Below are 72089 nucleotides of genomic sequence, written 5' to 3'. Positions count from 1 at the left end.
CATCCGCACCAAAACGCAGACTTCTGCACTCAACAACGACGGTTCTTTACCAAAGTGAAGATTTGCGAATACTCTGTTTGCACGTCTGCAAGTGGACGTATTTAACTGGAGGTTTTGTGTTTCTGAACGTCACCGTCGGCAACAGAAAATGCAATGATGTCACATCTTTGACCTTTTTTTATGTGACCGTGGGTCTTGTTCATACGCCTGTACTTTTATGATATGTAAAACAAGAACATGAAGAAATTCTGTGGAAATGGCACAGCCGTCTTTAATTCTTAGTCTTAGTTAAACTTTCACCAACAACACGGCGCAGACTTCCGGTCTGGCCTTTTCAAAATAAAACTGTAGGCACACCGCTTACTGAACACATTTACACCAGCGTGGACGTCCTCGAAACTCTGATGACAAGATATCTGTCGTCTAGTCACTTGTGTTTATTTGTTGTTACAAGCCCAAATACCGTTCCACATAAACTACCAACGGCAAAAATCACCCAACCAGACCACGTTAGAGGCATGTGTCCTGTCTTGTGGAAGTGACATTGTGAGATGGAAGGTTATTCTGATTGGATTTGGATAGGATGAGGGACGGTACCGCCGCCTAAAGGTTTAATATGCTTATGGCTGTGCTTGACAACGCGGTTTTTGCAGATACGTGTGGATGGATTAGTTTTTTTAAACAATGTTTTGTGGACTCATCTTTTTTACTGGCCTCAGGGGGTAAAATATTTGATTTTTAAAAACATGTGGACTAGGTCTTGGTTTCAGGTGTCACTTGTCAGTTTGATTTGGTTCTTTCCTGTTATTTCTTAGCTTATTAAAATACCATTCTCAGCATTTCTTCTGCCTGTTGGGTTCACATCTCCACCACGCTCCACGACACAATATCTATATCAGATATGAGAATTGGCCAAAATTTTCTATTTATATTCAGTTTGAAAGTTAATTCTAAAGATATTTTCTCATTTAGAATATTTCCATCTTCACATTTAATGTCTGAAGATTATTATTTTAAAATTGTCAAGATTTTGAAAAATCAATTCATGCTTTTCTGCCAACTTGTCTGGATAACTAACACTTTTTATGTTGGGGTCAGCCAGGCTTCCCTTTGCTCATCTGGTAACACATTTACCAGACCTCCCTTTGCTGACCCCATGTGCAATACAGAATTGATTTTAAAATTCTCCTTTGAGCAAATAAATGCCAAAATGGCCGCGCTCCACCCGACCTTTCTTACCTCCCTCACAACTCATGGCCCTTCTCAGTCCTTGAGGTCTGCTGACCAGCTGACCTTGACTGTCCCAGTGGTTCAGCTTAAACCCGGAGGGGATTTGGTTTTTGCAGTTTCAGTTTCTAAACTTTGTACAGGCCCCTTCTTGTCGCATTTTAAATATCGTTTAGAGGCACTTTGTGTTGCCTACTGGTATGTAAAATTACTGTAGACACATATGGGCTTGTACATGTTATACATACAGTTGTGCTCACATGTATTCATCCCCTTTCATTAAAGAAAAGGCTGAATTTACAACAGTCACTCAAATAACTGGAGACTTAAAAAAGGAACAATAACTAAAAATTTGCAAAAATATAATTTAGTAATATAAGACACAGTTTTTTCCATTAATCTAGTTGAAGAAAGAAAAAACAAATAAACAAACAAATTGGTCCTGGACAAATTAGAGACTTTTCTGTTGAACAGTGGGACAAAATACCTGTCAACAGGTGCAGAAGTCTGACTGAGAGGAACAGAAAACACCTGACTGGAGCGGAAACATTAAAGGATTGTTCAACGAAATATTACTTTATGAGTGATTTTTATATGTAATAAATTATCTTATTTGTTTGCTTTTTAAAAAAGATATTTCTACTGAACCAGAATTAAAAAATAATGTAATGATTTTCATCAAATGTTTATTTATTACTTTAGTCAATTTCAGCTTATTTTACAGGCAGCTGTTTTTTTTTTCTTCTTTAATGAAAGTGTATGAATAAAAATGAGCACAACTATATATATATATATATATATATATATATATATATATATATATATATATATATATATATATATATATATATATATAAATATACAGATATGTGGTTAAACAGTGTTATTTTGAATGTGCTTCATAAAAAAAATGGGATTGGAAATCAATTTACAAGGACAGGGAAGATAATGGAGGGGAGAGGAGACCAGGAAGCTCAGATTAGGTATATCAGATGACCAGAGTGGCTACATCATGCTGAAGGGCATTTTCTTCCATTTTTTATCTACAATCTGCCTTAAACATTCAACGTTTAAAACAAGCTTCAAAAGTACTAAACTCCCACATTTGTTCTGATGCAACTGAAACATGTGTCCTCATGTTGTTTTATAGACTCCTAATTTGTTTGTTAAATGCTTGGAATAGAAAAAGCAATATTTCTGCCTTTGTGGACACAACATCCACCTCTCAGCACAAAACAAATTACCTGCGCGGTTCACTCTGCTGATTTGCAGGCACTGTGAGCAGTCACACACACACAGCTAATTCAGCCTCTTTCCATTACAATATGGATTAGCATATTTTTCATAACCGCTAATTGGAATATTTTATAGTGAATTAAAGGCAACTTAAATCAATCCAGTTCTCATTTTTGCAAACTGCACCCTAGAGACCTCACTAATACCTCGCTTTGAGAACCAAAAAGTTTAACTAGCCTAATGGAGCACGTTCTTAATGCATATCCATGCCACGATGAGAGACGACTGCTCAGATGATGCGCTTTCATTTGCACCTCCTTCACGCAACTCTATCAGCCGGGAAATCATATGTTGCACGGACAATGTAAACTACCAGTAACAGGTTCACAGCTGAGTGGCTGGACAAGACTGGAAGACCCCAAAGTGATTTCTCAAGAAGAATTTCTAGCAGGAAGGATGTAAAAATTGACAAGCCGTGAGAAAAGGGAATGAACTAATTTAGTGCTAATGCTTGAGGACAGGTTCAGGAGCTGCAAGTATTTATTTTATTCAGCAAAGGCAAAACATGGAAAATGTTTAATGAAATGTGCAATTGCAAATTTCAACCCATGTTGAAATGTTAGCACAGCAGTCGTCCAGTTCAGAGAACCAGCATGGAGGAGCTTAGTTTGCTTTGTCTTTGTGTGGCTTCAATCCTGTTTTATAGACTTACAATAAAATTATCTAAATGTTGTGTGGAGCTCACATAGCACAGCACGGGCTACTATAAAATATGACGACTATTTTTTCTCCCAAAGCCAGTGTAAACTAATAAAAGAATTGATTCTGCTCAATCTGCCCTGCGATGGACTGGCGAGCTGTCCAGGGTGTACCCTGCCTGTCACCCAAAGCCAGCTGGGATAGGCTCCAGCTTCCCCGCGACCCTGGATTGGATTAAGCGGTTTCGAAAATGAATGAATGAATGAATTCTGCTCAATCTGGCAGCAGCAAAGTAGAAACACAAAGGCCAGAACAAGTCAAGGCGGAACAAAACCTTTTAGGCTATTAGAATAGAATAAGTGTATCCAAAATATTCAGGAAACCTGTGAATAAGCAGCATTATTCTGAGCCAACCTGAACGTAACTACGTTAGATCAGTTTTCCATGAAATACAGAATCCATGTTGTTCCAAAGAAGTACCAACAGTCTTAATCCCGCATCTCAAAGGAAAAAAAAATCTTCCCAGGAGTAGAAAAAGAGAAATGTTATGATGTAACTTTAAAAGACGGTTTTCCTAATTTAGCTTCAACTTGTGAATTTAATCCGTCCCGATTTCAAGGGTCAAAGTTGAAGTTGTTGCGCCACAGCTTGGATCATATCCTAACATGAACAGCATCTTAGCCAGAGGCAGACAGGAAAAAAAAGGAAAAGCACACAATGGTAATATGTTTAATTCTGATTCATTTTTGTCACTATGAGAGTTGTTTTGTTTCTGGACGTGAATGCTTGGCGCGAGTCCCACTGTCACTAACAATACACATTTAAATTATACATGAAAACAGCAACAGAGGCCCATTTTTATCTGAACACAGTATGATCACAGAAGTCAGGCGAATCCAGTGCATTCGATGCTATGGTGGCCTGATTTGTAAAGCTTTTTCTTCCTGTTTTAAAATCAATACATGAAAATTTTAACTGCATTTCCAGCAGATTGGCATACTCCAGCCTCAAAAGTCCCAGACTGTATTATTGACAGGCAACACTATAAACTGCGGTATGTTCTACTCACAAATTTATTGATTTTGGCTTCGGAGAAAAGCAAGTGGCACAGCTGCTCATGTGCGCACACCACACTGACACATGACTAACACTTTCACATCTGTCTTTTTGTCATTTTGCTGCAGTTTCAGCTTCATAGGAAGCCGCAGTGTTTCAAGCAATGAGAAATAAGACACATTCACAAAAACGCTGCCAGCAGAAAAATAAGATTTTTATATTTCCAATTTTAGATGAAAACAAATATTAGTTATAATGCAGCTACATGGAAAGCAGCTTGTGTGGCCCAAGGCTAAAAGCTGAAGCTTACAGGAAAGGCAGCACTCTATCAAAATAACAAATCATTGCCAAGCCACGGCCAAATGTTCTCTGCACACAACTGCAACACCTAAAATTGGAAAACAAACAGAGGAAATGGGAAAATAGTGACATCTTGTCATGTTCTGAGATGAACAAGAAGATCTGAGAGCTGCATCCAACATCCTGAGGCAGGTAATACATGCATGAAAACTCACAATGGAAATGTCCCATTTGTTCCTCAACCATTCTTTCGGTTCAGACTTGTCTTTGATAAAGACCTGGACTGAATATGGAAGATGTGAGAAAACACAACTCAACGCAGGATGAATTCATCATCATCACTGTCAGTTTATAATCTATCTTTATTCTATTATTATATATCAATGCTGGACCTGACAGGGAACAAAGGAGGAGAGAGAAAACAAAAAGAAAGGAAGAAAATAAGGAGACAAAGAAACAAAAGAACTTGACAAATAAAACCAGAAACCCAACTACGCCTGTAAAGTAACCTCAATCAATCAAGAGCACCTACAAGAAGTCAAACCATAAAATAATGAAACAAGCAACTACATGAAAATATATTGTAGCTGTTGTAGAACTATTTCAGCTCCACATTCAGATGGTAGGATCAGAATCTGCTGGAAACATCATGACAACATGGATCCATGCTGCCTTGGAATGGTGGGGGGGTATTTTCTTGTCCCTCTTTGGTCCCTTTAGTACCACCATTTACCATAATACCATAGTACCATGTACCGTATTGTAAAAGAACTATTGCAGAACTATTTCAGCTCCACATTCACATGGTAGGATCAGAATCTGCTGGAAACATCATGACAACATGGATCCATCCTGCCGTCAGGATCAACGCTTCAGGCTGGGAACACACAAATGGAGGTCCCAAATAATTTCAATAAATTCATCAAATAAATGATGTTTTCCAGCTTTATATTTACAGGATAGCCACACAATGATCCATCTGAAATATCACATAAATATCACGTTGCATTGGACATTTGCTCCATAATGCTTCCCAATGGTGGAAATGCACCATTTGGTTGCATGTCCACCACCAGAGAACAAGTTCTTTCATATGCATAATGGCTGATTGTGACCTGGGTGGGATGGAGGGATAACATAACACTGATGGCTCTAATAATTAATGACAATGCTGCATTTGAAGAAAATCTCTTGTGTCACAAATATCAACATTTGTTAAAATTAGTCTTGGTTGAAAAAAGCTGATGATCACTGCATTAGAGAAGCTTTGGGAGGTGGTGAAACGAGAGTCTCATCACGGATGTGGTGGAACAACACTGGAAAACGTTCCAAACAGTCGCCACAGAAATGACGACCAGTCAAGTCATCAGGCTACAGGAGAACACAGCGAGTGGACTTTCCCATCTGCCATGTTCAGAGTGGTATCCAGGCTGAGCAGCAGCAGGAAAAGCCGTCCGAAAGCTGAAAACGATATTGTGCTGAGAAAGAATTAAGAGTTGGCCGATTGTGGAGGAGGAAGCTGAAGTTGGCGGTTAGACGGCAGCGCTCATGCCCGGGTCCTTCAGCAGATTTGTAGCGTTGGTGTAGGGAGGAGGAGAGATACTGCAAGATATGCTGAGAGATAAAAATCTGGTCATATTTCTTCCACTGCAGCGATTGCAGACAAATCGTTCACATGGAGTCCGCTGGGAAATTGTGCTGATATGCAAAGGAGGGGAGCAATCGTTTTCGAACCAGATGGCTTATCTGTTCTGACTTTGTTGGTCTCTGTTGCCTTTACAGCCTCACAACTAACACTTCTCTCATTCATATGTAATCCTCAACAACATGTTTAGTGTTATTAAGAAGCACCTTCCTTTTACATGTTTAACCCTGAACACTGAGTCACCAGAACGTTCCAGTGCTGCATGTCCTTAGGAGAAGGCTACAATATGGATGGTAACCAATGTACAAGAATGTCCTTTATGTTCATAGATTATGTAAAATATTTCACTTTAAAGTGAAATAATAAAAAGTATTTCATTAGAAGGTAAACTGGTGGGAGGGCAAGTCTTACTTCCCCATTGATGCTGATTCAAGGTAAGGCTGACGTGTTGCTGGTGGTACAGATGGAGCAGCATCTTGTGGAATAAAGAAATGTGCGACCTGTTTGAAGGGGACTGCAGTTTCACTACCTTAAAGAAAAGTATGACTTTCCCAAACCAAGTTTCCTTTCGTTCCTGCAAACTTCACACCAAATTCAGCATCAATACATCACTAAATGAAGAGCTCCTCCTTCAGGGCCCAACTTAAAAATTCAGCATTTATTTCAGTGTTTTATGCCTTACTGTAGCAGATGACATGCAGGATGGAGACACAAACCTGGCAAAATCAATCTAATAAGAACAAATGGAACATGATGTGATGTGATGGACTGGCGACCTGTTCGGGTCGTACCCTGCCTCTCGCCAAATGATTGCTGGGACACGCTCCAGCTTGCCTGCGACCCTTAATCACACGAAGCAGTTTGGAAAATAAATGAATGAAAAGGAACGTCGTTTGTAGTCATGCAAAAACAAAACATCAGCATGTAACCCCGCCACATTTTGATCCTTTGCTGCTTACAGAAGACTAAATGAATCGACAGCCTCCACCAGTCCGAACTGTAAAAAACACACTGCAAAAAACTCAGCCTTAAAAAAACAAGAAAAAAATATACAAAAATTAGGTAAATGTTGCTTAAAATAAGATAAATTATCTGCCAACAGAAGAAGAAAATTTGGCTTGTCAAGACTTCCCAAAACAAGTAAAAATACTCTGAAAACAAGAGGAATTCTCTGGCATAAAGAATTATCTTACCTTTAAAAAAAATAAGCACATGTGTGCTCAATTTAAGATTTTTAATCTTACTTAGATTTCAGTTTTTGCAGTGCAGATATTTTGTTTGGTCCTTTCCTGAGACCAAAGTGGGACTGATGTTTTACAAGCTGTGAGAAAAACATTTGGTTTAGCACAGGGGTGCCCAAAGTGGGGCCCGCGGGCCGAAATTGGCCCGCCAGCACTTTGCTTTTGGCCCTTAAGTTATTTTATTATTAAAGCCCCACAGAGCTTGATGAAAAGACACTTTCAGTGTAATGAACCCCGATAAGACCAGACTCAGAGTGAATGACATGAGCCAGGTGCAACCCAGCATGGAGAGACAGGTAATGTCCAAAGATCAACTTCATGTTTTCCACTAAGTAACAACAACTCTCCTTGTTCCACATGTTTCTGGTTGTTGACACGTTGCACTTGGTTAAAGTTTAGTGGCTGTAATTATTGTTTCTTGCCCCTCTAACTGTGGTTTCATTGTTCTATTGCTATATTTGATTTTTTTATGGAACATGTTATTTGCCCAGACAAGAAAAAAATAAACTGTATTTGCTATTGAACAATAAATAAATTGACTTTGTGCATTTTCTCGTGTTTCATCCTTAAAGCTTAAACCTTAAAGCTGCAGCGTTTGGCCCGCGGCTCACTGGATCATTTTCAGTTTGGCCCTTGGAGGCTAAAAGTTTGGGCACCCCTGGTTTTTGGGTGTGAAATAGGTTGGTACTTGCTTTAACAAACATCCTTGAATAAGATGCAAGAAGGAACCTTGTCTTTTAATTTCCTGATAAAAACAAACTGGTGCAGGACCATCATGGAATCTTTTCCTCTGGACTTTTCTGCTTGACTCTAAAACATGTGTATATCTGCACATCCTGAATGGACCGATCAAACTTGCCTTTAATTCTTTTGTTTTGGGTTTTAATTTGCATATCATTCAAACAAGTCATGAACACACTGGAAAAAATTCAAAGCTTCAAAAATCTGTATTTCCATTAGTGCTCTTTAAGTAACCTCCTCACACTTGCAGTGTCATCCTGTGTAATTAAACGGCTGCATGTAACGGCATGTATGAGATGACCCTCTCTGACACAAGTCGGGCCATTTACCAGGCATCCAATGAATTAATAATGAGTCCATCTGAGTTTAGGGACAACTGTGGCATGTGTGGGGCGATCAGAGCAGCACGTTGACAAGAACTGCATTAAAACAGCAATTACATAAAGCCATCTGTACTTCTCTAAATGACAAAAACAAATTAGGTTTGGAAGAAATAACAAATATTAATCCATGCCGGAGGACATCAGGGCTGCAGAGAACATTTGTGTTTTTAAGAGCAGGCTCAAAACTCATCTTTTTCATTTGGTTTTTACTTAATGTGTATTATATTAGTGTGGATATCACATAATATTTACTTTTACCAAATTCTTTTAAGGACATTTTGTTCTTTTTTTTATAATTTTTGTTCAATTTTTTTATTCATTTTGTTCGTTTTATAATTTATAACAATGCTTTTATAATCTTTGTTGTATTATTTTTATTTGAAATATTTATTTCTTTTTTTTAATGTATTTCATCATTTTTAGCATATTTTCCGATGTTCCTCAGAGGAAGTCATACTGGCCGTGGCTGCGGGGGCTCCTTCCATGTATGTGGTCTTTAGACTAGCGACCCTGCAGCGGTCTGGTCGACTCCGGGTGCAGACGGTGATGGTGTTTCCTGACCGGGCTGATCTGTGCTCAGACATATGTAACTAGGTAGATGTATGCGTGCTGTTTCAGACTAGTGTTGGAAATTGATGTTGGTTGGGTGTGTGTATGAGTGTGTGTGCGTTTGAGTGTGTGAGAAGGGAGGGGCTGATGAATTTTTTTTGTGTGTTTTTCTATTGTGTAAAGCACTTTGTGTTGCATTTAATTGTAGGAAAGGTGGCTTATAAATAAAGTTTGATTTGATAAATTATGAATAGAATTACTATCCATGAAAGAAAATGAAATTTTTTCTGCTCTCAGAATAAAAAATGGTGTCATGAATGTGAGCATCTGTCTGCAATCATCACAGAGACATTCTACAGCAGGCATGAACAATGCATAACTACATGCACACACCTTTTGAGACATCTGAATTAAACTGATCATAATTCCAGATTTTGATCTTCTTTCATTGGATTAATTTTTCTTCCGTCCCAGAAATGTTCTGAAAAGTCTCCATCTGATCTAAAATCCTGCAGCAACGGTTCTGGTGAGATCTGGCATCATGTTTCTCCAGGTTCTTCTTCTTCAGAAGCTTCAGGTATCGGACCCTGTCTGTGGAACCAGATCCCAGTTTGGCTTCATGGAACAGACAACCTTTCCACCTTCATGGCCAAACCCCGATCCATCCCTTTAGTCCTGCTGCAGACTGAAGCTGCTGCCAGACGTCTCATTTCTCATGACGCTCTGGGCTCCTCTCTGCTCTCCCTGTAGGAAGATCTGACACTGTTGTTGTCATCCATTTGTGTTTTTCTTCTTGTTTTTTCAGCAGAATCTCTGAAGTGATGGAGAGTTATGGTGCTTGTTGACCCACGTTCCCGTCCTCCCCGCCCACAACCAGTCCAGGAAAACGGCCGTCCAACCTGGTTCTGGTTCTGATGGAGGTTTTCCTTCCAGTCAAAAGGAAGGAAAAACCTCCAGGGAGTTTTTTCCTGATTTGATGCCTTCCGTAGGTTTCCTTGCTAGGCAATCATCCCTTATTAAATGGTTTATATGTACACAGTTGTCATGAATTGGACACATTTAATGGGATTATAACTGGACCACGATGGACTGGACTGTTTCTGTAAAACGCCTTCAGGTGACTGTTGTCAACTGTCTTTGTATAAATAAAGCTGAACTTAAACTGAAATGAACTAGATCAGATTACTTCTGTATTTCACAAAACGAGGCGCAAATATTCCAATTATTAAAACTGGTTATCGATCGTAACTGTCTGGCGAATCAAAGCATCTTTTTTCTGATGATACTTTTAATTATTGATGCAAACTATTACAGTATAAAACAGCTAACTAACATCTGTCAGAGAACTTTGTATGACAGCTTGTTCCTCATCTTCTGTCGGCTGAGAACATCCTGACTGCCCATCTTCAGGACATAGTCTGGCATTATGTTATGTATCACTACTGTTCCAGCCTGGATGTTATCCACAGCCCAGATATCTAAGAAAAATTAAAAGGCGCATTTTCCGCGTAACCTTTTCTTCATTCAGAAAGCTCATTCTCTGTCGGTGTGTCAGGGGAGACAACTTATTAAAAGAGAACTGTACTGGCGTGTCAAGGCAACCAGAATTAGAGAGAAATGATTATACCCTTGTAACACCACTGACAGAGAGGAGCACGCCTCAGAGGATTCATGATATCATGACAAAAAAAAGCCTGTTAAAGGTTTTACATAAAGCCCGGCTGGGAGCCGGGTTAGCATTCCTCGCAGACGGCGCTCAAGCAACAAGATTCATCTCTGAACCTCCTAAGGCATGTTAGGTTGCTTCTTTTTCTTTTTTAAGAAATACGATTAAAAAAAAAATGGAAGTTGGGATGAAAGCAGGGATGTTTTACACAATTTGTCAGAGAAACAATCAGAACATTTAGATGATCATGATCTGCTTTTGCATTTATTTATCCACACCTAAGTCATTCATATCCAGGCTCCTTATTGGCCTTTAGGTTTTATTTATTTCCATCTCCTGATGCCAACATGAGAAAATAAAATAAGAAGCAAAGTAACCAAAAAGTCTCGTTCTGCTGCTGGTTTTCCTGCAGGTGGACAAAGTACGGGCTCCATGTGCAGCCAAAAAGACTTTGCAGTTTTAATGTTTGCAAATAATTTTAAATACTGTCCTGGTAAATTCTATTTTATCATAATGTAAAAACAAATTATCAAGATTTTGTGTGTGTAGAAAAGAATCTGCATGGATGTAAAAGTGGTTTGGATTGGCAAAGAACATCACAAGCTCCTTTACAAACATCTGTTTAGCAAAAACCTGCAAATAAAACTGAAGCTGCAGAAGCAGATCTTTGGGCGTCTTTTCACTTCTAACTGGATGACAACAAATCAAGCCGTCCAATCAGAGAGCTGCCTGGTTCGCCTCGCCTTGCAGGCTCTCTTACTGCAAAATCTTTATTGCTTTCATGAAACATCTATCAATCCGTGTTCTATGTGCTTATTCTACAGGAGCAACAAACAAGCAGCAGGTTCCAGACTGGGCTGGTATCTTGCAAATGCCTGAAGCGGTCATGCCGGAAGTAGTCCAGGTCAGGCCTGAAAGAGTCGGTTATCACAGATACTTTCACAACAACATAAACTTCAAAGAGAAGTCTGTAAAATCCAGATGTGCTTTTATCCAATTTGTCCTTCAGAGCCTTAAAAAAATCTGAGAATAAAAAGTGTTCTTTGTAAAAAATCTAAAAGCTGACATGTACAAAGAAACGCTACAAACCACAGACTATAACACCGTAAGAAATATGGATCATTTCCAGTTGCCTTGATGTGTCTGCTGCACGTGCATGATACAATACCACCGCAATCACCTGCCACTTCAAATGAATAATTAGCATCTGCAGTCTAATTACCTTGTGCAGCGTCACTGCACTCCCGGCAGTGCAAGCCAAGCAGGTGGTGGATTATTTCTGACAGATTACTTTCAAGTATTTCCAGAAAGAAACTGAATGAACAACAGAAGAAAGACATCTCACACATTTCCTAAAAAAAAAAAAAAAACGCTGATGTGATGCATTATAGAATGGAGAACTGTGTACAGCTTCTATACTCCAGATCTACGGCTCTCATCGAAACGGACAGAAAAATCTATCAGAACTGACTACTTTCAGTTTGATCAATTTCATATATGCAGTTATGTGTCATATGATGGCTGGCGTCAGCCCACAGTGCCAGACTGTAACATCCCAGCAGAAAACACACAGTGTCAGGGTGGAAGTGCTTTACTTTGCCCAAAGACAAGCAGATATTAACGCTTGGATTCATGTGTTGGGGATGAGGAGAGCAACAGCACATGCAAGCTTTTCTCTGCGGTTTTTCAGGAGCGCAGCACCTGCTATGTAGCTAAAGATATTCACACATCTTCACTGGATCAATCACTCAAAAAAACACTTTTGAAACTAACTGTGAGCACCCAGCTGTGAGACAAGTGCACAGGGACCATCTACAAAGTGGAAAACCAAGGCAGATACTTTTAGATGCAAGAAAAGAGAAGAACAGTGCAAAGAATGTTCAGCTGGGTTTTATCTGCGCAGAGATAAAGATGTTCTGTTCTGTAACCTCAGGATTTTTTTCAAAGATCTGACCCAGAGAGTAAACACCCACTCCGTCTGAACCCTGCACCTGAAAAAGTTCTACTGGATGGAACAACAGGGAACTAAACTGCAACTCAAAGGCTAAAACAGAAGATAACCTCCCCAAATTTGCAGGAACATTGGGATTCTTGGTCCAAATGGGCTGCTGACACAAAGCTGAACAGGAAGCATGGAGTATTTAATGAAACCGAGAGGAATGTGGAAATCTAAAACAAACACAACTTGCAGGTTGGTCCCTCTCTGCTGTGCTGAAGTTCAAGCAAAGCCCCTCCTGCAGATGAGTCTGTAACGGACTGGCAACCTGTGCAGGGTGAGCCCTGCCTCTCAGCCGATGACTGCTGGGATAGCCTCCTGCTTCCCGCCACCCTGAACTGGACGAAGCAGTTTGGGAAATGGATGGATGGATATTTAGATGTTTTACAAAGCACATAGTTTAGTTCTAATGTGACATAAAAGATTTAGTTGGAGATTTTAGTTCATCTCCTGAAACTTGGTAGACTGGACTCCTGGACTGAGTGGTCTCAGAGTTTCTGGACTGGTCTCAGCTCTGCTGTGACAAGGGGTGGATATACATTTTAGTCTTTCCCTTTGGCTCCTCAAAAACACACCAACAGCCCTGCATCGAACACAAGTCTGCCTCCCAGACTCCACTTATCTGCTGCAACCTGACGAAGTCAAGCAACCCACACAACTTCCTCCAGCTGCTCAGTAAAGATGACCGACAGTCGCCGTTTAACGTCCTCATTAATCACCTGCTGATGGAGATTTGTTGCAGCATATTTTCCTGCTTAGTTTTTTTTTTTTTTTTTTTTTTTTTTTTTTTTTTTATTACAATAACACAAAAGCAGGTTAGAAAACATTTCTAAAAAGTTGAGAGAATCACTGTTTCAGTGGCTGAAGCTTGCAGTTGTGCTCATATGTCTTCATACCCTTTCATTAAAGAAAAGGCTGAATTTACAACAGTCACTCAAATAACTGGAGACTTAAAAAAGGAACAATAACAAAAAATTTGCAAAAATATAATTTAGTAATATAAGACACAGTTTTTTCCATTAATCTAGTTGAAGAAAGAAAAAACAAACAAACAAACAAATGTGTCCTGGACAAATTAGAGACTTTTCTGTTGAACAGTGGGACAAAATACCTGTCAACAGGTGCAGAAGTCTGACTGAGAGGAACAGAAAACACCTGACTGGAGCGGAAACATTAAAGGATTGTTCAACTAAATATTACTTTATGAGTGATGGAATGTGTAATAAATTATCTATTGAACCAGAATTAGAAAATAATGTCGTGATTTTTATAAGATTTTTATTTATTATTACTTTAGTCAATTTCAGCTTATTTTACAGGCAGCTGTTTTTTTCCTTCTTTAATGAAAGGGGATGAATAAATATGAGCACAACTGTTGATGACAGTTTTACGTTATTAATAGGGAACACAGCAGGCAGATCAATTTAACCAGGTTGCATCTTCACTGTCAGACCATCAGACAGAAAATATGATGTGTGGAATGAGCAGAAAACAGAAGAGAGGAAAAAAAGAATGAGGCCAGAAGAGTTGGAGTTACGGAGGTTACAGAGGCTAGATATCGTCACGTTGTCTTAGAAGAGGAAACGGTTTCGGCTTTCAGTCATTCAAATCATTTAATCCCCATTAAGGCGTATTAATCATAGATTTTATATTTTATCTGTTTCTAAATGTACCACAGCAGGATATTTATCCTCCCTTTAACGCTCCTGCAAGCAGATGTTTACCTGCAGTTACAGAATAAAGAATATGAGTTACTTCTTATTTTTACTCACTTGAACTTGAATGATATGCACACACACACACACACACATGAAACCCCTTCACACACACACACACTTACTTATAGCACTTCTGACAGCTTCACCTTCATCTAGAAACAAACATATTCGAGAAAGGAGTAAATATCTTACAGGACGTCTCTGCTTGAGGCATCAGAGTATATTCAGTGTGTGATGCAGGAGGAGGAGGCTCTCTGAATTAGCCGTGTGCTGCACAGCAGGCGGTATTTCAGCCACGACGTACTACAGCAGTAAGTCAGTTCACATCCAAAGTAAGTAACCAATAATCAATGTAATCTTGCTCATGTCAATTATTTAAAATGTCAATTATTAAAATATAAATTTATCTGAAAAAATAGGAAAAAAATTAAATGAGCATATACATTTAAACTGTGTGAGTTTCATTTAACTTTTTTTATCTTCTCTTTTTTAAAGTAACTTTTGTCACAAAAAATTTAAGTTGATAAAAAATAAAATGATGCTGAAATAATGGTCACAATGTAACCTGTGTGTTTAATAATGACACTGATCTGAGGTTTATCGTCCAGCATTAGTGAGGATTAACTCAGTGTAAAAATCATTTATAAATAAATTGTGATGTCTGTAATTTTAACGTTCCTAATGATGATTAGTACATTTTTTGATGTTGTGTGTATATGTGTGAGTCTTACAGTATTTACATACAGTGTACGGGATTTTCTCATCCTGCCTGACCTCTTACAGCTCCGCTCCTGGCCGAGACCACCTGGAGTCCCTCACAGGTGTCGGACTCCAGTCCTCCTGCAGGGTTTTAATATTTTTAAAGAAAATGACAAGAAGCAGTTGGATCCATTAGATTTGAATAAGGTGTGTTGGAGCAGGGAAACAACAAAAACCTGCAGGATAGGGGACCTCAAGGACCAGAATTTAAAGGGACTGGGCCATTAATCCTCTTTCAGTAATGGACTGTTAGGGTTAGTTCGGGGTCTCTGTCTCCTCCTCTCGTTAGACAAACTCAGTTAAAATACTCATGATTCCCCTTTTTATCCTCTGCTGTGAGCTGGACGGGAGCTGTGGAGCATAAGACAATATTCAGTGTCCCACCAATTCAGCACATTTAAAATGACTTAAACTGTGATGCATCACTCGTCTCAATATTTATTTATTGATTAAACATTTAAAATAATCCTAAAATAATCCTTTAAAACAATGTAAAAAAAAAAAAAAAACTAAAAAAAGAGTCATTCTTTTGAACGAGTCTTTAAAGTGAACAGTTTTCCATCTTTACTGGACATGCCTCCGAGGTGTGCGTCCAGCTTTGGGCAGACTAACATTGAAACCTTTGGCTGGTCTGACTCGGGGTGGAAATCACAAGTTGCATCACCATACGACATATATGTATAAACTCAGGTAGCAAGTTGATGTTTGTAAATTTTACAAATTGTGCAACAAAATTGTGATTTGATTCCATCTGCTGTCGCAGTTACTGCCATTCATATTCAATCAGAAACTCCTTTTCTTCCTGATCGACATTTACATGGCAAATAATCTGTTCTTTGAAAAAAAAAACGGGCTGAACGACATCCTGGATGTCCAGCTTAAAAAATGTTCACAACAGGGAAAAGAACACTGGAAAAATGTGGACATTAAACCAAGATAATTTCACTTTCCTCCTATTTAGTCTCAAAGCAAATACTTTGATTACTCAGCTGTAATATCCAGGTGAGCTGAGCCTGACTTTATAAATATAAAGACCTGTTGGTTGTTTGAACAGAAAGGATTCCTCACAATTTGTCTGGAGAATGTTTCACCGATGGATCAATGCTACGGGTTAATTTATCATCCAGTCAACCAATCAATGTAGATCAAGACTTGTTGGACACCTAACAGACTTATTTTTTCCCCTGGTGCCATGGAAACATGATGACAGCCTCTCGGGTAGCAACAGTGGTGTAGTCCAGGGTATACACAGGTACACAGAGTATACCCCGCCCCCCCCCCCCCCCCCCCCCCCCCCCCCCCTAAAGGTCTCTATACATGTACTTACGTTGCTCAGCAGCTCAGCTAATATGCCACACTAGTGCAGTTAGCCATCAGCTGTGTTAACTAGCCTGAACATAGACATAATAAAGATATATGTATATATGTCTATGAGCCTGTCTCTCACTGGTCTGTGTGCCAGTATTGTGCCAGTCCTTTCATAGGGCCCTATACTTTCCGCGATCATGGAATCACGGAATTGGCCAAATAAAACAGAATGTATTTTTTAATGCGGAACATCACGGACGTTTACTTAATTTGACTGCAAAAAAAATCGTGTGAAGAAGGAACGTTTGTCTGGAGAAAACTGCATGGAGGCAAACTATAATTTTATTTAAATTATAGTTATTTAAATAATTTAAAAAAAGATTTTAAATGTAAAATAGGAGTAAAAAGTTTAAAAAAAAAAAAAAAAGAAAGAAAAGTGGGATTCCCAAAACATATAATGGAAAAAACAAGAATTTAGGAAAACATAAAATGGAATTTGGGAATAAAATAAAACGGATTTTATAGGGCCCTACTTTCATAACTCTTCCTCCCTAAAACCAAAGAGCAGAAAAAATGTGACAAATATACAGATAAATTTTTGGGTGAACTAAAAAGAGTAGTCTTACATGCCATTTTTTCTGAAACAGTGTTTTTATTTGAGCTACTTTTCTGTTTTGTTTTGTTTTTTTAAATGGGTGAAAAACTGAGAGTATATCCACTTCTCGAAGGACCACTACACCACTGGGTAGAAGCAAACAGCTGTCAGATTATGAGGCTAAAATACCATAAAATGAATGTATGAATAGATAACAACACGCAACACAAACTACTGACGTATTTACACACATATTCCTGCTTCTATTTACCTGCAATGCTCTGTAAACCACCTCCACCTCAGCTGCATCAGAAACGTCTTCTTGGGTTTATTCCAGCCATAGAGTATCATTATTTTTCTGCTTTTCCGACCATCTGATGATCGTTGGCTGCACCTGATTGGACATTACCATCAGTTCAAGCTCTCTGATTGGTGAAAAGTTTAACAGGAAGTAGTTCTTAACAACATAGTAGTGACAGTGACGTTTTTTATGGTGAAAATGTGATAAATGTTGGTTTTATGATGGATCAATGTGGATTTACCATATGGAGTCTCTGAACAAACACCATGTGTTGTAAACCTCCTGGATGGGATGGAAATGTCTGGAAAAGGCATGCAGACTCCCTGAAGGGTAAGATACTTACAACACCACAGAATACCATTAATGAAAAACTGTTGACAATATAAGAGACAACTGTCAGGCGTGCCAGACATCTACCAGAGTTTAATGATGGTTAATGATCTCTCCAACAAACTTCCCCACACAACATATATTTTACAGATAACTCCGTCTCACTCATCATGTGAAAAGAATACACTTAAATGTCATCTCATCATGTAGTGCAGTCAAAAACTTTCCCTCAATATGATCCAAGCAACAAAAATATGATAAAAAACTATAAAAGTTGGAGAGAGAACATGAACATTTCAGGTAAACTGTTTCTGTCTTGATGTAGTTACAGACTTGGTTTGGTTATGAATTGGTGAACCATCGTCTACACTTCAGGAAGAAAAGGTCGATTCCAACCTCTTCGTGAACTCATGGACTGATGGAGCATGTTACATTAACTTAACATTAAGAAGTGCTGCTTTTTAGAAAAAAATGTATTATATGTCTAAATATAAAAGCTAAATGAGGCTATGTTTAATACAGTAACCATACTGATATAGAGGCATTCACCTCTGGCAAAAAAAAGATTCATGCTTCAAGGATTTTAAAGATTTCAGGCATGAAAACACTGACTGTAAGCTCTGCCAAGCAAACAAAGGTACTAATTCATGCAACTCCGAAGAAACCCCAAAGCCCGCTGTAGAGGTCCTGTCCATCATGCTACATCTTTGGTGATGGGTGCTGCACAAAAGGTTCCTTTCACCGCCGATAAAGGACAACATGCTTAGAATTCACTACACAACAGCCACTGCAGAGCCACAATGCCTCAGAAGAGAGAGCCTGGGGCCATAAGACAGCTCAGAGCAGCGAAGGGATTCAAGCATAGCTCAGCTTCAAAGACATTTTCAAAGACAGAGCTTTTTTTTGCAATTAGAAGACATCAAGTTTTGGCTTGTTCTTTGCTTTAAATCAAGAAAATCAATTCCAAGTGAACGTCTGGCGCACCTGGAAAATGTTTGGCTGTAATTACAGAAGAAGGCAGCTGATTCCTTCCACCTACTGTTTGTTGGTTTTTCTGCTCTCAGGCAGCTTATTGGTTTTCAGCTTGGAGCCCATCTGTCATTAAAAAACATAAACAACTTGCAGACTGACATATTCTTGTAGATAGTTTTTATGATGCTAGCTGTAAAACCTCTTCCCTGACAGAGTAATGCAGCTAAATGTAAAAACAATCTTCTCCACACATGCTAACACAAACTAAAGTGAGAGGTGCAGCACCAGCAGCTCCACATCTTGACATGAGCGCCGTAAAGACAGAATAGCTAATAGCAAGGTTGACTCATTTGCAGTCAGAAAGTGTTAATGCACACAGACGTGCAGACAGGCTTCCACTACCTTCAGAGATGCTTTTTTCCCTGTCAAAAGAAAGGAAAACAGAAGCATCCTCACACACAGTGACACAGCAAAGGCTTCATTTCACCACATGTAAATCAGTTAAGCTGGAACATGTGAGCTGGTGTGTCACACTGCAGCCTTGTCTGCTCTCTGTCCAGTGTTCCATCCGCAGAGCGAGGCTGCTGCTGGGAAGGCTGCCAGCAACATCCAAACCATGACTGGGCAAACACCGCTCCCCAGGCCACGCACACACGCAGCCGACCACACACACAGCCCCGAGCTTCTTCGCTACATCTGCTGGACCTCGCTCCGTGTCACAGACCGACTCCAATCAGTCCATTTGCTGAAGTCTTTTCCGGCTTGCAGTTCAGTCGGCCGAGAGACCAAACAGAATATTTACATATAAATGATCCGAAATGATGCGGACTTAACTTGTGTTTGAGTGAAGGAGATTAATTAGTTGGTTAACGGATAAGCAGAAAAAGTGTTTCAATCCGTCCTCATAAACACATTTCTGGTCTTGGTTTTCTGACACACCACAGCTTATTGTATGTTTTACACCGAGCGCTGCAGAAGGATGAAAAGGATGCTTCTGATTGGTCCATCGCTGTTATGATCAGATCACGTTGATTGTCCGCTTCACTGGAAAGTTACTGAAACTCTCCCAGTTTTGTCTTTTGGTGAAAAGCGCGCTGAAACCTGAGATATTAATCTATTTGAATTTGATAAAGCAATAATATTCATCCAGGTGAATAACTGGGATGGAGAGGCATGTTGTTTAATGCATTTTGTCATTTCTGTCACTTTACTCAATAAAAAGTGGAGTTTGTCAGGTTTTATTGTAATAATTCATACTTTATGGTGAATTTTGTGTAATTTTTTTTGCCTAACATGTTAATAGGTAAACTGAATACCATCAGATACCAATTATGGCAACTTTATTTTTTCTTTTTCAAATCAAAAATAGTCTCTGGTAGGGCTGGGCGATATATCGAATATACTCAAGATATGGTGGCTAGTCTGTGGGATATTCGTCATATTCGAGTAGCCTGTTGTCACGCAGTTGTTTTTTAGCTTTAGGTTTTCTCCCTCCTCCTCGACTCTCTGCACCGCTTTGCACAGAGAGTTAAATCAAGCGCACCTAATTGCGTACAAAACGTGAGCTATGTGCTACGTCACGAGAGGCAGCGTGTAGCATCTTTTCTAGCAGAGAACTCCGAGTTACAAAAACTAGAGGAGGAAGAATTAGTTTCAAAGAAAAATAGTACAGGATCCATCATCTGGCGGTGGTTTGGATACCGGAGAGAGGATGTTGACCAAACAACTGTCAAATGCAAAGTATGTCGCAAAAGTGTCGCCACAAAAGGTCATAGTACCACAAATTTAAAATGACATGTTTCTGCCACCACTTTAACTGTTCAATAAATACGGTTTGAATCAATTTGCTTTGTTACAATTTCATCCTTTTGGCATGAATGTTTAAAATCAGCATATCTTAATGCAGTATGAACAATTATGTTTTAATGGAGACACAAAATCATCTTACTGATGTGATTGTATGCACCAAAGCATTCATTCAAGGCTAAGGTAGGTATCAAGATATATATCGTATATCGTGACATGCCATAAAAATATCAGGATATTACTAAAAGGTCATACCGCCCCGCCCTAGTCTCTGGCCTCTCAGGTTTATCAGGACTTTGCTGAGGAGCTACCTTTGATCAATGACAGCTGCCACCACTCAACTGTAATATTTTCATTTAAAAGCAGCATTTATCTGTCTGAGGTCTGATAAACAGTTTAGGATCTCCTCTGCTATTGCACAAAGTCAGTCAGAATGGTGTTATGTGGAGAGCTGAGGTGCTACATGAGGTAAATATGCTGTTTTAGGAACTTTTAGTTGATAAGAACATGAAACTTCAGCAACTGAAGGCTTCACTTAAAGCACAGGTGTCCAACTCCAGTCCTCGAGGGCCGGTATCCTGCATGTTCTTGTTGTCTCCATGCTCCAACACACCTCACAAGTTCATAATTAGGTTGACAAGAAGCTTCTGGGTCCATTTGATTTGAATCAGCTGTGTTGAAAGAGGGAAACAACAAAAACCTGCCGGAGACCGGCCCTCGAGGACTGGAGTTTGACACCCCCGATTTAAAGCCTGAAGAACCCCATGCATACTTCAATCCATTATCCTAACCACTTAATCCACTAAGGGTCGCAGGGAAGCTGGAGCCTATCCCAGCAGACTTTGGGCGAAAGGCAGGGTACACCCTGGACAGCTCACGAGACATACAACCACTCATGCTCACACGCATTCCTACGGGCAATTCAGAGTATCCAACAACCTAACATGCATGTCTTTGGATGATGGGAGGAACCCGGAGAGAACCAACGCATGCACGGGGAGAACATGCAAACCCCACACAGAACGGCCCAAACCTTGCTAAGGACTGAACCGGCAACCTTCTTGCTGTGAGGCCACAGTGCTACCCGTCTATGCCACCTTGCAGCCGCCTGAAGAACTGCGTTTGCTATTTAACTTCTCAGAACTCCAATCCAGCAGGAAAAGTCATAAACACAACTATCTATTATAAAACTAATCATCCATTACAGCCTTTAATAAACATTCTCTGTGCTTCGCTGCCTGGAGTTTAATGTTTTACTTTATTTGAGTGCATTAATTTTACGACAACAGCCGGGATGTGTGAGGCTGTCCTGAAAACGTTTCCTATGCAGGCATGTGGGCGGAGATGATGATGTCTCAGCATATTGGACCTGCTTCAGAACATTTACCTTCAGCTTTAGGAGGGACTGAATGCAAAGATCCCCAACTCCAGTTGTCAGCCCAGTGTCCTGCAGACTTCCAGTCGCTGTGTCTTAGTTTAGGATATGCACACCTCAGAGGGCTGCTTTGTCAGCATGCCAACCATTGTCTCATTTAAAAGGCAGCTCTGAATGCACCCAACAAACCCGCCTCCATACGGCTTGCAGCGGAGTTTGCGCTCCTTAGCAGTCATTGCACAACATCAGCAGTAGAGTGCCGAGAAGAATGTTGTATTTTGTGTACAGCTGCCATATGTTGGCGTTATTGTGCAGAAGTTTTCACACATGCCAGCAACACACCACCCTGTTTCCCCTGGCAGTGAGCGCTGCTGACACCCTGAGGTATGTCTCATACCCTGACGTATGTGCTGCACTTGTATGACAGCAATGTGACGAAGCCATGTGCATTAATGTCTTAAAATCTTCTGTTATATTTTCTATTCGTGGAATTTCCACCAGTTTTAAAATGTTTTTAGGACCAGGTAAATGAAAATAGGAAAAAATCCAAATCTACAGCTCACAAATACGCCCCTACAAAGTAGGCAACTCCGTAGTGTATGTAGGCTGAAGCGCGTAGACACAGCCAATACTGCGTTTCCATTACAGTTTATCACAAAATAAAAGTGATATTACTAGAAATGTAATAAAATACAATCGATATTTGCCAGTGTTTCCACTGAATGGTGTTTAGCACAGATGAAGGTAGCCAGGCAGACGTGTCTCCACCTCCGTCACCTCCTCTGTCCGTCATCTTTACCAGAACTGAACCGGTCACATAACCCCTCCCCCCCAAAGTAATGTCCAGTGACACATAAATGTTTCCATCAGACCTTTGCAATGTACTTCTGTAGAGACCAGTCTGAAGAACCACCTCATGAGAGCTTTAATACCTTTAAGCGATATTCAAGAGGTCTTTCTAAATGTAAGTGTTTTATCACTGTTTTTTTAAGTGTGATATAGTAATAGTCATAGTTATAGTTATAGTTATACTAATAGTTATAGTTTTCTGCTATTCTAAGGGTAATAGAAACACAGCTAATGTTTCCCTGCTTCAACACACCTGACTGGCTCATTAGCAGATTAGCACTGAGCTTGTCAGAGGTCCGTTTAACTTGAATCAGGTCTGTTGCAGCAGCAAACATCTAAGACCTGCTGGGTTGTGGGAAATGAGGACCAGGGTTGGGGATCTCTGACCTAATCCATGCCCCGCTAACTCAAAATGAGCTGATATTGTGTTTGCTACCTTGCTTCAAAAAAGGGTGAGACTAGCAAGCAAAACTGATGAAAAATAATATTACTAGCTGATAATCTATGAGAGATTTTTAGCAATTTTACATGATAAAAAGGTCCAATTAAGATAAATCTGCTGATTTTGAACAAAACAAATGTTATAATCTACATGATTAGACGACAATTCAGCTGATTTAGCAGCAAGCCCCCCCATCCCTGTATGATAGCAGAGGAACAACAAATAGGAACGCAGACATCAGGTGTTCAGCATCATCTGACTGTCAGCTCAATGTTCATCGTAGTTTTCTACAGTCTGAGTCCCACCAGGTCTTCAAAGAAATGCCATCACCATCACATTTTCAGCAAAAACATGTTTTTTTTCTCATGGAGTTTAAAAAACTTATTTTGGATCAAACAGATATAGTTTTAGAAGCTATGGTGATCTGTAAACGAGGTAGCCACACTCTCCAAACCTGAAGCCAAATTACGGTGTGTTCAGACCAAACGCGTTTTTGAGTGTCAAAAACACTCAAAACGTTGAATGCTCGACGCTGGTCACTAAACTGCCACTTTTGTATCCGACATCCAAAACGCTCGTGCCGCGTTTGCCACTTGCCTGGAGCGAGCGGCAAACACATGGCGGAAAAGATGGGGAAAGGCGTAGCTTTTCTTCCGGTCAGTTTGAATGATGGCAGATTCAGTAGAGAGATCGACATGGTTTGGCAATGGCACGGCGTTGCCAAATCAGTAACATTCAGCTTTTCAGCAAGGAATGGTTATCCTAAATATTGTATTCTTATGCAACAGTATATGGTGAAAATACAATCATGCCTCCAGAATGTGGGCGTTTCTTTTTCAGTATATATACGGAGCTACCGACGGAGCAGCTCTTTGGTGGAGTTCGGTGCAGCAGAAATCAGTCAAAACTGGCACCTCTGACAGGGTCAGTTAAGGCCGTTAGGACAGCAAAGTTTCTGCAAGCAGCCTGCAGCTCTTATTTGTGGAGAGAACTGCAGCGTTGAGGATCATTATGACTTGTTTAGATCGCATTTTCAGAAAGCCAGCGGCTGCTTCACGAGCCGCAAGTCAAGAGTCAGCGAGCCGGATGCAATGAGGAACGCTGTCGTAGGGTTTCTCAGCCCCGTGTCTGGGTTCACCACAGAAATCCTCCAGGAGCTGCGAGCTGATCGCTCTGATTGGTTACGCTCTGCGTCAAGCAGCCAAAGTTCAGATTTTCCATCTCTGGCTTTTACATTCCGTGCGGAACGCACGTCGAGCTTAAAAAACTTCTTAAATTTTTGGCGCGGAACACCGCCGCTCATAACGCAACGCGAGAAAGCTCAAAGCCTCCTTGACGCGCCTCCACATAGACTTTACATGTAAACCTGCTGCTCTTGACGCTCAAAAAGCATTTGGTCTGAACAAACAGTGAAACTATCAAACCTCTAACAGTTCAAAAGCTGGCTCCAAAACAGCTCTGGCTACAGTTACACCTCCAATAAGTACATCTTGTGAGAAATACATTTATTATAAATATTATATTACATATAATATATATAATATAAATACTCATCATCAATTCCAAATAAAGCAGATTTTCCGAGCAAACAGACTCGGATTCGAATCAAAAAGACTGATATTAATGTGACCTTAGTCATGTAGATGAAGAGTTGCTGAAGTTCCAACTGAGCATCAGAATGATGCAGGAATCTTCTCTCACATTCATCTCTGCCGTTTCAAGAGAATGATCTGAAAAAAGAGAAAATATCCAGGGAGCAGCGACCAAAATGTCTCATTGGCATCAGAGGTCAGAGTCACCATCCATCCATCAGGATCAAGGCTTCAGGCTGCTGCTGGTGGAATGGTGGGGGGAGGTTTTCTGGTCCCACTTTGGTCCCCTTAGTACCAGTATGACATGGTTTAACCAGCACAGCCTACCTGAGTCCTGCTGCTGACCATGTCCATCCCTTTCTGAGCACAGTGTAGCATCTTCTGATGGAAACTTCCAGCAGGATGATGCACCATGTCACAAAGCTCACATCATCTCCACCATGAAGATGAGTTCACTGTCCTCCAACGGCCTCCACAGTCACCAGATCTCAGTCCAGCAGAGCAGCTTTGGGACGTGGTGGACTCTCTTCATAGATGGAAATTTCATGGACAATCTGCAGGAGTTGTCTGATGCCATCATGTCCATCTGGATGGATGTAAAAGGCTCCAACCAGACCTGATAAAGTTGACGGTGAGTGTACAAGAGTTAACATCAAGTATTCAGTTTCTATTTGGCACCATCAGCTACATTAAACCACTCACCAGCTCTTCTACAAATGCAATCAACAAAAAAAGAGTAAATTCACATGAAAAGACACTCTATTTGTTGTTTTGTTGTTGTTTTAGATATAGAGTCCATGTTGGAACTGTCGCCATGGAATAAAATTCCAAGTCGCTCTATAATTTCATCACACAGATGTTTCCACGTCTTGCATCCGCCATGTCAAAGCACTTCAACCAACTCTCTCAACCGGCGGTGAGAACCTAATTCTGCCATGGAAATAGCATCACACCGAAACCAGAAACCTTTTTTTCTGAACACTCAAAAAAATAATCCTATATTTACATAAAGTTTATGCTTTCATTCCAGTTGTTTTTTAAAGGTAAAGGAATCTTTTAAGTAACCTTTATTTAAACTATTACATAAAAGAGGTGTATTTGAACATTTCCCTTATCGTGTAATAAATTAAAAACCAACTGGCAAAATCACGTGAGACCTTTATTACCATATCCATCTAAATAATAATCATGGACAGGTCAACAGAATAACAATTAAAAAATCCTTCCTAGTATATTTAAAGGTCTAATGAAATTAAAATATATTCAACTGACCATAAAATATATAAAATGGTCAAGTTTGTTGTGTAAACAAGGCCATAACAAGACTTTATATATTTCCCTAAAAATGTACATAAGTTATATACATAACTTTTATGTACAAGTTTGTATTGACCTTAATTAAATCTAAACTGACTTTATGTAATTTATTCACATAAACTCAATGCAATTACAACATTGTGAGGAATGTGACTATTTTAATTGGAAGTATGTAATAAAATTGGATAGAAAATTTACATGTAATTAAAATACATAAAGTCTACATTTTTACCAGGATTATTTTTTTGATTGAACGCTCTTATCTGAAACCCGCCAGAATAAAGTGTGCTTGATTAGAAGCTCTTCGCCTCTATCCACTATGGTACTGTTTCTCAAATGGTGGTACGCTTACCACTGGGGGTACTTCAAGGCATTCCAGGGGGTATGTGAAATTTTTGGAAAACATATATCTTTTTACGTTTTCTTTAAAACATCCTTAAACAAAATTATGTAATAATAATAATAATAATATATTTCAACAGATATAAGTGTACATTCATAAACTGATTTTACATTTAGATTTACCCCATTTTACTCCTCCCAACGTGAACTGAACCCCACCCGTTACGAGCCAAACCGTATCCATCAGTCACTGTCGCCTTGACAACGCAAACAATGGAGTCCTGGATGAAGCGCAGTTGAGATGTTTTGCACAATTAAAGTTTTACAAACCAGACACAAATGACAAAGTGCCGTATTTCATGTTTTTCTTAACCAAAAGTACTTTGCAGTGGTTAGGGTGTACTTGGCTGAAAAAATATTTTACAACGAGCACTGTGTTGCAAAAAGGTTGAGAACTGCTGGACTGCAGTACTGATTCTCGGCCCCTGACCTTTGACCCTAATGAGGATAGAAATGGCAATTCTCTCTCAAAGCAACAAAATCTCAATGGCATCTTGACATGAAAATCCCCGTCAGGCTATGATACAATCAGTCCTTTAGAATATGAGGAACGATGCTTCATAATGACATTAATTTCCACAGAACCATCATAAAGTCTCCAGTTTTGCTTTTCACACACCGAGGGATTTTCCTGCTTGGCTCTTCATCCGGAACATTAACTGCATTTATGAAATGTTTATTTAGCACACGAGCGTGACAGGCAGAAGGAGATTTTTACAGTGCAGGAGAGGCCGTGGACGTGGTTTTGTGCACGAGTGAGAAGACCGGATGTGCATGTGGGGAAAGCCGCGAATCACATCCGTTACTGTACTAACCTACAGGACGTCTCCCTGTCCACAGCCGTTAGCTGGATCTGTGTAGGCAGAGTATTGCAGCACACCGGCTTCACAGCCTCGGTAAAGCCATCAAGGAGAGTATATGCTTTACTGCTCACGTAGGCGTTTCTTTTGTGTGGTAATGAAATTGAGGCAAGACTTGGTAAAAAATGAGTAGGAGAGAAGAGATATTGTGCAAAATGCCTGATACTGTAGGATGCAAAGGGTGGTTGTGCATGACAAAGTGCACAAACTGACTGCATGCAGCTAACTTCAGCCATCTGCTTCTGACTCTACAAATGAGCATCTTTAACTGTGGCTGAAAGCGAATAAAAGCAGACTGCGCTGTAAGGTGCTGCTGGTCCGTATGCCTCCCAGCAGCACGCCGAATCCACACATTGCAATGACACTTCAGCTGCGTTGCAGCATCAATGAAAAAAAAAGAGGGTCCAGATCAGTGGGGCATGTCAGAAAATCATTTCTGAGATGTTTGTGTTGGATTTCATACAAGCCGAGTGTTTGTTTATCTGTCATGTAAGAGCCTCCTCACTTGAAAAGGGGGACTTCACACACACACACACGAGGAAATCAAAAGAAGATAGTTGACAGCTGCTTAATATGTTGTCAGGCTGCGGTCCTCAGAGTGAGCAATATGTAGATCATTATTCCAGCTCCAGTGCTGCGCCTGCTCCTCATTATTTGAACTGTTGCTGCTCAGTGTGGCTGCGATAAGGGTGTCACTGAAAGGTACTCGCTTATCTACATCAGATAGGGTCATTATTAATATTTAACTTGATTATGCTAATATTCTCTCCTACATTCTTTATTTTCGTGGCAACTTGAGAATCTCCCCCCCTGATTTGGAACTCAAGAGGAAATCCAGACCCAAAGCTGTATGTGTGACAGGAATATGGAGACTATATTTGTGCCTGAATATGTGCACGAGGAGGGGGGGGGGGGGGGGGGGGGGGGGGGGTCTCATCGTTGCAAGATGACCAATCACAACAGCAGCTTCTTCTGCAGTTGCATGATACAGAAATTTAGCATCGTCAGGTTCTGTGCAACACAGTTCTGAACCCCTGCTGGGGGGCGGGGAGTTATGGGGGGGGGGGTTGCTCACTCACCACATGAAAGCGCCGCCAAGCAAATGAAGGGAGTCCATCTGAAATCCCGGACACCTGACATGGTAGAAATCCCAGCAGGAGGACGTTAAATCCCAGTTGTTCCAGTAGTTAGTCGATGGTGGAGAAATAAGCCTCTGTGGGGGGGAGGGGGGGGGGGGCAGTAAGCCTCCGCGCGCTGCTGTTTCACTTCTCCTCAGGTCTTAAGTTGGATGATGCGCATTACATAGAGATGTATCTGCACGAGTACATGAGTCTGATTGCGTGTGTGTGTGTGTGTGCGCGCGCGCGCGCGCGTGCGTGTCAGCGCGCACGAAGCGCTGTCGATGTCTTCCAAAATGTTACAGCTCTCCGGTTTTCCCAGAGCCAGGAGGACATGGAGCAGCAAAAACCACGTCTTCCCTGTCAGGGAGAGCGTCCCCCCCCCTTAACACACACACACACACACACACACAATAAGGAAAGTTATGAGTATCCCGATCCAAACTGGGTAAGTTGGGAGCAAATAATCGCTGCGGTGCAAAACGACTCCAAGTCTTTGCGCGAAACGCGATGAATGCGCACATAAAAGATATATCAGCGGTCAGGAGTCGCGCGCACTGACTCAAAAACAGGAATATCTGGCGCGTTCTCCACTCACAGCCAGGATTATCACCATAGTGGGTCTGTAGGCTTTATCACACCCAGGTTAAAGATTTGAAAAGGAAATTCTTCGCGCAAATTGTGGAGACGGTGGAGGAGAGGAGCGGAACGGCGTCCCGTGGATCCGCTCGGCTCTGGTCCGGCTGCCACTTACTGTACCGGGTGCCTGAAGGATCCCCAATGGAAACAAATCAGATGGAAATACATGATGGACAGTAAGAAATGGCAGTCTGGAAAAGAAATGTCCGGGTTGCTGCAGAGACCCGCTTCCCGTCTCGCGCTCCCAGAGCTTCACCCACCGCAGCGCGTTGCGACAGTCAGCTGGGAACCATTACGCACAAACCCCCAGAAAACACCAGCTCTTTCTGATTTTCATCTACTTTTTACCAGTAGAGCGGAGCAGAGCATCCTCAGTGGCGCTCAGCAGGGAGTCTGAAACACCACCAAGTCCAGAATAAACTCCCAGTTTCGCCTCCAGTTATCCCAGTTTCTGACAAGTTTTAACGCGACGCGGAACTCCCGTGGAAGGGTTCCTGTGCAGGTGTCTCAACTCCGCTCTAAACTCCACTAACAGGTCCAAATCCACAGCTCCGGTTCAGTCACGAAACCGCAATATAAAAACCACTTCCGGCCTCTCTTTCAAAATAAAAGATTGAAAATTAGCCGCGTGAGCTTTATTTTATGACAACCCAAATCTTTCTTTATTTGTTATTCTTAGTAGTAGTATTAGTAATAATAGTAGTCATTGTAGTTGTCATAGTAGTAGCCTCGTATCTCTAACAAACTATTAATCCTAGATTAACCACTTCTTTTGAATAATGTTTTTTTTTTCTTATGATTTATAATGAATCATAATTTTTTTCAGTATTACACAGAAAAAAAATCATTAAATCTACCAGGCAGTTGGTTCATTAAATGTCAGTGGTTTGGTATATTTTCTGTTAAATCAATCCAACTAATCTGAATTAATCTAAAATGACAAAGTTTTATTTAGCTTTTCATAAATAACTGAATTTTGCATTGAAAAGTGTTTGATGTCTATTGTAGTTTAAACTCTTTACAACAGACTAAGTATTACAAAAAAGTCTTACAGCTTTAGGTTCATGTAGAAATTACTCTAACCACTCACTCTAAACACAATTAACCTAAAATTACACAAACTAGAATTTGTGTTTTATAAATGGCTCTTCAGGCTCCATCGTCGCGTTTTCGTTCATTGGGGTTGAAATGCTTCTATTTTACTTTTATTTTGTAATCCAGACAGTTAACTTCCGGTTATGTCGCCGGTAAGGTCCTCGAGCTTGATGCGGCTCAAACCTGGCATGACAGACAAGAGATTAGTCACGTGAGCGGCCAAACAGCCTCCTCTTCATCAGAAGGGAAAGTGTCCGACTGAAGAAAGAGGCTTTCTTGGCTTCCATGAGGATTTCCACGTCTCGCGAGGAGCTTTTGGATGCATGACGTCATTTCTGATGGAAAAAAAAAATCTGCATGATTTAGATGAAGAAACCTTAGTCCCATTTTGAGGCATCAGTTTTTAATGTCAGGCCTTTAAGGGGAGCGGGATGCAGATTTCCTACACAGGCAGACATTCTGCTGAAACTGACTTGTTTGTACTGATTGTAAGACAGCGTTAAGTTCAGTGCTGAGCAGCCATTAACATTGTTGTTACCACAGTGTGACACACATAAAGTTGTATAGGGATAAGTCAATGGAAATCTCACGTTTGCATTAAAAGTACTGCTTCATGTAAAAAGAACTTCAGAAACTTTATTGTACTCTTTAAACAAATAAGCTGCTTTGCATCAGCAGTGTTTCTGTTACATCTGTGTGTTCCTGCTGGAAAAAACAGGCTTGGCAACAAAACTGGCAGAGATGATCATTTTCAGTAATTATAGTGATTTATTTACACTACTCAAACAACAAATCATCGGTTTTATTCCACGAGTAGGAAAGAAACCAAGACACAACTTACATCACCTGCAACAGGAGGTCAAACAAACCCAAAACAGTCAACCATCAAATAAAGTTACAACATAAAAGAACGAAACTTCCATCACTCTACAGACAGCATTTAAATAAACAAGTAAAACAAGAGACAAACAAAAGGTTTGTAACTTTATAGCAAACCCAAGGAAAATGATCTTTACTGCAAATAAAATTTAAAAAATAATAATAATAATAAAAAAATAAAAATAAAAAAAACACTAGTGAGTGAACTGTGACTCTGGTCACTACAATCATGGCAAACTGTGCCTCAGTCTGACACAGCTACCCTGAATAAAAGCGAGCTGGTCTTTAAGTAACGGGAGGTCCTCATGTTCAACCAATCACAGAGGAGCTGGAGCTGCAGACGACCAATCCCAGAAGGAGAGGAGAGTCCCCCCAACCAATCACCTGCTAGTGTTAGTACAGTCTGTAGTCCAGCAGGCCCGGGAGACAACTTTTCCCTTTCGCACAGTAGCAGTTCATATTTCTTCTAAATCTCAAGTTAAATATTAAAGAAGATAATCAAATATTTAAAAAAAAAAAAAAAAACTAAGAAAGAGAATTTTGGTATTTCTTATTTAAAATGGAAATAAGTCAGCGGGATCTATTTCAGAGTTGTGTGAATGTAGATGGCGAGTTTGCAGCCATCAGGTGAGCTTGCATACCTGTTGGGGCAGGATTAGTATCTCAGTTCTTCTACAATGTCGTAGAAAGTCTGTTTTTGATGACGCTTCGCTGAGAAAAGAGAGAAACTTTGCTGTTAAACCAGACTGGGCAGTGGTACTCTTTCCTTTGTTGTTTCATGCTTGTCTTTTAATCATCATCATTTCTTTCATTCATTCATTCATTCATTCATTCATTCATACATACATACATATGAACCCAGAAACAGGGTTAGGGTTTTTTTTTCCCTCTCTCTTTATCTCTTTCACTTTTCCCAGGAGGTGTTTTCTTTTCTTTCTCTTTTTGTCTTTCGTCTGTCCTCTCCGGTCCAGCAGTACAAACTCAACAATTCAAACAATAACGCAAAATAAATATAGAAAGAAAATAAAAATCCAGAAAATCAAGGGAATCATTATATCCATAAAGCTTCCCTTGGCAAAGTAAATTTGCTCAGCAGAACACAGCATCCAGACCATCATTCTGCTTGCCTAAATGCTGGACAAGACACAAAAAAAGAAAGAAAGATTCTGCTCTAAGCAACCAACACTGTGGTCAGAAAAAATACAATCCTGGATGCAAAGTTTCTTAAGTTGGTTCATCCAGTAGTGGGCAGTGCTGAGTTCAGAGTTTGATTCCACGTTTTGCCACCAGCTGGTGGCTGTAGTTGCACACACACACACACACACACACACACACACAGCCTCAGCTGTAGCCACAGCTACCTCTACCGTTTCTGATGTGTTTGTTCTCCTCAACGTCTTCACCTTCTTTAGGCATTTTTTATTTGGTGGCTTCTGTCTCTTCTTCCTGTTTTTCTTCTCCTTTCTGGCTTGTTTCTTTACCTGCATGACAGCTATAGAACTCAACACTGCCGCTGTGAATTCCTGTGGTACTGCTCTGTTTCAAACAGAAGGAAACAGACCAACTTATGTCCTTAACTGATGCAGGAGATGGACTAAAGTCTGTTTGTCTGTGTTTCTGTTTTCTACGTCAAGCATTAATGGCCTTTGAGACGTGCTAAAGCTCCTGAACAATCTCCTGTTGAAAGTGAGTCATTTGGGTTGCACCCACGTTCTAACACAGCGGTGTCTATAGTCAGTCCAGTCCACTGTCCAACCAGTTTTAGATGTATCCCTGCTCCAACACATCTGGTTTTCCTTAAATGCATCCAATAACCAATGAAGTTCTGCACAATTACTGATTAATTTGAGTCAGTTTTGTTGGAGCAGGGATACATGGAAAACTTAGAGGATTGTAGCCCTCACAACTTCATTTATTGACTTATTTTTATTTTTATGCTTTAATTTTTAGTTTTGTCCGTTTCAGGCCTCCATACTGCACAGGTCAACTTGTTCACTAATTTATCATAGTTCATTTTATTAGATAAATATCTAATCAGCCAATCACATGGCAGCAACTCAACACCTTTAGCCATGTAGACATGATGAAGACGACTTGCTGAAGTTCAAACTGAGCATCAGGATGTGGAAGAGAGGGGATGGTTGTTGGTCTGAGGATTTCAGAAACTGCTGATGTACTGGGATTTTCAAACACAACCACCTCTAGGGTTTACAGAGAATGTTCTGAAAGAGAGAAAATATCCAGCGAGCAGCAGTTGTCTGGACCTAAATGCCCCACAACTCTGCATTGGAACAAACTGGTGTTGACAATGGATGATATCTGTGTTTGTTGTGAGTCTGAAAGGCTGCAAACAGCTTGTGGCCACTGAAAACATCAAGTCAGTCAAAAACTTCTACTTTGTTGCCTGACACATCAGGACGCTGAAAACCAACATGATGATGGTGAAAGAGGCTATAAAAATGCAGTCGACAACAATTCTGCAGTCCAAGGCGTAGCAAGAAAGCAGAATGTTTCCTCTCAGATCGTGCAGGATTCATGTCGAGGTCACACACCTGCATGTCTCTGCAGATAAGAAGAATCAAACCCAAAAGCAGAGCTCATCCTGAAACATGAAAAGTATTGCTATGTTCAATGAAGAGGTGATGATGGAGTCAGAGTAAATTCATGTGGGACGCTGAAGAAGAAGCCAGAGAGCAGCTTAACCCTTTAACTTCCTGTTCTGGCATTTGTGCAAACGTATATCATATTGTAATGTGTGGAAATAAATAAGCCTGAGTCACCGCTTGCTTTGGTTTTTTTTACATTTAATACCAAACGTAAGTTTTTTTTATCTCATTGGTCTAAAAATTTCATTGACTGTATGAAAAGAGATGGGCGGAGCCTCCGTGACATCACCAGTAGGTTTGTGAAGAGCTGAATTGAAGCTCGGTGAGCGGTTCCTACCATCATCGTCTTGGCAGCGTCATGCGCATCGTCTCATCCAGAAAATACAAATATGGTCAAAGAGGTGGAACTGAGAGAGGGGCTGTGAGCGTCATGGTGGATAATTGACATCGAGTGAACTCTGAGCTCCCTGTAGCGAAGAGCTAACCAAGCTAACCCGGAGATAACAGGAGCTAACCAGCTAACGGAGGTAAGCAGGTTAAAGCTAAGTCACGTTGTTAACCAGCTAAAAACTGCGGTTGTTCTACGTTCTTCTGACTTGAAGCGGAAGATCGGGTAACTGTCAATCAAAAGGACACGCCCCTAAATATTCTGAATTTTTAAATTAAATTATTTCTAAACAGAGAAGTTTGAAAAAAAATTCACTTCCCCCACAGTTGTCATGAAGGTAAACCTGACCTATTAAACCTAAAGTGGATTTTTGTACCAGGCTGTAAACATGTTTATTTCTGCTGTAAACATGTTTATTTCTGCTGTGAAGTTGGTCTTTTTAACATGGGAGTCTATGGGGATTTGTTCTGTTTTGCAGCCCCTAGTGGATGAAGGGGGAACTGCAGTTTTATGCACTTCCGCATAGGCTTCAGTTTTTACTGCCAGAGGTTGCCGCTTGATCAAGTTTCATCATTTTCTCTTGTTAAGATATTATTTACCGTTTTCTCGACTGATATTTCTGTTATTATTCGAGAAAAAAAGAAAAACATCACGGTAAATACGTTGTGTTAAGTTTTGGTCAGAGGTGGCAACTCTTGGTCTAGAGAGTAGAAGTCCTGTCCGGCAGTTGTTCTGACCAGTCCCCAAAGCAGCTGAATTTAATGAGCAGAGTTTATGTTTCAGGTAAACGAACCTGTTAGTGAAAACACCCGTTCTAAATGTACAGGTAGATCCAACAACATGGCAGGACTTTTACTTCTGGACCAGGAATTGCCTCCTCTGGTTTTGGTTTGCATCTTTCCACAACACTGTCACACACTCTCACAAACCCATTCATGGCATTTCACTACTGATATTTAACATGTCAATGCCTGACTTTACTGTACTGGTTAAGTTCTTTACAATAAAGTTAAATGGTCATAAATGTTTTCTAATGTGTGACTCCTCATTTGTTACCACTGTGAGCCAAGTTGGTAACGATCAACATTAACAATGAGTCAGCAGATTTCTGGTTTTCTTTATCAGTCTCTTTTTGGTTGTGTGCTGATCATCAGATAATTTTGGGTCAAAATGTGTTTGTTTCTTTGTCTCAGCAAGATTTAGAAAAACTTGTCCATGCATTTATCTTTAGTGGACTAGACTACTGTAACGCTGTCCTTACAGGTTTCCCTAAAAAGTGCAGAAGCTGCTGCTCCAGTCCTCACTAAGACCAAGAAAGTGGATCAAATGAAGTCTCAGATCTTGACACTGGTTTCCTGTCTGTCAGAGAACTGATTTCACATCCAGCTGTTCATCAGGATCCGGTCTACTTTCTGATGTCTGACCTAAACATGGAGGCTGTGTTCAGTTTTTCTGTTCCTTACATGTGGAACAAACTCCCAGAAAGCTGCAGGTCTGCTGAAACTATCAGCTGATTTACATCAAGGTTTGATCAAAATAACAGTTTACAGTGGGGCTCCAAAGTTCGGGCACCCCTAATAAAAATTTATTTTAATGTGCCAAAAAGAAGCTAACAAAACATGGAACATTTCCAAAGGGTGTCAAATTACAGATTAGACATTCTTATAACATGTCAAAAGAAGTTCGATCTTATTTCCATCATTTTAACTTTTAAAGTAACAGATAACAAAAAAATGGCCTCTGCAAAAGTTTGGGTACCCTGCAGAGTTAGTACCTTCTATTCCCCCGTTTGGCAAGTATGACAGCTTGTAAACACTTTTTATAGCCAGCCAATAGTCTTTCGAATCTTGTTTGAGGTATCTTCACCCATTCTTCCTTGCAAAAGTCTTCCAGATCTTTGAGATTTCTGGGCCATCTGTGACACACTGCTCTTTTAAGGTCTATCCATAGACTTTCAATTATGTTAAGGTCAGGAGATTGTGAAGGCCATGGCAAAACCTTCAGTTCATGCCTCTTGATGTAATCCACCCTGGATTTGAGGTGTTTTTAGGATCATTATCCAGTTGTAGAAGCCATCCTCTCTTTAACTGCAGCTTTTTCCACAAATGGCATTAGGTTAGCATCCAAAATTTGCTCAAATCCCATTGAATCCATTTTTCCTTCTTCTCGTGACATGTTCCCTGTGCCACTGGCTGCAATACAACCCCAAAGCATGATTGATCCACCCCCATGCTTAACAGTTAGATAGAGGATCTTTTCATTAAATTATGTGCCCTTTCTTCTCCAAACGTACCTGTGCTCATTCCGGCCAAAAAGTTCAATTTTAACCTCATCAATCCACAGAACTTGTTTCCAAAATGCATCAGGCTTGTCTATATGTTCCTTTGCAAACTTCAAATGCAGATTTTTGTGGTAAGGATGTAAAAGACGTTTCCTTCTGATGACTCTTCCATGAATGCCATATTTGTACAAGTACCTCTTTATAGTGGAAAAGTGCACCACGACTCCAGTATCAGCCAGATCTTCCTGGAGGGATCGTGCAGTCAAACTTGGGTTTTGACTTGTTTTTCTTACAATCTTGCGAGCTGTTCTGTCTGATATTTTTCTTGGTCTTCCAGATTTTGCTTTAACTTCCACTGTTCCCAATGACCGCCATTTCTTGATTACATTCGGAACAGAGGAGATTAGCATCTGAAAACCCTTTGCTATTTTCTTACACCCTTCTCCTGCTTTGTGAGCATCAACTATTTTCAGTTTCAGTGTTCTTGACAGCTGCTTAGAGGAACCCATGGTGCCGATTGTTGAGGCAAGGTCAGATGAGTCTGAGCATTTAAAACCTTTGAGATTGACATCACCTGGTCTTTCCAGACACTAACTGTAAACAATCCAGGACACTGTCAGGTCTCTGTTGTCAAACTGGGGGCGTACAAGGTACTAACTATGCAGGGTGCCCAAACTTTTACAGACACCATATTTTTTTTTCTGTTATTTTGAAGGTTTAAATGATGGAAATAGGATGTAACTTTTTTTTTACATGTTATAAGAATGTCTAAACTGTACTTTGATGCCTTTTCGAGATTTTCCATCTTTTTAAAGCTCCTTATTTGCACAGTAAAGTAGATTTTTACCAGGGGAGCCCCACTGTATTTCTCCCACTCATTTTCATTCAAAGCTTTTTTCTCTTTTTGTTAATTTTCTTTATCTTTCAGATGTTTTGTTTGTTTGTTTTTAACACTTTCTGTGCCTCGTTTGTACCACTGCATCATCATGTTTAAAAAATCTCCAGCAGAGACACTGTTTCTACACTTTAAAGCATAGCTCCTCCAGCGTGTCCTTGGTCTTCCTGCGGCCCCCTGGTGGGATGTTTCTAAAGCATCTCACCAGGGAGTTGTCCAGGAGGTATCCTTACCAGATGTGCAAACCACTTGGTCTCTCTGAAATTGTGGAGGAGCAGAAGCCCACCCATGTGCTTCTGCTGGATTACAAGCTTCTCGCTCTACCGCTGATGGAAAGCCATGACACCCAGTGGACGAAACTCATTTTAGCTGCTTGTAACCATGATCTCATTCTTTCAGTCACTACTCACAACATGGTGACAGAGTGATGCAGACCACGTTACACTAAGCCCCCTGTCTGTCTCCAGCTCCGTTCTCCTCCTGTTCGCTTACAGACCACAAGTTACCTGAACTCATCAACTCAGAGTCGGATCTCTTTCCTTTAGTGTGTTGACGTGGAGACAAGGGCAGTAGTGTAACATCGCAGTGAATGGGCCCCGGTGCAAACATTTTCTGTGCCCCCAACCCCGCACTTGTGCGCACTACACACATACACAATTTGACATGCACATGCATGCACATGCACAAGCAATCACCAATAGGTGATTGGACAAACACTCTTCCCGCAAACGCGTCGTTCAGCAGCACACAAAGCGGCCGACTAGTCAACGCCGAAAACACTGCAAACATATTTTTTTCTGGCAGAAACTTCGTTATTATTACAAGATTCGTTTTTACTCAGCCCTCTTAATATGTCTCTCCTGTTTTTCTTCATTAAATGCTTCTCAAGATTACTTTCTACACTTTTTTTTTTCAATTATTTGAAATCAATAAGAAAGAGAACAGGTGAACTACACAATGATGTGTCATAAATCAAATGAGATGAAAAATGCCTCCTGTTTTCTGAAGAGAAAATTTATACTAAGGGAGGCAAAAACTAGAAATAAACTCAGACAAGGTGCGCATATTTTGCTGCCTGTCTTTGTGTGTGTGTGTGTGTGCCTGTCTGAAAGAGAATGAGTGTTTAAACTGATTTGATGTCAATTTGAGTGTGTTAAGCACTTTGTGCATGAAAATCACTTTAGGAATAAAGTTTGATATGTTTTGCATATTTACTGAAAATGACCTTATTTCACAAAGACAAAGAATCCTTCAGAAGATTTTTGGATCTAAATGGGGATTCGGATCACCAACTAAATTTGATGGAGTCGAGGTTAGAACAGAAAAATCATAAAATCTGTCCAATATTTTCCATGTAAAGTTGCAGACAACAAACAGACGAGCTAAATCTGCAGCCTGTGGCAACTGTCCCACCTTCATGTGCACTGAGCCAATCATAGAGCGTTTAGTCATCTAGATTCACTCGGCTCTTCTCTACACCCATTAAAATACATTAAACAATGCCAAATATGTTCTGTTTTCAGAGGTTTTTTGCACCTTTGAAACAAACTAAAAATGGTAAATGGGAGTCCGAGGGGTAAACGCAACTCAGACACAAGATATGCAAGAGGCTGGGCGATAACATGTATTTTTTCTACCCTTCCCTAAACCTGACAGACAGCTATTTTTCTTCTTTATTCATGGGCCCCTGATGGCGTCCGCACCAGTTGCACCATCAATACCTACGCCACTGGATGGGAGCTGTAGTCAGAGCCGGCCCTGGCCGTAGTACTGCAATGAGACCTCGCTGTAACTAAAACTAAAACTAAAAGGCCCGTAACAGAAGATTTGGGGGTTCTAACTATGAGTCACACTGTTGTCTGGTCCTGCAACTTAATTTCAGATGTGACCTCTCTGGTTCTTTCCTCTTCATAATGTGTTTTATGACTGAATTTTACCCAGGAGCAGCTTATAGTCTGGAAAATACGGTCATTTAAAAGGATGCCAGATGAATAAGAAAGCTTAAGACTATTGATACATTTATAAAATAATAATAATAATACCCCTCCCTGAGCTGTCACCTTATCATGGTGGAGGGGTTTTTGTGTCCTGAAGATCCTAGAAGCTATGTTGTGTGGGGCTTTATGCCCCTGGTAGGGTCACCCACGGCAAACAGGTGTCTAAGGGAAGGAACAGACCAAGCACGGCTCATCAACCCCTATGATGAACACAAAACTGGGCGGAAATGTTCCCTTGTCCTGACGTGGGTTACCGGGACCCCCCTCTGGATCCAGGCCTGGAGGTGGGGTACGAGAGCAGAGTCTGGTGGCCGGGCCTTCGCCCATGGTCGGTCTCAGCCCGAAAGGGTTACATGGGCCCCACCTCCCGTGGGCTCACCATCTGCGGGAGGAGCCGTAGGGGTCGGGTGCAGTGTGAGCTGGGCAGCAGCAAGGGGCGGGGACCCTGCTCATGGTGAGAGGCGCCGAGCAGGTGTGGGCATTCTCATCAGCCCCCAGCTTGGTGCCTGCACGTTGGGGTTTACCCCGGTGGATGAAAGGGTAGTTTCCCTCCGCCTCCGGGTGGGGGGACGGGTCCTGACTGTTGTCTGTACTTATGCACCGAACAGCAGTTCAGAGTACCCTCCCTTTCTGGAGTCCTTGGAGGGAGTGCTGGAGGGTGCTCCTTCTGGGGACTCCATTGTTCTGCTGGGGGACTTCAATGCTCACGTGGGCAATGACAGTGAGACCTGGAGGGGAGTGATTGGGAGGCATGGTCCCCCTCCTCTGAACCCAAATGGTGTTTTGTTATTGGACTTCTGTGCTCGTCATGGATTGTCCATAACAAACACCATGTTCCAACATAAGAGTGTCCATATGTACACCTGGCATCAGGATTCCCTGGGCCGCAGTTCGATGATCGATTTTGTAGTCGTATCGTCGGACCTGCGGCCACATGCCTTGGACACTCGGGTGAAGAGGGGGGCGGAGCTGTCAACTGATCACCACCTGGTGGTGAGTTGGCTCAGATGGTGGGGGAGGAAGCCGGTCAGATCTGGCAGGCCCAAATGTGTTGTGAGGGTCTGCTGGGAACGTCTGGCTGAGTCCCCTGTCAGAGCGAGCTTCAACTCCCACCTTCAGCAGAGCTTCGAACATGTCCCGAGTGAAGTTGGGACATGACTGAGTGCAGCCGGAGAGGTATGATTTTAACCAGCTAAGGGGGGTGTGGGTGATGCTGATGGAGGAAAGTCTAGCCAGGAGGATGCAGTGGGAAATGGTGTCAAAGGCCGCACTCAGATCGAGGAGGATAAGAATAGATCAGAATCAGCTGCCAGGAAGAGGTCAATAATGCTGTGGAGTGGGCGAAAACCAGGTTGAAAAAGAACCTAAAAGAACTTTAAAATCAATTCAGAAACAAATGGGGAGACAATGCAGCTATTTTAAAACTGGTGTAACACCCTCTGGTTCTGCTTGCCAGCATATGAGCTGAGATCTGGAGTAGTTCTGGAGCTTGAAATACGTCTTTTTTGTTTGTTTTGGTAGACTGGCGAGGAAGGCTTTACAGTAATCTATTCTGTTAGAGATAAACTAAAAAGCATCACCACCTCTGTGCTGGCAGGAGATGGAAACACACGGAATCTGCCAATGTTTTTAGGATGATAAAACCCTATTTTGCTACATTTGTTATATGTGGAGTAAATTGCACCTCACAGTCAAAAAGCAGCCACAGATTTCTTACCCGCTGAGAAAGAATGAAGTTGTGGGGAAATTATCTCACAGGACCCATTGTTGGAGTTTTATATTATAATTTTGATTTTATTCTTTTAAATTTTATTCCTGTTTATGATCTATCAGCTGTGTTTAAACATTTTTATTTATAATGTCCCCCCACGTTGAAAAGAGACGTGTCACACAACAGTCTTTCTTTCAGCAGCTGCAGTTCTTATACACCATCCATTTTTAGCTTCTCTAAACACCCTGTGATCTTAGATTAGTCAAGCAGTTTGTTTTTCCTGGACTGAAACATGACTACGAGCTTGTTTGGATGTCTGTGTTGGCATTTGGTGAATGAACAGATTTTAGAGCAAACATCAAGGATAAACGGAGTGAAAAAGTGGCTAAAGAGGCTAACGGGACTTTGTGTTGGTGCAGTCATTCACCGTCGCAAACAGCCGAGTCTGTAGGTTAAATCTGTCTTGTAGTTATTTGTCACGCTCTTCTTTATATTCCAGCTCAAACATGGGACTGGATATAAAGTTTATTGTTAAAAAAAAGTGTGTTTCCTTTTGGTTTATGAATTGACAGCTTTTTGTCTGGCAGCAGGAGCAGTTTTATATTCATGCTCCACATCACCTCGGCACACCTTCCAGTTTAACCAGTCAGTTTATTTTAGCTCCCCTTCCGAGGTTTAGTGCAAAGCTAGAAAAGAGTTACAGAAGATTAAGAATTAATGAAGGAAAAATATCATGGCGGGTCTGCTTTAAATGTTAAATGACTGCAATCATCTGATGTCTAAGTGTGACGCCAGATTTTTAAACCTCAACTAAAAATTCATGCTAACATTGTTTTCTTTATGCACAGCAAAGGTGGGCCCTCTTACACTCATCGCATGCTGTAGCCAGAAACCACCAGAACTTGTGGATTCTTCACATTGGCTTGGTGTAGGAGAGTTGCTCATAAATCAAATTACATTACTTTGTATAGCACATTAAAATAATAATAATAATATTAATAATCAGTCTTGACCAAAGTGCTGAACAATAATAAAATATTTACACAATACAATAAATGTCAAGAGGGAAAAAGGAGCACCCAATAGCAGATGAGTAACCTTGTGGTGGCAAAAACAGTTTATTTACAAAAAAAGGTGGCAAGTGGAGTTGGCAAGGCAGGTTGGCAGGCGAGCAGGCAGGGATGGCAGCTGAGAGACTGGAATGGCCTGTTGGTGGAAGAGTTTCTGAGAACAACAAGGAAAACTTCCATCAAATAGCAAAGAAATGAGTACCACACTATCAAAGAGTAACACACTATCACAGAGTAACACACTATCGCAGAGTAACACACTATCACAGAGTAACACACTATCACAGAGTAACACTATCACAGTTACACACTATCACAGAGTAACACACTATCACAGAGTAACACACTATCGCAGAGTAACACACTATCGCAGAGTAACACACTATCACAGAGTAACACTATCACAGTTACACACTATCACAGAGTAACACACTATTGCAGAGTAACACTATCACAGAGTAACACACTATCACAGAGTAACACTATCACAGTTACACACTATCACAGAGTAACACACTATCGCAGAGTAACACACTATCACAGAGTAACACACTATCACAGAGTAACACTATCACAGTTACACACTATCACAGAGTAACACACTATCACAGAGTAACACACTATCGCAGAGTAACACACTATCACAGAGTAACACTATCACAGTTACACACTATCACAGAGTAACACACTATCACAGAGTAACACACTATCGCAGAGTAACACACTATCGCAGAGTAACACACTATCACAGAGTAACACTATCACAGTTACACACTATCACAGAGTAACACACTATTGCAGAGTAACACTATCACAGAGTAACACACTATCACAGAGTAACACTATCACAGTTACACACTATCACAGAGTAACACACTATTGCAGAGTAACACTATCACAGAGTAACACACTATCACAGAGTAACACTATCACAGAGTTACACTATCACAGAGTTACACAATCACAGAGTTACACTATCACAGAGTAACACACTATCACAGAGTAACACTATCACAGTTACACACTATCACAGAGTAACACACTATCACAGAGTAACACTATCACAGAGTAACACATTATCACAGAGTAACACTATCACAGAGTAACACACTATCGCAGAGTAACACTATCCCTGAGTAACACTATCACAGAGTAACACACTATGACAGAGTAACACTATCACAGAGTAACGCACTATGACAGAGTAACACTATCACAGAGTAACACACTATGACAGAGTAACACTATCACAGTTACACACTATCACAGAGTAACACTATCACAGAGTTACACTATCACAGAGTAACACAATATCACAGAGTAACACACTATCAAAGAGTTACACTATCACAGTTACACTATCACAGAGTTACACTATCACAGAGTAACACACTATCAGAGTTACACACTGTCACAGAGTAACACTATCACAGTTACACACTATCACAGAGTAACACTATCACAGAGTAACACACTATCACAGAGTAACACTATCACAGAGTAACATACTATCACAGAGTAACACACTAACACAGAGTAACACACTATCACAGAGTTACACACTATCACAGAGTAACACTATCACAGAGTTACACTGTCACAGAGTAACATACTATCACAGAGTAACACACTATCAGAGTTACACACTGTCGCAGAGTAACACTATCACAGTTACACACTATCACAGAGTAACACTATCACAGAGTAACACACTATCACAGAGTAATGCACTATCACAGAGTAACACACTATCCCAGAGTAACACACTATCGCAGAGTAACACTATCCCAGAGTAACACTATCACAGAGTAACACACTATGACAGAGTTACACTATCACAGAGTAACGCACTATGACAGAGTAACACTATCACAGAGTAACACACTATGACAGAGTAACACAATATCACAGAGTAACACACTGTCACAGAGTAACACTATCCCAGAGTAACACTATCACAGAGTAACACACTATGACAGAGTAACACTATCACAGAGTAACGCACTATGACAGAGTAACACTATCACAGAGTAACACACTATGACAGAGTAACACAATATCACAGAGTTACACACTATCACAGAGTAATACACTATCACAGAGTAAAACTATCACAGAGTTACACTATCACAGTTACACTATCACAGAGTTACACTATCACAGAGTAACATACTATCACAGAGTAACACACTAACACAGAGTAACACACTATCACAGAGTTACACACTATCACAGAGTAACACTATCACAGAGTTACACTGTCACAGAGTAACATACTATCACAGAGTAACACACTATCGCAGAGTAACACTATCACAGTTACACACTATCACAGAGTAACACACTATGACAGAGTAACACTATCACAGAGCAACGCACTATGACAGAGTTACACTATGACAGAGTAACACTATCACAGAGTAACGCACTATGACAGAGTAACACTATCACAGAGTAACACAATCACAGAGTAACACACTATCGCAGAGTAACACTATCACAGAGTAACACACTATCACAGAGTTACATGCTATCACAGAGTAACACTATCACAGAGTTACACTCTATCACAAAGTAACACTATCACAGAGTTACACTATCACAGAGTAACACAATCTGACAGAGTAACACACTATCACAGAGTAACACACTATCACAGAGGAACACTATCACAGAGTTACACTATCACAGAGTTACACAATCACAGAGTTACACTATCACAGAGTAACACACTATCACAGAGTAACACTATCACAGTTACACACTATCACAGAGTAACACACTATCACAGAGTAACACTATCACAGAGTAACACATTATCACAGAGTAACACTATCACAGTTACACACTATCGCAGAGTAACACTATCACAGAGTAACACACTATCCCAGAGTAACACACTATCGCAGAGTAACACTATCCCTGAGTAACACTATCACAGAGTAACGCACTATGACAGAGTAACACTATCACAGAGTAACACACTATGACAGAGTAACACTATCACAGTTACACGCTATCACAGAGTAACACTATCACAGAGTTACACTATCACAGAGTAACACAATGTCACAGAGTAACACACTATCACAGAGTTACACACTATCATAGAGTAATACACTATCACAGAGTAAAACTATCACAGAGTTACACTATCACAGTTACACTATCACAGAGTTACACTATCACAGAGTAACATACTATCACAGAGTAACACACTAACACAGAGTAACACACTATCACAGAGTTACACACTATCACAGAGTAACACTATCACAGAGTTACACTGTCACAGAGTAACATACTATCACAAAGTAACACTATCACAGAGTTACACTGTCACAGAGTAACATACTATCACAGAGTAACACACTATCAGAGTTACACACTGTCGCAGAGTAACACTATCACAGTTACACACTATCACAGAGTAACACTATCACAGAGTAACACACTATCACAGAGTAACACTATCACAGAGTAACACACTATAACAGAGTAACACTATCACAGAGTAACGCACTATCACAGAGTTACACTATCACAGAGTAACACAATCAGAGTAACACACTATCGCAGAGTAACACTATCACAGAGTAACACTATCACAGAGTAACACACTATCACAGAGTTACATGCTATCACAGAGTAACACTATCACAGAGTAACACTATCACAGTTACACACTATCACAGAGTAACACTATCACAGAGTTACACTATCACAGAGTAACACAATGTCACAGAGTAACACACTATCACAGAGTTACACACTATCACAGAGTAATACACTATCACAGAGTAACACTATCACAGAGTTACACTATCACAGAGTAACACACTATCACAGAGTTACACACTATCACAGAGTAACACAATATCACAGAGTAACACACTATCACAGAGTTACACACTATCACAGAGTAACACACTATCAGAGTTACACACTGTCACAGAGTAACACTATCACAGAGTAACACACTATCAAAGAGTAACACACTATCATAGAGTAACACACTATCACAGAGTAACAATATCACAGAGTAACACTATCACAGAGTTACACTATCACAGTTACACTATCACAGAGTTACACTATCACAGAGTAACATACTATCACAGAGTAACACACTAACACAGAGTAACACACTATCACAGAGTTACACACTATCACAGAGTAACACTATCACAGAGTTACACTATCACAGAGTAACATACTATCACAGAGTAACACACTATCAGAGTTACACACTGTCGCAGAGTAACACTATCACAGTTACACACTATCACAGAGTAACACTATGCCAGAGTAACACACTATCGCAGAGTAACACTATCACAGAGTAACACACTATGACAGAGTAACACTATCACAGAGTTTCACTATCACAGAGTTACACTATGCCAGAGTAACACACTATCGCAGAGTAACACTATCACAGAGTAACACACTATGACAGAGTAACACTATCACAGAGTAACGCACTATCACAGAGTTTCACTATCACAGAGTTACACTATCACAGAGTAACACACTATCGCAGAGTAACACACTATCGCAGAGTAACACTATCACAGAGTAACACTATCACAGAGTAACACACTATCACAGAGTTACATACTATCACAGAGACCAACTGTTACCAGAGAAGTGTACCCAACGATCCGGCTGAGAATTGTGCTCCAGCCAGGGTAGATAAACTGCAGCCAATAACGGAGGATTGTCTTCAACTGTAGGAAAACCTGCCAGGAACAAAGACTCCACCTGAAACACAAGACATGCCCATACACACACACACAGTGTCATGGGTCTGATGACCCATGACACTGAAGAAATCACATTGAAGCATTTTAAGATGAACAACACCCAAAGGCTTTAAAAATAAATGAGTTTTTCATTTAGCCTTGAAGATGTTGATGGAAGCTTTGAGACGGGAAGACTGCTCCAAAGCTTCGGGTGTCTTTAGAAAAAGCACAATCTCCCTTTTCTTCCTCATCTTTAGAGGCAAACATCAGATTTAGACGGAAGAGAGTCTAGTCGTGTTACAAGGGTGGAGGAATTGTAAAACATTTCTGAGAGCTACACGTTGAAGAGGGCGTGGAAGTATCTTGTTCTGATCTGAAATCTGCGAAAGTAAAGAGCAGCCATGCTCGACTGTTGTTCTTTTTATAACTATTATGTCCAGATAACTCATTTATTTTCAGGTTATCTTAAGATTACAAAGTTATAGATGATTAAAGTGTGTTCAAACCTAAATGGTTACTGTGTTCCACCTGATTTCACTGATCAAAACAGACCCTGTTGCAGCTGGGGAGGCACTAGCCAAGATGGATGAGTCTGAGTCTGTGAGTGAATTAAGGCAAGAGAAAGACGTATTACGTAACTTTCCATGTTCCAGACTTGTTTGATGACACCGTCGCAGTTATTACATGCATTTCTGGAGCTGCTTACATACTGATTTTTGTGTTACACATTTTTTTAAAATAAATCTTATATATCAACAACTAGTATGTTTCTGGAGGGAATCGGCATCGAGTTTGCATGTTCTGCAAGTATGCGTGGGTTCTCTCCCACCTTCCTCCCACAGTCCAAAGAGCTGCATGTTAAGCTCATCTGAATATCCAAACTCTCGCTCAGAGCGTGAGTCTGTCTCACTGGGTTGAATCTGATGGACTAAGAACAGCTCCAGCCCTTCACAACCCTGCACCTGAATAAACCTTTTCTTAAGAATACAAAATTTGTTTCTCGAAAAGAGAAAAATTTTTTAAGATTGGCCTGTTTGTGTAGATGTAGATGCGTGTGAATGTGTGTGTACATGTGTTTATATAGGTGAATGCGTGTGTGCGTATATGCATATGTTTATGCAAATGTCTGTTTTTTTTTCTTTCTTTCTCTTTCTATCTCTCTCTTTTCCTCTCTCTATGAGGTGTTTTCTTTCTCTTTCCCTTTTTCTTTCTGTCGCTCCTATCTTCTCCGGTCTGGTCCAGGAGTAGAAACTCTGTATGACAATCATACAAAATAAATAAAGAAATAAAATAAGAACCTAGAAAATCAAGGGCATCATCATACCAGTAATGCTCCCCTTGGCAAAGTAAATTTGCTCAGCAGAACACTTCATCCAGACCATCATTCTGCTTGCTTAAATTCTGGATAAGACACGATAAATAAAAAAAAAAAGTTGTTTCTCGAGCTAAAGAGACAAAATATCCTGTTACCACAAGTGGTATTAAAAAATGGCGGCTTTTGGCTTCCGTACAAATAGATGTTGTGGAATTTATTCTGCAGTGTGGACTGGATGAATCCATGCAGATTAAAGTGGTTTGTTCTTGTCATCTGCGGTGTGTTGATGTTGTCAAGGCAGCTTTTATAACTGCAGTTGAGTCCAAGGCAAATTTTCCCAAGAGAAGAAAAAGTTTCATGTATTGACTCAATTTGTCTCATTTTGGATCGTTTTCTATGATTACTTCCAACTTAATGCAGCATTTAACTAGAAGCAGTGACGTTAAGTCAGGGCTAATGCATCTCTTTTCATTCTTCCAGTCATGAGTCTGGCATCAGCATTCAGACCTGGACCAAAACACTTTTTCACCTTGATGTAAAGCAGCTGAGAGTTTTAGCAGACCTGCAGGTTTCTGGAAGACTGTTCCACATCACATGTGATGACTGAAGACTGTCTCCATGTTTAGTTCTGACTCTGGGAACTGAAAGATGACCTGGTCCTGATGACAGGCAGGATCTGGTTGGTTGATAACAAACCAGAAAGTCCTGAATGGTTTTTGACCTTAAACCACTCAGTGCTTCTAACAGCAGGGTTTTAGGAGGGGCAGATAAGGAGAATTTACCTTAAACAGATCTGTTTCTTGGCTATAAAGCAAACCACTACAGAGCAGAGCCAAGTGGTGTGAATGATTTAAAAGAATGGCTCGAACAGCAGTGTCAAATGCAGCAACCAAATCCAAAAGATTTAAAACAGGATTTTCCCGACACCCGCTGGAGGTCATTTAGGACGGGAACTGTAATTTATCCAAAGACCAGGCTCAAATGTTCTCTTCACAGGACATGAGTTTAGAGTAAACTATTTAGTGTGCACTTTGCACAGAAAAGGGTTTGCACCAAACAATAGTTGGCCAGTTCAGTTCGGATTTTTATTAAGGGGTTGTACACTGGCATGCTGACAGCAGACGAACTGAACCATTCACCAAGCGTGCATTAATAATTCAGCAGATTGTTGGACAAACATTGCCTAACATCCTTTTTTTTTTCAAATATACAGGTTTGATGTTCAAGGGGAGGAAAATGCATATTAGGCACCACTGGTGCTTGGTTAGTAAAGTGCCATGTTGGCTTAAAATCAGTCTTCCATTATCCTGCATCTCACTGGCAGAATTTCTGCTTGAACTGCTGCCATATTTTTGGCTGATTGGATATTTCCATAAGTGAGTCATTGTATGAGTTTGTGATTAAGTGCTCTCTAAGTGCGTTTCTCAGTGTTTGCATGTGTTGTTTATGGGACAGACTGGTTAATGATCAAGCAAGGAAAGAAAAATGAAAATCAGTGGAAAGGCCCGCTTTGTAATTTATCCCTTTGTTGCCTGTTTGTGATGCAGAAGGATGCAGAACTCAGTGTCTTTCTTAATAACTGCTCGCAGGAAGAAGCTAAGAGGCACCAGGTCCCACTGCACCCAGAGGCTTAACTCATCTAATTTATCACAGCTGCTTATACAAATCGAGTCACTTGTAATTTTCCAGTTAGAACACCTGAGCAGCAGCGCAGCAGGATGCATCCAGGTGAGACAGCAGACTCTGCTTTCCCACGGCACCAGCCAGAGGCCAGCAAACAGGTTGCTGCAGGAGTGACAATCCTCGTTTGACTAAAATTTGCTGCCTCACTCTGTGACATTTTAAGAAAGACTAGCTAATTGTCAGTGGAGGCTTTTTTAATCACTGTACAGGAATTGGGTTTAATGATGATTGTACCCTCTGCAAATGTAATCATTCCTTCCGTTGTGCCAAAATAGTTTTTCTAGTTGAAGAATAAAAAACATCCAGATCCAGTATTGCACCTTTGTCATTGTTCTCTCTCCATTATATGCATTCATTTGATCAACGTGCAAACAAAGTCTGCTGCCAAGTGTGTCGTTTCCATTTGTGAACAGCTGGCAGTCGCAGGTTTGCACATCAGATTTGTTCCTTTTGATGCAGCGTAATGGATGAATATCACAGCTTGTCCTGAGCACTATTTGGTATTCCTGGACACTTATATGATGTTGGTGCTTGTGTTTGATCTCATATGAATTTGGCTAAATTTCCTGAGTTTATGCAGCTGTTTGCTACGTAGTCATGTTGTCAACGGCAGCATGTCGACTGTATAATGTCCTGAATCATGATAAAAACATGCTATACAGAAGTGTCCTTCTGTTTCAGTCTTTTTCCTTCAAATTTATACTCAGTTGTTGTTTTTTTGGGCTTCTGGGAGAATTGACACATGCACCTGTATGGTTGACTCTTTAATCTGCAGACTGATCATCAGGCTCTTAAAGTGCTGATGATGGTGTCTGCATCACGACGCGGGACACTGGCCACCTTGTAGTCACAGCTTCCAACCCACCCAAAACTGGGAGAGTCCTGCAGCAGGCATTCGCAAGCCTTTCTCGGATTTGGGTCCGGCACACAGAAGGGGAGCATGAGGTCCCTTCAGAGTTGCCGTGATTAAGAAGCAGGGCATTTCCAGGTTGGCTAATCATGCACAAACGTGTAGTAATATGTGATCGAGCATGAAAGCCGTGCATGGTGGCTTGTGGTATGGTTCGCTGCATGGTGCCTTGCTGTAGGTGATGGGGTTTCCCCTTGGTTGTTTTACTCTCTCTGAAGTCCAGGGTTAGCACATGCTAAACTGTTTTCCTCATTTCCCTTAAAGGTACAGGAGCAGCATCGAGCCGCTTTAGAGTCGGGGCGTGAGGTGGAAATCTATGCGGGGTGGAAGGTATGGTGTCTCTGCCTTTCTTAGCTTACATTGTGTTTTTTTATGTTGACATCATCGTCAGTCCTTCACTCACAAAGGTTGATGTAAAACAGAAAGCCAGCGCTGGGCTCGACTTCCCATTTTGATAAGAAGACTCCGAACCTTCCGGCTTCTGTTGTTTTGTTCAGTTTATTTTATTTTGTTTAAATGCTGTTTTGTTTTTGTTTTTTTGCAGACCTTTAAACTGGTTTCATTGGCACTCGTCTTTGTGTCCTTTTAATTCTTCTCTTGATAAACTCGTGATCCTCGGCGAAACGGCCTTTTGTTCCTGCCCATCCTTTACCACACGTGATCTTAAATTTGGACCTGAGGGTCAGTCACACATACAGAACCAGACCTCATCAAAACGCTGTACATTATGTACTCTACCACCTTGTTTAGTGGCACTTCATACGGCCACAAGAAGCTCCCTGGTTTGCCTTGTGATTGGCTGCAAGCTGCAGCTCCTTCAACATTATATGGTGGTGAAACCCACCATGTGTGATTATAATCACACATGGTGGGTTTCACCACTGAGTCACAGGGTTGCCAGCTACCAGCATCAAAAGAAACGCCACTCTGATATGAAAATCAGCACATCCTACTTGTATCTCTGAGTTTATCTTTCTGTCAATGTGTTTTTAATATATTTAACAAGAAACATTTAGTATATTTAATGAACTTCAATAAAAAAAATGCAGCATGTTAATGTGCACAGAGTGACGATGGTCCCTTCCTCTCATCTTCTTCTGGACCAGACCATGCGATCCCAGTCTTATGGATCACACTGAAGGTTAGAAGGTGGCAACGCTATCCGGCACACTTCAGGATGTAGGGGGAAGCCTGGGCTGCACAATGAAAAGAGAGTGAGGGAGTCTTCCCATGTGGCTGAACCTGTTACGTGTCTCTTCTTCCAGGTTGTCTTTATGGACACAACTTTTCTCCACGACAGCCTTCAGCTGCAGCTCAAACACTCAGGGTGCGTTTGATGAAGGCTGCACTCATTTTCTGGAAACACTTCTCCTTGTTTGTGACGCCACACCAAAACGAAGGCAGCTTTCCATTTTTTCTAGAACCCCTAAAAGCAGCATTTTTTATCTTTTTAGATAACTTTGGTGCTTCTCTTGGTCTCTTAGCTATCGCTGACTTACTTGGGAAAGCACTCGTCCTGCAGGTGAAGCTACCTAACAAGCTAGATGATGGGCTCACTGGCTGGCACTGACCTTGTTGGAGATGCTTAAACAACTTTTATGTCTATCTTTTCAGGAAAGAATCAACTCATGCTACTGGTTGTCACGACATTTGAAGTTCATTGAGAGAGTCTGGGTACTGCTATCGAATCATCTAGCTAGCTTTGCACATTTTTCAGTGGTTTTTTACAATCATGATTTTGCTAGATTAAGCAGGCACTTACCTGCCTACACATATAAATCATCACTGGTGTGTGCGTCGCAACTTGTGACTGCCTGCCAAACCTCAGATCTTACAGCACATGCCTGCCTGACCGAGGGGAGATGTGAGCTGAAAGCTCAATCATTCCTAAGCACACACCCCTCATGTTGCTCTGCTGTCCTGTTCACTTCCTTGCAATTTCACATCATCACTTTTTGCCTTTTTTGCACATTAACTCAGTGTCTCCCTCCCCTCATGTTGAGCAGCTTTTTCAGCTCACTGCTGTTCCAGGGTTGTTTTTTGTAAAGCACCTTACTGTTCATAAAGGGACGAGCGTCTTGGCATCTTAATCTGTTACACAGTCATGGCAATGATGTCATCTCCATGTGGCTTTCAGAGGCCATTCCAGCCTCCGAAGGCACAGTCTCAGAATGTCTTCAGCAAATGTTGCCCCTCTGACCTGGCAGGCATGAAGAATAGTATCGTCGTAAATCTTGTTAGCTTTACTCTGAGAGGTAGACTACAAGGGTTTGTCATCAACCAGGATTTACTCTGCTTTAATGAAATCAGTGTTCATTTAAAAAATAAGACATGTCCAAACATTATATTTTAACTTAGTTTCCATAGGAAGTGTATCTCTAAGAACATTTACAAATTATGCAAATAATTACATGAAATGCCTCTTCACGTATGATTACAGTGCATAATATCAAACATAAATCATTATAAGTGACTCTTTTTTATTTTTTTTATATATATACATATATATATATTCATTTCATTCATTCATTTTCTGAACCGCTTAATCCAATTTAGGGTGGCGGGGAAGCTGGAGCCTATCCCAGCTGGCTTTGGGCGACAGGCAGGGTACACCCTGGACAGCTGGCCAGTCCATCGCAGGGACACAAAGAGATGAACAACCAAGATTCAAACTTTTTTCTGACTTTCAAAATATTTTTAAAGTTTTAAAAACTTGTTTTTATTTTCAGATTCGTAAAACTTCATTTCAGGTGTTTAATTTTCAAACACCGACTTTTATGGTTTCAAAGTGTTTTCTTTCAGTTTCAGATTATGAAAATATTTTCTCATCCCATAAAAAAAGCAACATTTAAAAAATAGATTTAGAGACAACTGAATCAAACAAACAAACAAAAAAAATACAAACTTTAATATTGTAATTGAAACTCGAGTAATGTCCCATATGATGTTTTTAATTGTATTTCTACTCAAAGAGCAGCTTAAAAGAAAAGAACACATCCCTGGTGAAAACTGCACAGACTATTTTAAGCACTTGGACTAACAGCTCTGGCTGTTCAGCGTCTACAACATCTTTCAGTACTTTTAACTGTTTGCATGTTTTTATCTACTCTTTATTGATATTATCATGTGACTGTAAAGACAGGGCAGGATCAGTCTCTGGAGAGTTTGCACGTTTCAATTTCAGTCTGGAGCTCCAAATTCAATTCAGTCCAGCTTTATTTGTACAACATCATCTCAGGGCACTTGACAGACGCATCATAAGCAATAACCCAGTTAAGGAAAACCAAAAAATTGTATATTGACTTGGATCAAATCCCCCATCCTGAGCATGCAGAAGGCGATGTGAAGAAAAAAACTCCCTTTAAGCAGGAAGGTAAAACGTCCAGAAGCACCGGGCTGCATGCAGCCGGATGTTACCGCGGCTGCTGCATGAGGAACGTGGTTGGAGAAATAGCCCTTTTGGATGGGGGAGGGGCCTGTGGTAGCACCCCCCTCTCAGCTCCACCTCTTTGCCCATATTTGTATTTTCCAGGCAGGACGACACGCATGCTCCTGCCATGATGCCAATGGTAGGAATCGCTCACCGAGCTTCAGTTCAGCTCTTCAGAAACCAACGGGTGACGTCATCCGTCCATCTTTTTATATACAGTCTATGGTATCAACCCACAGGACAACAGTGACTGTCAGCTTGCTGAATGTGAGCATCATTCCTATGAGATGTATCATTCAGTAAGACAGAGACTCAGTGTGATCTAGCAATTGGTGGCGTAGGATCTGAATTCTGGATTCCAGATCGCTGAACTGAAACTTAACTATCAATGTCATCACACAAGTATCGATTGATACCAGTATCAACAAATATCAATGTTATCGATATTTAGATTGGTGTGCCTACCGCTACTCTGTTATCCAGAAGCAACAGATTGTATTATTAACTCTGGATATATTGGATGCATAAAAGCAGCTGGAAAATAAAAGCAACACAGTCAGACTTGTCGGTCTATGTTCTAGTTTTTGTCATCTCTGACTTATACCTGTGTTTGTCAGGTACCATGGGGGGGGTTGCTTAATATGTTTTAATCTGGTAAGCCTGGTCACTGGAAGAACAGAGAGGGCATTCCCACTCTGAGTCTCCCTCTGGCGCCACCACCAGTTCTCCTCAAACTTCACCACCACTGATATCTTATTCACATCCTGCTTCCCTCAACTTAAAGAAATTACATAAAATGTCTCCTTTATTCACATTTCAGTCTGATTTGTTTTAGTATGCAAGTCCAGAAGGGGAAGAAATAATCAAGCATTTTTCACAAACCCCTTCATTCATCTTGTATTGATCCTCTCAGATCAGCCTCTGCCAGAAACAAGCGAAGAAAGAAACACCTATCCTGCCTGCGGCTGCGTCTGATTGGTTGACTGCTAGGAGTAGGAGTAGTTATACTGAGCAGTGACGGCGGGTGTGGCTTTCTTCTAATGATGACCATGACGAAGATGACCAATCACTGAGTCCCTCCTCCGGGACGTCACTAAAATTTCAAAGTAGAAAAAACTCTCTAAAACCACGCATTTCCATCGCCATGGAAACCGAACGTAGAGTGCTGGAAAACTCAAACATGTTTGAGTGATTAAAAAAAGTGGCGACGCTCACGTGTCTGATGAGTATTCAGCTCTATGACACTGTAGAAAGCTCAGAAAACTAGAAATAGCATCATAGAGCCGCTTTAAAGCTGACATCACCGTGGTGTGGTCCTCGCTTGTGAAATGGTGATCAGGTTCCTTTTAGGAGTCAGCTCGAAGCACCATTGTGTTTCCACTTCAGTTAAATTTGTGACTTGGTATCTTAATGCAGTTGTGGCACATTCCCTTCAATTCACTTTAATTTATGTTCAGCCAAAGTAATAACTTCACTCTTTAAAGCACATAAAATTATTGTTTCAACGCTTCTGCAACAAAATTGCCCTTAGCGACATTTCTACTGTATAATCAAGGACTTAATGATGTGGGAACTAAATACTTGTTAGGATTTATTATTGTTCAGCAGAACAGCCATGCTTTTATTCATGTGATGTTTCCTGACATGCCCATTCATCGCTCTCCATACAATTATGTAACTTACAGTAAATCTGTTAGTTTGAGAACTTTTGACAGTAATGAAGAAATATGACACAATGTGGGTGAGTGGTTTGCATCGCCTCTGGAAGCTGATGAGATCTAAATTCGCCTTGTCCCTACCGACACAACAGTGGCGACCAATGACCCAGTGTCCACACTGCCTGCAATTAAAATGATCTCATCAGCAGGTCCATTAAATCCCTGTAGAGCTCAGTGCCCCGAGTCAGAGCGCAAACTCTCATTAGCCAGAAAGTCAGGGAGTGGCGGAGGAAGCAAAGATTTTTCTTCTTATATCTCTGCTATAAAGTTTAGCTTCATGAGAGGGCTTCCAATATTTACCGTAACTTTTATCTTGAATTATTAGTGTTGAGTTTTTCATGCAGAATAAAGGTTCTCATGTTATCTGACAAATAACTTTTATGGGTGGAAATGTGGAAATGACACTTTAACTTTAGGTCTGTTCAGTTATTTCCTTTTTACTCTTTTTAATTAAATGATTTTGTTTTTAGACATTTCTTGAGCTTGAGTTTAAAAAATCAATGTCTGTGTCTAATATTTGATTTAGTCGTCCATTAAAACCCATTTAAATTTTAAAAAATGTTGCTTTTTTGGGCAAATTCATTGGATTAATACTTGATTAATCAAGATTCATTAATAAGAAAGCTTGTAGACAAATAAGTATTTTCAAAATAATTATTTAAGACAGAATAGTTATGTTTGCCTGTAAAATTTATAGTGGGTTTAGCTAATTAGTTGTGACATCATACAGCCACATTGTCCATAACTTTATGTGAGCAGTGTGTGTGTGATGTTATCTAAACAAACACCCAGATGTCAGGAACTACTGAGTATCGGATAATCTGGAGAAGCTGGAGGTGATGGCATGACCAGGTTCAGTCCAGGACTGGTCTGACCCACCTTCTGAATCAGGGAACTGCAGACAGGAGAACAGAAGCAGGAAGCAGCGAGCAGCAGCAGCAAACAGCAGCAGCGAACAGCAGCGAGCAGCAGCAGCAGCGAACAGCAGCAGCAAACAGCAGCAGCGAACAGCAGCAGCAAACAGCAGCAGCAAACAGCAGCAGCGAACAGCAGCGAGCAGCAGCAAACAGCAGCAGCAAACAGCAGCAGCGAACAGCAGCGAACAGCAGCAAACAGCAGCAGCGAACAGCAGCGAACAGCAGCAGCGAACAGCAGCGAGCAGCAGCAGCAGCAAACAGCAGCAGCAAACAGCAGCAGCGAGCAGCAGCAGCAGCGAACAGCAGCGAGCAGCAGCAGCAGCAAACAGCAGCAGCGAGCAGCAGCAGCGAACAGCAGCGAGCAGCAGCAGCAGCAAACAGCAGCAGCGAGCAGCAGCAGCAGCGAACAGCAGCGAGCAGCAGCAGCAGCAGCAGCAGCAGCGAACAGCAGCGAGCAGCAGCAGCAAACAGCAGCAGCGAGCAGCAGCAGCAGCAAACAGCAGCAGCAAACAGCAGCAGCGAACAGCAGCAGCAAACAGCAGCAGCGAACAGCAGCGAACAGCAGCGAACAGCAGCGAGCAGCAGCAGCAGCAAACAGCAGCAGCGAGCAGCAGTAAGCAGACATCCTGCAGGGCTGGAAGGGCTCAACAATCACACTATACTGTTTAACAGGTGATAACAATAATACACATTTCTCCCGTTTTTTTAATCCTCCCATCTGCTGTGATTAAATGTTACGGGGAAAAAAGCTATTCAAGTTAAATTTATGGAAATTGTTTATTTCTATTCTATTCTATTCTATCCTATTCTATTCTATTTAAAACAGTCATTTTGCAGATGCTTTCATCCAAAGGGATCTACATATGAGAGTGAGAGCAACACAAGCATGAAATCAAATAGTAGAGGACGTCATAGGAAGGTGCTGGTGGACTGTCCAGTTGGATGCCGGTCCTAACATGAACTGCTACATGTTTTTTTATTTTTTGTTGTGTTTTGTTTCTCTCTCTTCCCACCCCACAATATTACCTACATTAAAATACAAAGAATTAATACCATCATGTTTGTTGCAAAGAACTGGGCTAAGTTCTCCAAATTTTCCAAAAAATTTAGCTGAACCTAGTGTTGAGCTAGCTCCCATCTGTTAGTAAGTTACACACTCATGTTTTTAATCTGGTTCATCATTTAAAACTTTGATCTCATGTTAAAAAAAAACGTTAGACAAAGTGAAGAATTAAACTCATTTATTATGCGAACCGCTCAGTCCGATGAAGGGTCGTGAATATGCTGGAGCCTATCCCAGCAGTCTTTGGGTGAAAGGCAGGTACACCCTGGTACCCTGGACCGGTCGCCGGTCCATCGCAGGAAGGAATTAAACTAAAACAGAGAATTATAATAAATTCTGTTTAATATATTCGTGGTGAAGTGTTAAATGAGAAACGCATGGAGAGCGACTGCTCCATTCCTCTGATATGTAAAGACCACATGGTAAGCTGCTCTGTAGATGGAAAATACATTCAGTAAGAAGCAGCCATTTAAAAACACAGTTTCCTGTGCAGGGATTAAATCCTGGTTCTAGACCACATCACTGGGACTTATGAATAGCTTTGTTAGACATGTTTCAGAATTGTCCTTGAGTTAAATTATTTCCAAAAAGACTTGAGCTGATCCAGGTCAAAATAAGGATTACATGGAGTTCCCAGGTGCAGTTCATCAGACCACCAGCAGATCCACGGATATGGGGGCTTCACAGGAGGCTGTATGGTTGGATGTCATGTTGCTTTAAGTCTCCTGCAACAGAAATGTCATAAAAATGTTTTTTTCAGTAGACAGAATGTTTTCCTACCTGTGACGCAGTTCTACAGCGATGTTTCATCTTGGCGCAGTTCAACACACGACTCAGAGGTTTTCCAAAACTCAACTAAAACCTTGTAAAATAATGAGACAAAACATTTTATACCGCACGTATGTAAAACTGCACACGCTGCATATAATGGTAATAATTTACAACAAGAACACATTTAAATGATCAAGTCAGGATTGTTAACATTAAAACGATTGCATATTAGAGTTTATTATGGGATGTAAACATTATGATGAGGTGATAGAATACATTCAAATTGATGAAAATAAATAAACCATGTGAAAATAAAGTTTAGTTAGATATTTAAATACAAAGTATTTTATTCAGTGTTTTTTTTTACATCCCTATTCAAAACAACTGTACATCCTGTGTGACACGTGAATTGAATTTAAACCCAGTCCAAGCTGCGGTCACCTTTTCCCAGAGAAACATTCTAATATTAGACGTAAGAGTTCAGTGGTCGAGGCCGGGACAGTTTTTTTATCAGTGTGAGTGTTTCCGCTCCTGAACCTTCCAGATAATCTCCATCTGCGATAACTTCCAAGAATTGTTGGCTCTTAATCATCCCTGTTCACAAGTCTGCGAGGTCCTTTGTCTCTGGTCTAACTGGGGGTCCCGCTTGGGTTAAAACGCTCCCTACGATCAACGGCCTTTGGTTTCTTAAGCTGTATTGTTGATTGTTCAGCAGGACCTTTCTTTATGGTGTTCACCTGTAAAGGTTACAAGGCAACATGAGAACGTGTGTGTGCACCTCATGTGAGAGAGCGTGCACTTCATTTATTTAACTTTTTTATTCTGTTGGTGAATCACGATGTTTGTCAGAAGATTTTGGATTGAACTTTAAAAGAATTTCCTCTGAAAGCATCTTTTCCTTCTATCGGGCAGGAAAATGATGTTGGGTGATGGAGCAGCTGAAGCAACGCAGCTGACTATAAAACAAAGTTAATGTCCTGGACTTTCACTTGCATTTGGTTCAAATTAGATACAAGAAAAAACACAAAATCACTAATAGTTGGACCAAATGCACCCAAAAGGTTTTAAACACTATTAGAAAAAAGATCTCAATCACCATGTAGGCCATTAACATTTCTGACCTCATGGATTTTCTACCAGGTCAGGTCAACTCTGCAATCATGTAGTCTGGAGAAATAACTTTTAATTTCATCTGACCTTTATAAGTTCTTGCAGTTAAAAATGATCTGATGTCCCAAGAAGAATGACTGCATCTTAAAATACCGTCTGCTGATTTGTTTTTTACAAAGGCCTTGAAAGAGTAAAGAGTGACAAAACAGGGTCAAACCTGCAACTGTTTACAGTCCATCATGTCTGCTGGAAAAAGGAAAATAAATTATTCGTTTTAATTTAATTACCTATATTGTAATTGGAATTCAAAAGTAGAAGCAAGGACGTGAAAATGGACACAGAATGACCAGCAGACCAACAGAAGAGTTTATTTGGAAAGTATATTTTTAAACATTTATCACTGCTAAATTTGACTAGACTGAGACAAATTCCTGATCACACTCATCTTCTGGGAATACATGAAACTTAAAAATGATTGGGAGGGGACTCTGTAAAATGTTACACACCTTTATTGATTGGTCCTTGTCTTTGGCGTACTCCCTTGTGATTTCATGAGTAAAGAAAATATGGTAACACTTTACAATAATGGTACGAATCTACTTAAGTAATGCGCATCTCATGATGAACCAATGTATTAATATTGAAGACTTTATCATTAATTCCTGTTGCTCATCATGAATTAATGATGATCTCAGCGTTGATTTGTGTGATTACTTGACCCCTAACTGATCATCAATTGATGAACATTAATTCACTGTTAATTCATCAATATGTCAACAAATTTGCTAGTTTAGATACAAATATATCATTTAATTCCCTGCGACTGATTTTTTTTTTTCAATTTTATTTAATGTAAGACACAATGAAAGAATTTCACTTGGGTGAACACGGATCAAAAAGCAATCTGTGTGAGTCGTAGCATTTTAATGCAGTCCATGACAAAGATGTGACACTGGTTTATATGGAAATGTTTTAAATCCAAAGCTTGTTTAGAAACAACAAAGCAAAAAAAAAATAAGCCCACAATCAATCTTTATTTATAGTCACTCCTCCAGGTTTACTGCTCCAACACACCTGGATTCCTTTTAAGGATCCAGCAGCCGATGACGTCCTGCACAATAACAGAGTCAGGTGTGTTGGAGCAAAGAAACATGGAAAAGCTGCAGGACTGTGGCTCAGAGCTGGACAGCCCTGATGTAAACTGTTGCTGAAATCTTTGATCTGATTGATTTTAGTTGTACAGATGAAATATTTGTCCGTGTAAACATGGACAAATAAACATGTAAACTTTCCCACCTTAAACAGTAAAAAGAAGAGAGGTCCAATAACCAACAAGGTAAACAATCAGCATAGCGGCTGAACTGCAACAGGGTTTATATGAGAGAAGTCCAAACAGATATGTCAGTAAATGCCACACCAAAGTCTGCATGTGACTCAGGTTCAGATACATTTGTGTCTGTGATTTGTTTTGTCTTTCTTACCTCCACCAGCACCAGTCAATCACCCCACAAAGGCCCGCCTCCAGGAGGACGGCGTGGAGGAACGGCTGGATCTCTGGAGGCCTGTTTCACCGGGGTCACAGAGAAGCTACTGTGCTCAGATTAAGGGCTACTTTGATCAAAGCAGGGCTCCAACATTTCACTGAAAATTGTTCCAGAGAGGGAATAAAATACATAATAAGTCTCCTTTTAATAATACATCCAGTCTACATGAGCCTGTTTCCCCAGACGTGGATTAAGTTTTGATAGATGAAATAAAAATTCAATGAAAATCTCAACCCCCAAAAAAGTTTTTACTGCAAGGATTAGGCGTAATCCACATCAAGGAAACTGAGACTTTAAGTGGATTTGTGGAAAATAAATATCTTTGGTGGGTAATAGGAAATGAACTGGCTCAGTTATACAATTTAATTGGATAACCACCACAGATTTCACCTCAATTTTACAAAAAAAAAAAAAACTAAATCAATACGGATCAACAAGCTGCGTTTTGTAGACAAACAGCCAAAAAAAAAAAAAAAAAAAATCTGGGTGTGTAAAATGATAATCTTCTAATAAATGGTGGACAGAAATCAGCTGCGTTGTGAAACTAAACTAGTGATTAGTTTACTTCTGTAATCATGATTCTTACATGACATGAAGTCAGAACCTGCAGGGTTGTTAATAAAGATCCTCTCCCTTCTATCTGACCCCATTTTCTGGTTTTTCTCCTCCTACTGTGTCTCTTCTGTCCTCCCACGCCAGCAGCTTCACCTCTTTCTTAATGGTGTTGTCACAACTCTGTCTTATTGCTGCCTTCTTGTTGGGCTGATTCTCTTTTTGTACAGCCATCTTCTGTTCCCCCTGGCTGGTTTCTCATCCCCATCTCCACCTCTTCCTGATCCCAGAGAAACCTAATCTCCCGCCTCCTCTCGCTGCTCATCTACCACCATCATACCCTCCCATCTCCAGCGCTCCTCTCTCTCCCGTCATGTCACAGCTCCACTGAGACGAGACATCAGAGTTTAAACGTCAAATCTTCGGCAGACTTTGTTACATCATCTTAGTTAAGAGCTGATGGTGATTACATGCTATGAGATCAGATGTTTTCACGTTCAACACCATAAGAGAAGTTAACGGGGTAAAATGTAAATCAAAGCAGGATGCAGTGATTTGGACATTTCAGCAGCCAAATATTCATTTCCAGTGGAGGATAAACGGCATGTCAGATGTGGAAAATGAGACATTTTACCACATCGTGGAAAAAATAGGAGCTCATTTTGAATCTGATGGCGGTAACACATCTGTAAAAAGTAGTGCCAGGGTGACGTCTAGCGTTGTGTAGCATCTCCTCTTCTCTTAACATCTGTCAGTAAACATCTTGGAAGTGAGGAAACCAGTTAGGAGAGGCCTGTTGTCCCATTCATAGACATCATACATATATAGCGTAGGATCACGCTGCCAATGCGAGCTGACGTCTCATCATGTCGCCATCTTGGATGGGTCTCCCATGCTCCTCCATGGCATTTATTAGGTGCTGCCCCAATCACTACAATAATTTAACAAAATTTTTACCAGATTTTTCTTACAGTTTGGTTTGTTCCAAAGGTAGATGTCTTGTTATGATACAGATCCCTGTAAAACATTAAAAACTACCTGCTTTTATGATAAAATATTTTCATAATGCTATTCAACAAAGTCATAAGGTAGCTATAATATAAATATGTATAAATAAATTTGATACTAACATGTTTGATTGTTCATTGATGCATTTGGATTTATCTATTTTCATCTGGTCAAATAAATTATGATTCAACCTTGTGAAATGTAATTCAACACGATCAGGTTTCAATATTTCACCGGTTATTGCAACCGTATGCTGAAGAAAATACAAGAATAGTTGCTGCTTTCTCTGGACTACGGTTGACTCTTTCTTTTTTACATTTACTTATTTATCAATATAGAGATACAGATGTACAAAGTCTGAAAATAAAGTATTGTATCAAAACTGTGCAATTAAAAAGTTACCTAGAAAAACACTCAGCGAGCGCAAAACTCCGCCAAGGAGAAAAGTGTAGAAAACGTGTTTTGTTTGTGTGTTATATATACGCGTTGTTCCACAAAAAAATAGTTTTGTGGGAATCTACATTGAGTGCAGAAAAACTCGAAAGCAGAGACCCATCCATTATGACGACGTTGGTTCACTCTCCAGAGCTCAATGAGGCGTCTGCATCAGATTAAAAAAAAAAGCAAATTTTTTCCAAGATATGGTTGAATTCAGTTCAGCTTTATTTGTATGGTGCCACTCCACAAGAATTTCATATCAGGGCACTTTACAGACACATTGCATCAAATCCTGACTTTGATCCGATCCACCATGCTGAGCTGCACGAGGCGACATTGGAAAGAAAAAGCTCCCTTCCAACAGGAAGACAAAACCTCCAGCAGAGCCCGGTTCAGGGAGGGCCGCCATCTGCCTCGACTCGGTGGTGGAGAGGACGGGAAAGGCAGATCAACATGTACAACTGTTTTAATTATGGTAATGACGTCATTACGGGTATATTTTTATACACGATGGAAGAAAAGAGAAAATGTTTAAGTTTAAACATCTGATATGTTGTTTATGTTCGATCGGGAATGAAAAAAAAAGCTTGATGAGATTCGTAAATTATTGCGTTCTGATTTTACCTCACAGCCTCCGGGCAGGAATTAAATTTGTAATATTATTTTTCTGACATGTAAAATTATGTCTTGCAAACGTGCACGTGCATATTTTCCTTATTGTGCAGTATTTAAACCATCACAGTCACTTTTACATCAAAACTAGAACCAGATGCTTCTAGTCGTCCCGAAGACTCGACTCGTGACTCGTGGAGACGGATCCTTTTCTGCAGGAGCCCCCAAACTCTGGAACCGTCTACCTCTTTCGGTGAGGTCTGCTGGGACATTCAGTGGTTTTAAATCTCTTTTGAAAACTCATCTTTTTATGTTGACTTTTAATTCCGAAGCACAGGAGCACTAGGTCTTTTCTATCTTATTTTGTCTTTTAACTATTATGTTGTCTTTATTTTAGAGCTTTTAATGTTGATTTCTTTGATTTTACCTGTAGAGCACTTTGGTTACTTTGAGGTATGTGAAAGTGCTCTACAAATAAAGTTTGATTGATTGAAAACTCAAATATTTCTCAGATCTGAACCAAAGTCCAGATAGAGGATGATGTAGGAACGATTTCATGTCCCCTTCAGAGGTTGTGTATGTGCCAGAACAAGTCATCTCATTCTCCAGTAACTCTTGAGCATCCCGTGTGTGTTTTCATGCTGCAGCTGCTGTGACAACTGCAGAGGAGGAACCAGTCCAAGTGTGTAAGTTCACAGAAGAAATTCTCCTGAAATGAAAGCAGATCTGAACTTCCCGAGGGGCCAATGTTGGATTAGTGCTAAAACTAACTGCCTCAGCAGATTCATCCCCCTGTGGGCTTCGGGCTGTGCAGCTCGGCGGCTGCAGAAGGACAGCCAATGGAAATCCGTTGGACACAATTTCAGCAATTTAAGTTGAACAAAGATGTGAACGGATTGAAAGACACTTGCAGCCATGTGGACCTGAAAGAGTTCTTATTCAAGGGGGGGTTGATTCCTATTACTCATCAGTTGTGTCAAGAAATTGTACATCCAATAAACGCTGGTCACAGCCGCTGGACTCTCAGTCTGAAAGATAAGGAGGAAAAGTTACAAATAACTTCTGATTGCACACAGAAACAGTTCTGGGGGGGAAAAACACATTTCTTTTTCCTTTCTGCTTATGTTGTACAGATGAAAAATGCAAGACAAACTTTTCCTGTATTACCACAACACCGGGTGTTTTGCTCGCCTTTGTGAAAGACTAAGCAAAACTGAAATGTAAATATAGCTTGAGAGCATTGATGCAATCATTTGAGACGTAAACAACAGCAACAATCACAGCATGAAAGAACAAATGCATCACTTTGCAAATGAGATGAAAGTGCAGTGGCTGTTTGAACGTCTGCCTTGCCCGTCATTGTGAGGCCTCTTTCAGGCCGGGTGGCATGTCAAAAGGAACTTGCCGGCTTGACGCTGCACTCTCAGTTATATTTAATACTGAGCTTTGATCTGAGCTTTGAGCTCAATGCAGCAGAAGCAGCAGAAAACTCCAACTCAAAGAGACTGGATGTGGCAGAAGAGTCTGTAAGTGGGTTTCCTTCTTCAGTGAGACACGTTTTATTAAGACGTAAACCTTGCAGCTAAGCTGTGGGCTGGTTTAACACAACATGCACTCATTTCTTTAAATGAACATTGTCAGTCTGCATTTGGTTAAACAAACTGATTGTGTGTCTGTAGCTGCAGATCCTTAAAGACACACAACGGAACTTCTGCAGATTTTATCTGTTGACAGAAATCCATCTCGCATCCTACCTGTACAGTGAGATCTCTCCAACCATACAAATTATCATTATTATCACGACTCATCTTCTCTCTCGCTCTGCCTCTTTACCTCCTCTACATTCTGAATACAGTCATTATATTTACATGTGCAGTTAGAACAGGTTAATAGAGATGAAGCTTAATTTGAGTTTTGAATGATTTGTTTGGAACGTGCATTAATCCAGACTGATGTCGTTTTAGAGAACATCAGATATGACCAAAAAGTGGTCTGGATCAAATTTGTGCTTCTCAGACTGACATGGTCCGTCCCGTCAGATCCGTGATGAAAATCTCCTGGTTCACCACGTCACAAAGCTGCTCCGTTGCATGGAGATCTGGTGACTGTGGAGGCTGATGGAGGACAGGGAACGATGATGTTTCCAGCAGATTCTGATCCTACCATGTGAATGTGGAGCTGAACTGGAGACTCATCAGACCAGCAACGTTTCTCCATCTTCTATTGTCCAGTTCTGGTGAGTCTGTGTGAATTGTAGCCTCAGTTTCCTGTTCTTACTGACAGGAGGGAACCCGCTGTGGTCTTCTGCTGCTGGAGACCATCTGCTTCCAGGCTGGACGTGTCGTGTGGTCAGAGATGATGTTCTGCATATAGAAACCAGTGCTTACTGGACTTCCTGTTGGCTTTCCATCATCTCCAACCAATCTGTCCATTCTCCTCTGACCTCTGACATCAGTGAGGCATGCTGGTCCAGACAACTGCTGCTTGCTGGATATTTTCTCTTCTTCAGATCTTCTCCATAAACCCTGGTTGTTTGCGAAAATTCCAGTAAATACTCTGAACAACAACCATTCAGTGTTCAGTCACTAAAATCTCCTTTTTCCTCCTTCTGATGCTCAGTTTGAACTCCAGCAAGTCATCTTCATCATGCCTGCAGGAATAAATGTGTTTCCATGTGATTGGCTGATTGGATATTTTGTTGACAATTGAACAGGTGGAGCTGATGGAGTGACAGGTGAGAGTATATTATAGATTAGAATAAATCTAAGAGCTTAAATTTGTTGTGGAGTCCAACTGTTTTCAATGTAGTTTTAATCCTCTTTTCAGTCTGAAAATCAACAAAGCAAATAAATAAACATATTTCTAAAAAGGTGATAAAATAATGTTTTTTGTCCTGACATCACCTGTAAATGAAATTAAATGAATGAAAATACTTTATTAATCCCCAAAGTGAAATACAATTTTGTAGTACATAATAATTAATTAGAGGAGGTCTTGTTCTGGAGGCTGATGGCTGCTGGCAGGAATGATCTTCTGTATCTTTCAGTCTTACTGGACCTGAAGAAGCCTCTCACTGAACACACTTTGTTGTTTCATCACTGTGTTGTGGAGAGGGTGTGAAGAATCCTCCATCATCTTCATCAGCTTCTTTGGACAATCAGCTCCAGCGGCTCCAGAGTTACTCCAAGCACAGAAGCAGCTTTCTGGATCAGTTTGTTGATTCTCTTCAAGTCTCTGGTTCTGATGCTACTACCCCAGCAGATGCTGCAAAGCTGACTGCACTCTCCACAACAGACTTATAGAAGATATGCAACATCTTGGTGCAGACGTTAAACCATCTCAGCTTCCTTCAGAAGTACAGTCTGCTCTGACCTTTCTTATAGATGTAGTCAGTGTTGCATTTCCAGTCCAGTTTGTTGTCCAGCTGAACTCCAAGATACTGGTATTCCTCCACCACCTCCACCTCCTCTCCCAGGATGGAAACAGTGCTTTGTTTATTCTTCTTCCTCCTGAAGTCAACAATCATCTCTTTTGTTTTGCTGCTATTTAATATGAGATGATTGTCACCGCACCATTTAACAAACTGACTGACCAGTTCTCTGTACTCTGCTTCTTGTCCATCCCTGATACACCCCACAACTGCAGAGTCATCAGAGTATTTCTGCAGATGACAGGACTCAGAGTTATACTGGAAGTCTGAGGTGTACAGAGTGAAGAGGAATGGCCAGAGTACAGTTCCTTGTGGTACACCAGTGCTGCTGACCTCCATCTCAGACACACAACCTTTCAGTCTCACAAACTGGGGTCTGTTTGTGAGGTAGTCATAGATCCAGGTGGTTGTGGAGGTATCCACCTGGAATTTATGGAGCCTCTCACATAACAAAGCAGGCTGAATGGTATTAAAAGCACTGAGAAATGAAAGAACATGACCCTCAGAGTGCTGCCTGAATGGTCCAGATGAGAGTGTGCTCTCTGGAGCAGGTATATGATGGCATCTTCAACCCCAAGTCCATTACGATATGCAAACTGGAATGGGTCCTGAAAGGTGTTTACTTGCTTGTTGAGGTGAGCCAGTAAGAGTCTCTCCAGGACTTTCATGATGTGAGATGTCAGGGCAACTGGTCTGTAGTCACTTGGTTCAGCTGGTTGTGTTTTTTTAGGCACTGGAACAAGGCAGGAGGTTTTCCACAGCACTGGGACTCTATTTTGTCTCAGACTGGTGTTGAAAAAGTGCTGGAGAATCGGACATAGTTGTTTTGAGCAGGTCTTGAGAACTCTGGGACTGACACCATCTGGACCTGCAGCCTTGTTCTGGTTCAGTTTCTCAAGTTGCTTCATAACCTGATTGCAGGAGACAAACAAGGTGGAGGTCTCAGGATGTCCTGATGTGGAGGGAGATGAAGCTGTGTTCTGGTCCATGACTGAGCTGCAGGGTGACAGATTGGAGGCGTGACAGGAAAGCAGTGGGCTTATGGAGGGTGTGTGGTCTGTTGGGCTGGAGGTAGGGAGTGAACTGAACCTGTTGAACATGTTCAGCTCATTAGCTCTGTCCAGACCTCCATCAGGCTGGTCCCCCTTTAACTTGAAGCCGGTGATCTTCTTCATTCCAGACCACACATCCCTCACGTTATTCTGCTGGAGCTGACTTTCTAACTTCTTCCTGTAGTCCTCCTTGCACTTCTTAGTTTGTGGTTTAAGTTGTTTTTGTGTTTCCCTCAATAACTCCCTGTCTCCATCCCTGAAGGCTTTCTTTTTGATGTTCAGCAGCTTTTTCAGGTCACTGGTGATCCAGGGTTTGTTATTGGGGAAGCACCTCACTGTTCTTGTTGGGACGATCCACACAGAAGTTTATGTAATCTGTCACACACTCAGTCATGGCGTTGATGTCGTCTCCATGAGGTTCACAGAGGACGTTCCAGTCTGTAGCCTCAAAGCCTCCTCTAAGAGCATCTTCAGCTTCAGTAGACCAGATTTTGATAGTCTTTGTGATGATTGGTTGCTGCTGAACGATGGGCTTGTAGGTGGAGGTGAGAAGAACCAGATTATGGTCAGATCTTCCTAAAGGAGGCAGGGCAGAACAACTGTATCCATCATTCATATTTGCATAAAATAAGTCTAAGATCTTATTTTCTCTGGTGGAGCAGCTGACAAACTGCTGGAATGTTGGTAAAGTTGCAGAGAGGGAGACGTTGTTGAAGTCTCCGGAGATCGCCATGAATGAGTTTGGATGCTGTGTTTGTAGCCGAGCAACGACGGAGCTGATGACGTCACAGACTGGTGTCTGGTGCGGTACCAGGTATTATATAAACCGCTACCAGAATAACACAGGTAAACTCTCTGGGTAAATAATATGGACGGAAGCTCACAGCTAACAGTTCCATGTCCCTTGTGCATATCTTCTCCTTGACAGTAACATATCCAGGATGAAATCAATGCTGGTTAACCAGCACTGCAATTCCACCACTCTTTAGCTTTCTGCTGTGTTGTCTACTGCGGTCTGCACGGACCGTTTTAAAGCCTAGTACAGACACATTACAGTCAGGGATGTGTTCATGCAGCCATGTCTCAGTAAAGCACATAATACTGCACTCTCTGTATTCTTTCTGAGACCTTGTTAGCATCTCAAGCTCGTCAGTTTTGTTAGCTAGCGATCTCAAATTACCCATGACGACAGTCGGGAGAAATGGTTTAAATCTCCATCGCCTTGTCTTCTGTCTGACTCCCGCTCTACAACCTCTTATCTTTCTGTTCAACTTCATCGGGATTTGATGTGTTGTTTCGCTGATATTCCTGATTTGGGAGAGGTAATCAGTTGATCCCGATAGTAAACAAATCTTTTGTTGCCATGGAGACTCATCATAACAAGCCTTGAAAGAGCCAAAACTATGCAGAAAAATCTTCCTTGCAGCACACCCTCTGAACCGGCATGAAATCCTTGGAAAAATGCCTAACTTGAGGTAATTTCTATGTGAAAGGACTTTGTACTTTGAAAAAATCAAGATAGCAAGCCAGAGCTACTACAATTTGCTGCCAACAAACGGCGCAATCTAGAATTGAATAGCTTTCAAAGCTCTTCACCACAGGACATTTATATACATACATACATACATACATACATACATATATATATATATATATATATATATATATATATATATATATATATATATATATATATATATATATACATATATATATATATATATATATATATATATATATATATATATATATATGTATATATATATAAATAAATATATATATATATATATATATATATTTTATGGCAAGCTGTTTAGGAAATTAATATATATATAAATAAAATGAATATATTGAATGAAACTTGAAAATATTGATCAGAAGTCTGAATATATGGAATGAAAGTCTGAATATATGGAATGGAACTTGAGAATATTGATTGGATGTCTGAATATATGGAATGAAAACTATGATGTCATCATCTAGTGTTGAATGCTAAGAATGTCGGCATGGGTGAAGCAGCAAGACGTTTAGTGGCTGCAATTCTCTCCGATGAAGGGGCCCTGAATTCGCTGGCACATGCTTGTACAACACAAAAAAATACCATTAACATACACAATTCACAATTCAGTTCTACTGACGAAGAGCTGCAGTCGCTTTTTCGTCGAGGAAGGCCAACAGCGGGACATGCAGCCAATGCTAATCAGGCTAGCCTGATTAGCAACATGCCTTCTACTGCTTCCACTCCACCGGTGCCCTTGACAGCTCCAATTTATAACCTCTGTCCATTTACTCGAAAGGGACCCAGATACAAAAGGTAAGAATGTAGTTGAATTTATTTAAATTTAGGATGGGAAAAGTTTCAACGCTAATGTTCATGTAGATACAAATCAAACGTGTGACAGCGATCTTAGCAATAAGCCCTTAAAACGTCTACTACTTATATCTCGCTAAAATTGCCATGCTTTGAGTTTTTTTTTTTTTTTTGTTTTGTTTTTTAGAATTTTCTTTTTTTAAGTCAGGCTAAGTATACGTTACATTTTTTTTTTTTTATTTAATTGGCCTACATAATGTAGTCATACAGGTATGATTCATGCAGACTTGGTCTAATCAGATCGAAATAATTTTATTGTTATTATAATCTTGGTTAATTGTGAACGTATACAAGTGAAGAGTATGTACGGAATAATGCCCGAAGAGGTGTCCCTCATGTAAGGAATAAACAACAAGGATCTGTGCATCAGTCTGCAGTACACGACGCAAAGCGGAGTAACAGAGTGACATTACAGTGATTTAACTCGCCGAACTATGGGTGCCTATATAGGAAAATAATGCAGCCAGTTGCCATTTGAATTATCTTTATCAATCACCATGGTATAAAATAAACTAATCGACAACGGAGAGGTGTGCGGAGGAGGTGTGCGGAGGAGGATTGCTTCCGCGAAGTTCATTCATTTCTGATAATAGAAATTTTGCTTGTCGTAAAACCACTTATGAAATAAATACGAAATCCATCATTATTACGTTAAAAATGTTTATCCTTGAAATCGTACGTTTTACATAAGAAACAGCTGAGTAGACTATTTAATATCGCTCATTGTGACGCGTTGCCAAGGTAACCAGCTCTGGCCACAGACCCTGCTGCTCTGTTGGCTGCAGCTGTTATATTAGGCCTAAATAGTGGAGGGAAGTGAGGTGATTGCTTAACGTGTTACGTGATACAAAGTATAATTTCAGAGGGCAGGTGCACCTCGTACCGCTTGCGTGTGCCCAGAGAATAATACGAAATATTAATTAAAAAAATCAAAGACCACAGACAGTTGCCCAAACCATTTTTATTGCAAGAAATGTTATTCACCCTTTACTTTGATCATAGATGTTAATGATACGCAAACATATTTTTTAACACAGTTGCCTGTTTGTAGGGAAAATATGGGATTATGTATAAATATTTACTGTGGTTTTATTAAGTTCCATTTTCTTCTGATGATTCAGGCACCATTCAACAGTGCACGTTCTCTGGCTCAGCATTTCACCAAAGAGGTCATTCTCCTGCCAGACCAAACATATCCACAGGTGCCAAGGGGTGCCAGGAAAGCCTGGCTTTTTGAAAATGGGCTTATAAAATCTGCTGTGGAATTTAGCTGTGAGTGGGACTCTGACAAAGTTATGGAGGCAATAACTGTGGCCTTCCAACCTGCTGTTGAGGGATGCAAGTAAGCTTTTGATCTGTTATGTCAAATTTGTTAT

Source organism: Telmatherina bonti (genome assembly GCF_933228915.1).
Source record: "Telmatherina bonti genome assembly, chromosome: 10".
NCBI lineage: Eukaryota > Metazoa > Chordata > Actinopteri > Atheriniformes > Telmatherinidae > Telmatherina > Telmatherina bonti.
This window is presented reverse-complemented; position numbering follows the sequence as displayed.